The sequence below is a fragment of the Chiloscyllium plagiosum genome, unplaced genomic scaffold (assembly GCF_037043375.1).
Source record: "Chiloscyllium plagiosum isolate Xiang-an unplaced genomic scaffold, Cpla_swu_hap1 HiC_scaffold_8, whole genome shotgun sequence".
Lineage (NCBI taxonomy): Eukaryota > Metazoa > Chordata > Chondrichthyes > Orectolobiformes > Hemiscylliidae > Chiloscyllium > Chiloscyllium plagiosum.
The window spans coordinates 9,096,512-9,168,600 of record NW_028270146.1 but is presented as its reverse complement, the minus strand read 5'-3'; the positions used below and the strand labels follow the sequence as shown (position 1 = coordinate 9,168,600).

General features: G+C 42.0%; 1 protein-coding gene across 3 annotated transcripts; it reads left to right on the top strand.

Moving 5' to 3' along the window:
* Positions 1-12,867: 12,867 nt before the first annotated feature.
* On the top strand, positions 12,868-33,615 carry LOC148149336 (uncharacterized). 3 transcript variants are annotated; one of them, XR_015757821.1, is made up of 4 exons: positions 12,873-12,966; positions 15,246-16,751; positions 25,377-25,451; positions 31,872-33,615. XR_015757821.1 is itself a non-coding variant. In XM_087989578.1 (4 exons), the coding sequence occupies exons 2-4, from the start codon at positions 16,001-16,003 to the stop codon at positions 31,967-31,969; spliced, it is 303 nt and encodes a 100-aa protein (XP_087845704.1). In that variant the 5' UTR covers positions 12,873-12,966; positions 15,246-16,000; the 3' UTR covers positions 31,970-33,615. The 3 variants fall into 3 exon arrangements, 1 of the variants encoding a protein (XP_087845704.1); XM_087989578.1 differs by having other exon boundaries at positions 15,246-16,130; XR_015757822.1 differs by lacking the exon at positions 15,246-16,751 and having other exon boundaries at positions 12,868-12,966.
* Positions 33,616-72,089: the final 38,474 nt, after the last annotated feature.

Genomic DNA, 72,089 nt, shown 5'->3' with positions numbered 1-72,089 from the left:
CAGATCTTGGAAGCACTCTACATCATTGATCTGAAATATTGTCATTTAGTCCCTTTCTGCTTTAGCATACAGTCATCGTCATATAGCATGGAAACAGGCCCTTTGGCTCAACTCATACATGCTGACTAGGTTTCCTAAACAAAACTAGTGTTATTTTCCTGCATTTAGCCCATATCCCTCTAACCTTTCCTATGAATTTACCTAGCCAAACGCCTTTTAAATTATATAATTGTATCCGCCACTACCACTTCCTCTGGCAGCTCATTCCACATACGCACCACCCTCTGTGTGAAAACGTTGCCCCTTAGTCCCCTTTTAAATCTTTTTCCATCTCATCTTAAACCTATGCCCTCCAGTTTCTCAATCTCTCCTCAAAAATGGGTTAAGATGTTTATCATAGTCTTTGTTCTCATTTTTAAAACATTCATTCATTTGGGTATCACTGGCCAGCATTTGTTGCTCATCCCCAATTGCGAAAAGGGTCGTTAAGAGTCAGCCACATTGTTGTGGGTCTGCAGTGACATGTAGGTGAGGATGACAGTTTCCTTCCCTAAAGGGCACAGGTGAAAAGATGGTTGTTTTGTGACAATTAGCAATGTATTCACAGCCATCATTAAACTCTTAATACCATATTTTTATTAAATTCAATTTCAACTGAAATTCCCCACCATCTGCCATGGTGGGATTTGAACCCAGGTCCCCAGAACATTATCTTGGTGTCTGGATTAGCAGTCTATCAATAATATTACTAGGTCATCACCTTCCCTTACATCTACTGTCCATAACTCCATTTTATCTTCTCATCTACCGATTCAAATAATTCTTTGGCATCTTTTCTAGCAGTGTTCTTTACATACTACTGTAGCCCTTACTCCTCTGAACTTTCTCTTGATTTATGTGTTTTAAATATTACACACTGTCTGCTTGTGCTCCAAGCTAATTTTCACTGCACCATTTCCTATTTCTTTTTCTGGACCTCAGAACTATAAAATATCTTATTTCCCTCAGTATTCCTGTTGCAGTCTAGAGGTTTTCTAAACCTGAATTTGGAATCACTTTCACCTAACTCCAGTCTCTTGATTTATTTCATTACCTCATTCAATTTCAGTGTATCCTTCTAACCTAAGCTTTTCAGCTTACAGTCTCAGCGATTTTTTTTTAAATACACTGTTATAGCTTTCCTACTAATGGAGCTTTCAATTGATTGATCCTTATTTGATATGCTAACATCTAACATCCGCTAAAGGTAATGCAATCCCCAATTTCAAAAGTAAGAATTCATTTTAGTGACATCTCAAGTCTCTGCATTCCTCGTGCCTACTGTTTGTAGTTCATGAGAACCAGAAATAGAATACGAGTTAGACGGGTTGGGGGGGGGGGGGGGGGGGGGGAGGGAATACTCTAATGTGTGGTAGCCGCTGGCAGTAATTTTTGTCCTTGTTGGGACTTTGGGCACTGTCCCATTAATGTATCTATATCTGCATCCAACCCTGGTCACAAGACATACATCTTCACTTTAGAAACTCCTGAATGACCCTGGTGGGCTTCAGCCAGTATGTGGTGGCCGCCTTTGCTTAGGACAATCACTCCTGCTCCCCATAAAAATGTGCTAAACTCTACTGTGATCTGGTTTCTCTGGGTCCAAGAAGATAGCAATTCTGATTGTGACAGCCCTTTGGTTTCCCCCATCACCACCAGCTGCTTCAATTTTGCCAGGACTGGATCTCTCTGCGTCCAAAATCTGATATTGTCAGCTGTGACTTGAAGTGTTTCCAGAAAAGTTAAACAATTACAGATTCTTCTTGAGGCATCCTTGAGCAGGGGGTGGGGGGGCATGTTGTTCAATGCTTCCACATTCGCTACTTGGTCTCTTTGAGAGTGTTTCAATCTGCTATTTATATTAAAGCCCATCACTGAATTCAGCCTGAAACTATTGGCAGCACTGTCTTGTCCTCTTTAAGTAGGTCTAGCAGGGATTTGTGGTCTTTTTTCATTATAAATTTATGTCCAAAATGGTATTGGTGGAACTTCCGGATTCCAAATATGATCGCCAAACCTTCCTTCTCTATCTGAATGTATTTACACTCTGCATTACCCAAAGTTCTGGATGCATACGCTCTCGGGCATTCCTCTCCATTGGGTCACCTATGAACTAATATCACCCTGATGCAGTAGAGGGAGGCATCACATGTCAATACTAGATCTCATTTGGGATCACAATGTGCTAATTCCTTTGAGGATGACAGCTGTTTCTTCACTTCCCTGAAAGCTATGGCTTGACCATGCAACCACTTCCAAGGCTGACCCTTCTTTTAAGAGTTGATGCAAAGGTGCCAGGATGGAGGCCAGGTTATGTATGAACTTTCCGTAATAATTCATCAGCTCAACAGAAAACCTAAGATGTGGAAGCCACGGCACCTTTGACCTCCCTCACTTCATCTTCCAAGGATGTAACCTGCCATTGTTGACTCTGTAGCCCAATCATTGGTATCTGAACTAGGTGCTTCTCATAAGAGACCAGAACCAAAGTTGTACCATTGATTTGTAAAGGTTTCCCAGTATAGGTTCTCAGTCTAGCTGAGGTATTGTGCAAACCTAAGTTTTAGAGCCCAAAGCCATTTTGTAAAAGACTGTTCCTGCAATCACGGAAACTGCTACATGAATATGTACCACTATTAGAACTGGGCAACCATTTAACTAGATGTTTATTTTGGTTGGTTCTGATTTGGATGTTGATAAGCAATTTAACTGTTCTATACCAGACATAGGTGGGCTTCCCAGGGTGTGAAACCCTTCTGCATACCAACCGATAAGTTCCCATAACAATTTAGGTCTAGTGGGGTTCTTTTGCTGTCTCAAGATCACACACTGGCAGCAACCATATAATGGTTTCCCGGCCCAATCCTGAAAAGAATGTTAGCCATTTGGCATATGCTTGGCTTTGCTGTTTGGTTTTTCAGGATCATTCAGGATATGTCCTGAGTGAGGCTATGCAACTGCCTTCGCTCAAATGGTATTCCCCAAGCTCAGTCAGACTGGCAAGGGTGTAGACTTCCATTGGAATACCATGCAACTCCATTTACCACATTTTCCAGTGATAAAGCCAGTTGTAGTGCCTGTGAAGCCCAGTTAGGCTTCAACTATTTGGTGTTTTTGCATGGTTACATCATTAATCTCACATACCAAAAAATCTCTCAACATCTCTTTAAGGGTTAACCAAAGTCACATGCCTGTGTCAGTCTTCTTAATCTAATCAAAAATCCCAAAACTGATTCCCCTGTTCCTTGAATTGCTGAGTAAAACTGAGAGGATCTCAGAATTAGAGGAATCTTGAGGTTGTAATATTCCTTAAATAAATCCATTAGCTTTTGAAAGGCTTTAGTATTTGGGAAAGTTAGGCTCTTAATAACCAAAAAAGCTGCATGTCCACAGGCTGTCAGGAGAATTATTTGTTGCTTTTCACCCACTCCAATGTCATTTGCCCGAAGAAAATTGTGCATTCTTTCCACATACTGGTCCCAATCGACAGCAGGATTGAACAAGTCAAGCTTCCCAAAGAATGGCATGATGCCAGAAATGTTACCACAGCTCAAAGACAACTGTTGCAAGCAGGTTTATTCAGGAGCGTGCTTCACTTGTCCTGGGAATATTTGATGGGGACAGTGTAAAGAGAGCTTTACATTGTATCTAACCCCATGCTGTTCCTGTCCTGAAAATGTTTGATGGGGATAGTATAGATAGAGCTTCACTCTGGACCTAAACCAGTGCTGACCCTATCCTGGGAGTGTAGAGGGACATTTTCTCTGATCCTAATCCTGCTCTGTATCTTCTTGGGAGGGATTATCCTTCTCCACATAGACTGTATTAACTCAAGAAAGGGCTCACTACCACTTTCTGATGAGCAGCCAGCAAGAGGTAATAACTGCAAGTAGATTTTTTTTTAAGAAGCTAGGTAATCAGCACCAGGACTTTCAGATCAGTTGCATATGAAATAGCAGAAATTCAGTAGATATCCTTGTAAGTTGCATTAATGGAGTTTCTGCTAATCTTCTATGTTGAGTGATCAGGAGAACTCCTGAAATATTAGCTTGTGGATGATGTTATATAACATCTTGGCCAGCTGTCCCAGTGGACATGGATTTACCATAATCAACTTTATCCAATTTGTGGCAGCACAATGTCTCAGTGGTTAGCACTGCTGCCTCACAATACCAGGGACATAGGTTCAATTCCACCCTAGGGTGACTGTTTGTGTAGAGTTTGCATGTTCTTCTTGCATTGATGTGGTTTTGCTCCAGGTGCTCTGGTTTCCTCCCATAACCAAAGTTGTGCAGGTTCAATTACCCTGTAGTATCTAGCGACTTGGATTAGCCAGAGTAAATGTGGGGTTACAGGGATAGGGCAGGGAGATCTGGGTTGGATTCTCTTTGGAGGTTCAGTGCAGGCTTAATGGCCTCTTTCCATCTGTATTTCTATACAGGATTAGACCCCATTTATTAAAGCTCCACCTTTACAACTGATTTCATGTTCTTTTTTAAAATGTGTCAATTAACACAATAAAATGCTGTAGCTGAGTTTATTTCACATATTAAACAACTTGACTGCCAAGTTTCCCCTAGCTTACTCTTTAAAACTGCTAATTACCAACTAATTATACCAGTTAGACATACCCAGCAGCTGTTCAATAAATGTTACATTTTCTTCTTCATTCTCCAAGGTTCCCAGAGACTGAATGCCTCATGAACCAAAGAATATTGAAATGCTCCAATTTGATATCTTTTAACTCTATACTTGATATTTTATTGGTTTGTATCAAATGTACCTGACAAAATATCAAAGATACCACCGCCAGACTTGTCCTCCCCTCCACTCCACTCTCAGCATTCCACAGGGAAAATTTCCTTCAGGACATCCTAGCCAACTCGTCCATCACAGCTATCACTTGCTCACCTGCCCATGGCACCTTCCTCTGCAATTGCACAAGGTGTAACACCTATTCATTTATCTCCACTTTCTCTACTGTCCAAGGCCACAAGGATACCTTTCAGGTAAAGCAGCATTTAACTTGTACTTCTTCTAATCTACTTTATTGCATTCACTGCTTAAAAGCAGCCTGCTTTACATTGGTGAGTCCAAAAGCAGACCGAGTGACTGCTTTGCAGAAAACCTCTGCTTTGTCCATAGCAATGATCCAGTTGCATGCCATTTCAATTAGCCATTTTTCTCCCTTGTTAACTTTTCTGTCCTGGTCTTACTACAGTGTTCTCACCAATTGCAATGCAAGCTGGAGAAACAATACTTCATTTCTGGGATGGCATGGTGGCTCAGTGGTTAGCACTGCTGCCTCATAGCACCAGGGTCCCCGGTTCAATTCCAGCCCAGGGCGACTGTCTGTGTGGAGTTTGCACATTCACCCCATGTCTGCACGGGTGTGCTCAGGTTTCCTCCCATAGTCCAAAGATGTGAAGGTTAGATGATTTGGCCATGCTAAATTGCCCATAGGTTAGGTGTATTAGTCAGAGGGAAATGGATCAGAGTGGGTTACTCTTTGGAGGGTCAGTGTGGACTTATTGGGCCAAAGGGCCTGTTTCCACACTGTAGGTAATCTAATCTAATTTTCCACTTAGACTCAGTACTGAGTTCCACAATTTCAGAGGATCACCTCTGTCCTCCACTTTTCATAAAACTCCCAATGTCTGTATCTTGCCATGTTTGTTGGCTTTGCTCTCAGCAGAGTGAACCCATTTTTCACACTTCCATTTATACCTATTTTAGTTGATGGTTGTGAAGGAGACCTAGAAATCTAGAACTATGATTTGCTCTGGTGACCTTTACTATCTGTTCCATTTGTTGCTCCCCCACTCCTTGTCAACAGCATAAAAACCACCATTTTCCAGCTTTTACATTTCAAAGGAGAGTCATAATGGACTCAAAATGTTAAGTCTATTTCGCTTTCCACACGTGCTGCCAGACCTGAATTTTACTAATATTTTCTGGGGTTTTTTTCAGATTTAAGCGTTTGCAGTATTTTGCTTTTATTATGATAAGAACATTTACATGATTGATGCAATAAGTACTTCATTTATATCGTAACAGATTTAACATGTACATACCTGCCCTGAGAGTACTTGATAGGATTGTAATCAATGTCTTACCTGAGATGGTTCGGTGATCTAGTATAGAGGCAATTTTATCAATATTAAAACTGTTCAGTGTTGAGGAGAGCTTTAACTCCTTGCTACATGTTGAACTTGTTGTACTGTTGGTGGAAAGGTTAAGAGATAACTGTAAACAACTGTGAGAGTAACTTCTACAGGTGCTACATTCTCCCATAGTATACTATGAAGTCTACACAGTAACCATATAACTCTTCCCAGTAAATCCTCTTGCTCAATATGAGGAAATTTGCAGGAGATCATCTGGTATTATACAAAAAGATGTGTTTCAATTAGACAACCAGGTGCACTTTTCTATTAGGCCGTAGCATTGCGCTAAATGTTACATTTTTTTGGTAAAGCACCATTTCAGTCAAGGGTTTTTTTTGGAGGGTTTTCATTGCAAGGCCTATTGCATTTTCTGACTATATCTTAAAAAGTCTTCTTATTAACTACTTATGCCTCTTGTCTGATTCTAGCCCTACCTTATCACATACCTTAACCCTACATGCTCGCTGCACTACCTACTCACTTGTTTGGGACATACATCCAACTTTACCAAAAATACTAACTGTGCCACCACTTTCGCCTTCTTAATACTTGCCTCTCTCTCATCCACAATAGTGCAGAAAGAGTCAAATCAAATGGTGGCCTGACCAACATTTGGCTCCTTAAATGGAGAGTATCCTGATAACTCAGAGTGGCTAACTGACCGTGTACAAGCCCTGAACTGGTATGGGATGTCATCCTTGTCCTATTATGCTGCAACCCTCTGAGAGAAGGCTACCTACCTTGACTGAGGACAGCTTCCTGGCTCGGTGTCTGCACAAAACGGCATGGCAAACAGCTGTTTGCTGAGCCTGGTATCGCTGTTGAGGGTACAAAGTACAAACTGACAAGGCAAAGTGATGCAAGGCAGGGATGCTGTTAACATCTAGGTAGGCTCAGAGCAATTGAGCACCACACAGTGTGCCTTGAGATGTTGGGAACAAAAATCAGAAGTTGCTGGAAAAGTTCAGCAGGTCTGGCAGCATCTGTGAAGAGAAATTAGATTCAATGTTTTGGGGCTGGTGACCCTTCCTCAGAAGCCAGATCCACTGAGCTTTTACAGCAACTTCTGTTTTTGTTTCTGATTTATAGCATCTACAGTTCTTTTGGTTTTCCTGAGATGTTGGGGCCCAGTTTTCAACATGGAGATGCTTTGAAGCAAGCAGTAAGCTAAATAACAGGTACCTGCACTAACTTCCACGTTGAGACATTTAGCTTGTTCAGTCCATTTGGTAAGACAGGAAGCTGAATAATAATGACAAGAAATTTGGTGTTGATAAGGTGTTTAACAGGCTATAATCCCAATCAGTGGGCAATTTGCATCTGTCTAATGAAGAACACATGCTGCCATTTGACAAATGCATAACAGATTGCACTGTGCATCTAAATAGGCCCTTTGGGCTTGCACAATTCTGCCACAAATCTTAACATAGCCCATGTTGTTCAGGCCCCTGTATGATTCCACTCATTATCTGATCATCGTCACAATGATTTTTGAAGGACCTTGCTTTGTGCAAATTAGCTGCACAACAACTTCAAAAGTAATTTCTTGACTGTAAAACACATTGATATGTCCTGAAAGTCTTTCTTTCCAATCAGATTGATTTGTACTTTTCATGAAGTGGACACAGGGGGTTAAGTTGGATTATTTGTGATGGGTATATTATTCACAAATGTTTCCCCATGGGGCAATTCAGAATCATTATTCACAAGTGTTAATTGTGAATTATTATTCACAAGTTGTTTCCCTCTGGGGCAATTCAGAATGAGAGATTACAATTTTAGACTGAGGGCTGGCAGATTTAAAATGGGAACAAGGAAATACCCCTCTCAAAGGATTGTGAATCTGTGTCATTCACTGCCCTAGAGTGTGGTGGATGCTAGACCACTGGATAAATTTAAGATTGAGATAGACAGAATTTTACTTCACAAGTGAGTTAAAAGGTTAGGGGAAGCAGGTAGGAAAGTGAAATTGAGGCAGAGATGATGTCAGCCTCCATCATATTAAATGGTGGAGCAGATTTGAGGGGCTGAATTGCTTACTCCTGTTGCTAGTTCTTGCGTTTTGTGGAAACAGGAAGTATTCCTGCCTTCATGAGCGTCGCAGAACAGCTGGCTAAGGCTCAGAAATAGCTCTAAATAGGTCAAACATCACATGAAATGGGAACTGGAAGGGGCATGGGGTGGACCGAGAACCGGAAGGTGGGTAGGGGCGGGCTGCCTTAGAGTGGTCGGAAGGTGGGAGGGGCGGGGGCTTGCTGGGTCTGTATTGTCTGCACTTTTGTATGTAACAGTATTGTCTAATGTACAAATGTCATTGTCACTGTCTTGTCATATGTGGAACTGGGATTTGAGGTTTGTCCTCCTCTCCCTGTAAAATGGTTGAATGGTAGGGTTCGGGGCCTAGCTTTGCTGCTCCTCTCCCTTGTAAAACTGCTGTCTTTTGTGTACAGCTGTCAATGTTTTTTGTAAACTGTTTTGTAATTTGTTTAATAAAATAAAAAAAAATGAAATGGGGATATGCTCCATATCCCTACTACTGAACCCTTTATTAATCTGAAAGACTTCTACCTATATTTTCTATAGAGTCCTAATGCATTCTGATGAAAGGAAACTTTAACTCCTCTCTCCCCAGATGCTGCCATACATACTGAGTTTTTCCAACATTGTTTTTGTTTCAGATTTCTAGCATCTGCAGTTCTTTCTGTTCATGTAGGAGTCTAGTCTATTCAAACTTTCTTGACAGATATCAAATCTCCATCCTGGTTTTAGCTTTGTGAATCTTTATTTTCCACCTTCTCATCATGGAGAAATAAGATTGTGTACTGTTCCCTTCAAGTGTGCAATCTAAGAGCTTCAAAAATCTTTTAGAGATGAAATGTCACATTGTACAGCTTGTGAATCAAGTACTGAGTAGCTTTCTCCATCAGATAATGTTGAATTACTGCATTGCAAACAGCAGCAGTGAGAAGGGTGCCCTAGTTAGCAACATTGATTGCAGAAAGGGAAAGAAAGACTCAGAAGTGAAGGAAAGAAAACGAAATAAAAGAAAACAGAGAGAATTGCTGGTAAACTATTCCATTTGAGGGGATAAATAAAACATTTCCTTTTTCTGAATATTATGTTTATATTTGTATAAGAATACAATATTTGGTTAAAAAATTAGCCAGTAATAATTTCAGTTTGTTTGTCTACAATAATTAGTATCCTTCATAAACCAGCGAACACTCCCATCTACAGCACAGATACTGTCATTGCTTCAAGGAGAAAACTGCAAACTATGAACTGCTCAGTTACACCACCTTATCTCGCCAGAATACCAAGCAACAAGCTCACTTTCTACTATTTGCTCATATACCGTACTTCCATAACCTTCACTTTATGACTGAAGCTTATATTTTTAAAGCATCTTTAACATAATAAACAATTCCAACTTTCATCCACAAGTATTATCTCATTGAACAAGGAACGGAGATCAGTTGACCAAGTATTTGGTCAAGGAGGTAGGTTTTCAGCAGCACCATTGAGGAGAAAGAGGTGGAAAAGCTTAGGATAGGGTTTCCAGATTTTAGGGCCCAGGCAGCTGATGTCAGGGCCACAAAGTGATGATACAGAAGAGGCCAGAACTGAAAAACAGCAGGAGTCTTGGTAAGTTTGATAATCAGGAGGAGAAAGTGAAGATATGGGTTTGGAACTCATCTACCATTCTATATGTGATTCTAGACCCACAGCGATGTGCTTACTCTTAACTGCCATCTAAAATCTCCCAGAAACTCCACATATGATTAAGGTTCTTTTCTAAAAAAAAATTGGACTTGATATATAAGGATATAGCTATGGGTAATGTCAAGATTCAGTGAAGAGGGTTATATAAGATAGGTTTGTGAAAACAGAGCCTCTCCTTCCTGAAGTGTAGAAGCGTGAATGTGATCTCATTGACTACACAGTGCAAGAAAACTTCTTCCATGATTCTTTTGTCAATCATTCCCAATCATAACTTTTGCTTCTGGTCCATTTTTGTTATTGTTTTTAATCTGATCCTAATCTGAGTTCGAGTGATCCAGCTATGATGAGACACGAGACAAGTTGGGGTTGTTTTCCTCAGAGCAGAGAAGGGTGCGGATGGGGGTCTGATTGAGGCAAACAAAGCCCTGAGGGGCATGGATATTCATTGGAGTTTAGAAGGTTAAGGGGAGATCTAATATAAAATTACAAGATAATGCATGGCTTAGAAAAGATGGACACTGGGAAGTTGTTTCCATTAGACGGGGAGACTAGAACCCATGGGCACAGCCTTAAAATTAGAGGGGGTCAATTTAGAATGGAAATGAGGAGACATTTCAGCCAGAGAGTGGTGGGCCTGTGGAATTCATTGCCATGGAGTGCAGTGGAGGCCAGGCCATTAAATATCTTCAAAGCAGAGATTGATAAATTCTTGATCTCGCATGGAATTAAGGGCTACAAGGAGATTGTGGGTAAATGGAGTTGAAATGCTCATCAGCCACGATTAAATAGTGGAGTGAACTCGATGGGACAAATGGCCTTACTTCCACTCCTATGTCTCATGGTTTTATGATTATGGTAAATAGGGAGAAACCTCTTCTCCTTTGTATAGGATTAGTAACAAAGGGGCACACTTTTAAGGTAATGGGCAGGAGGTTTAGGCAAGTTTTAAGAATTTTTTTTGCGATTTTTAAGATTGGGAGCTCAGGTTGATGATATAGATGTAAGTTAGCTTACTGAGCTGGAAGGTTTGTTTTCCGACATTTCGTCACCATGACTAGGTAACATCATCAGTGAGAGTCTCTGGTGAAGTGCTGGTGGCATGTCCATCTCTCTATTTATTATCTTGGTTTCTTGAGGTAAGTGATGTCATTTTACGTAGGGAAGGTAGATGGAGTCTAATTCAATGCGTTTATTGATGGAGTTCCAGTTAGAATGCTCAGGCTCTAAGAATTCTCCTGCGTATCTTTGTTTTCTTGTCCTAGGATGTGTGTGTTGTCCCAGTCAAAGTGGTGTCCGTCTTTGTCTGGATGCGTGGAAATTAGTGATAGCGAATTATGTCTTTTGGTGACTAGTTGGTGTTCATGTATCCTGGTGGCAAGTTTCCTGCTTGTTTGTCTGTGTTGGCTATCTGGAAAGTACAGGTGAAAGGGAGGGTCTAAAAAACTGATAAGAGGCAGGAACCCTTAACACAATTTAAGAGGTATTTAGATTAACCATTAAAGCACCAGAGCCTCAATACTATGGGCCAATTGCTAGAAAATGGGATTAGAATTGGTAAATGTGGGTCGAAACTTGAAAGGATTCAGAAAAAAAGAAACTTGAAAGGGTTCAGAAAAGATTCACAAGGATGTTGCCAGGATTGGAGGATCTGAGCTACAGGGAGAGGCTGAACAGGCTGGGGCTGTTTTCCCTGGAGAGTCAGAGGATGAGGGGTGACTTTATAGAGGTTTACAAAATTGAGGGGCATGGATAGGATAAATAGACAAAGTCTTTTCCCTGGGGTCGGGGAGACCAGAACTAGAGGGCATAGGTTTAGGGTGAGAGGGGAAAGATATAAAAAGACCTAAGGGGCAACTTTTTCCACACAGAGGGTGGTACGGGTATGGAATGAGCTGCCAGAGGAAGTGGTGGAGGCTGGTACAATTACAACATTTAAGAGGCATTTGGATGGGTATATGAATAGGAAGAGTTTGGAGGGATATGGGCCACGTACTGGCAAATGGGATTAGATTAGGTTAGGGTATCTGGTCAGCATGGACGAGTTGGACCGAAGGGTCTGTTTCTGTGCTGTACAATCTATGACTCTATGACAGAGTGGTGCTGGAAAAGCACAGCTGGTCAGGCAACATCCAAGGAGCTGGAGAATCAACATTTCCAGCATAAGTACTTCATCAGGAATCATCAGCTCATTCCTGATGAAGGGCTTATGCTCGAAATGTTGATTCTCCTGCTCCTGGAATGATGTCTGGCCGGCTGTGATTTTCCAGCACCACACTCTCAACTCTAATCTGCAGCATTTATCCTATAATTCATGAAAGTTATATGACTCTATGACTGGTACCAATGCAATAGGTCAAAGGGCCTTTTCCTGTGCTGTAAAAAGACTCCACAAATACTCAACAAAAGCAGAAACTGCTGGGAAAAGCCAACAGGTCCTTTCTTCAGAACCCTTCTTTTGGCTCATTGGAGCTGAAACGTTTACTCTGCTTCCTCTCCACAGATGCTGCCAAACTTGCTATTTTTTTTCCAGAAATTTCAGTTTCTTATTTCTTAACCCCACAATTCTTTGGGGTTACTTTTCTTCCATAAATCCTTTACCTCCTGGAGACGATACAATGTTCAGGGGTGTGGTGGCGGTGAGGCATGTGAGTGGCACTCTTGTGATCCAATTACACGTTTCGGGCAGAAGTTGAGGCGATTCCAGCAACGATCCCCCCCCCCCCCGAGCGAAGGCACGAGCTGCGCCGGCGGATCCCGCCTAATTGTACTGCGCATGTGTGGACTGGGTGGGAAGAGGTGCGACGGTTGCACGCGAACAGATTCGCGCCTGCGTACTGGTGGCGGCGACGGCACCGCGCGTGCGCAGTAGCGGCTCTCCGCGCTGGCCGGCGTCCGCGCACGCGCACGCGGACTCTTAGCGGCTGCTGGCGATCATTCTGGAAGGCGCGCTCGAGCTGATCTGATCGTGATGGCGGCGGCTGGTAGCTGGACGGCTGTGCCCAGTAAAACGTTCCTTGGGGGGGGTTGGACAAGCGACGTGAGTTTGCAATGTTGGGGTCGTGGATGTGTCATGGTGATGGCGGGGTGTTTTGTTTTTTTATGTCGAGTGTATTTTCTCGGGTGGGGCGGTACGCCTCGTGGTTTTTCCAGGCGGGAGCATTAGTTCCTGGTCGCGGCCCCTTGCTGCTCATTGCAAAGAGTACGGCATGTGGGGTATGCGGTGAGCTTATCTGTCGGCCAGAATGCTCTCTCTTTCCCGTCTCCTGCAGTACTGTGCCCACCCCGCTGGTAGGAGCGAGCGAGGACATTCGGCCCATCGTGTCCACTCCAGCTCTCGTCTAGCTGAGGTGGTCTCGCTCCCAGTCTTTTTTTCCCGCCACATGGCTCTGCACATCGGCAGGTTATTTGGATTGACACTGCGAACAATTTAGCATGATGTGGGGGGTGTACAGGGGAGGTGAATTAGCCCATGGGGAATTGCAGGGTTATTTGAGGGGGGGGAAAGGAACAGGATGGGATGGGATGGTGTGAACCCGATGGGCCGAAAAGACTGCTTCCACACTGTGGGGAGTCTGTGACTTTTTTTCAAGCAATAATCAGCGATTGTACCTGACTCTTGTTCTGTCAGGGCTGACTATCCAATTCCTGATCTACAACTCCAACTGCCTATAGACTCATGGAGTCTATAATCATTGCAACTTGTCCATGTCCACCAGCTTTCCTAAATTAATCTAATCCCATTTGGCCCATATCCCTTTAAACCCTTCCTTTTAGCGTACACATTAGATGCCTTTTAAATGTTGTAATTGTACCAGCTTTTGCCATTTCCTTGGAGTCTCATTCCATACCTGCACCACCCTCTTGTAAAAAAAAAGTTGTCCCTGAGATCCCTTTTAAATCGTTCCCCTCTTGCCTTAAACCTATGCCCTCTAATTTTGGGCTCCCTTTCCCTGGGGAAAATACCGTGTCTATTTACCCTATCCATGTCCCCTCATGATTTTATAAATCTCTGCAGTCATCTGTTAGCCTCTGACACTTCAGGAAAACTAGCTCCAGCCTATTCAGCTTCTCCCTACAACTCAAACCCCCCAGTCCAGGCAACATCTTTGTAAATCTTTTCTGAACCCTCTCAAGTTTCACAACATCCTTCCTATAGCAGGGAGACCAGAATTGCACACAGTATATCAAAAGTGGTCTAACCAATGTCTTTACAGCTGCAAAATGGCTTTTCAATTCCTATACTCAATGCACTGACCAATAAAGACAAGCATACTAAATGCTGCCTTCACTACCTGCAACTCCACTTTCAAGGAACTAATGAAACTGTTCAGCAACACTGCCCCGGACCTTACTGTTAAGTGTACAAGTCATGCCCCGATTTGCCTTTCCAAAGTCAACACCTCACATTTATCTAAATTAAGTTCCATCTGCCATTAAGGTCCATTGGTCCATCTAATCAAGATCCTCTTATACTCTTAACTTCAGAGTACATCCTCTACAACTCCAATTTTGGTTTTATCTGCAAACATACTAACCATACCTTCTATGTTCACATCCAAAATCATTGATATAAATGACAAAGAGCAGTGGACCCAACACTGATCTTTATGTCACACTGCTGGTCACAGGCCTCCAGTCTGAAAAACGACCATCCCCTGTCTTTTTGGAGTTCAGAATTGGACACACCTTTATATTTGAGGCTGAACAAGTATGTTAGAGGTTTGTCATGCTGACCTTATTTTGTCATCCATTTCTTCATTCATAAAGCCTGTAATCCTTAATATCTTGACATATACTTTCTCAACTTGCCTGATCTGTGCAAATACGTACCCCCAGGTTTTTCTGCTCTTATAATCCTTTAGAATTATTTGCTTTACTTTATCCCTGATTTCTGACAGAGTTATCACTTTGTGTTAAAATTCATCTCCATTATTTATTAGATTACTTAGTGTGGAAACAGGCCCTTTGGCCCAACAAGTCCACACCGACCTGCCGAAGCACACCCACCCAGACCCCTGCACCTAACACTATGGGCAATTTAGCATGGTCAATTCACCTAACCACATTTTTTTGGACTGTGGGAGGAAACCGTAGCACCCGGAGGAAACCCACGCAGACACGGGGAGAATGTGCAAACTCCACACAGTCGCCTGAGGCGGGAATTGAACCCAGGTCTCTGGCGCTGTGAGGCAGCAGTGCTAACCACTGTGCCGCCCATTATCTGTACAACACTTGTACTTAGACATTACTTTTAAGTCCAAAGTCACTTCACAGTGGGTTTTTAAAATTAAGCTTTTTTTTCTTATTCACTTGTAGGAAGTGGATGTCACTAGCTGGCTAGCATATATTGCCCATCCTGAGATGCCCTTGAGAAGATAGTGGTGAACTGCCTTTTTGTTGCTGTTGGTTGACCCACAGTGCCCTAAGGGAGGGAATTCTAGGAATTGGCCAAGTGACAGTGAACAAATGGGAATATCATATATACTCCAGTAATAGTTGAATTTTTTTGACTACTACTTACGGTTAAATTTATGGGGTCAACTATTACATGGATACTACTTTTGAATGGCAAAATTTGATGTCCGTCAGAATTCATACCATCATTATCAGAAGCCCAGTTCATCTCTAAACGAATGAAGAAAAAAACACAATGAATTACAGGAATTTTGAAAACCTGGAACAAAGCACAACAGCTGGAAGACCCAGAACAGAGCAGGATGACCTGCAGATTAGAAACCTGGAGCGGAACGCAATGACTGGCACACTTACTCGTACATGTTGATCCGTTATTTGTGAAGAACTAGGGTCGACTTTTACATATAGCAAATTCCAGATTTTTTTGGCCAAAAATGGTGTGTCGACTTTTACGTGAGATCAAAGACTATTCGAGTATATACAGTATATTTCCAAGTCAAGATAGTGAGTAGCCTGCAGGTGGTATTATTACCATGTATCTGTTGCCCTTGTCCTCTTCAATGAAAGTAATGTGCTTGGAAGGTGTCTGAACATCTTTGCAAATTTCTTTCCATACATCTTGTACATGGTATACAGTGGTGCTGTGAAAAGAGTGGATGCTTGCGGATGCAGGCTGCTTTGTCCTGGATGATGTCAAACTTGTTGGAACTCCACCCATCCAGGCAAGTGAGGAATATTCCATCACATCCCTGACTTGTGTCTTGTTTGGTTTTGGGAAGTCAGAAGGTGAGTTGCTCACTGAAGTATTCCTACCCTTTGACCTGACCTTGCAGCTACTGCCTTTACTTGGTGAGTCCAGTTGAGCTTCTGGTCAGTGGAAACACCCAGGATGTTAGTGGAGGATTCAGTGATGGTAACACTGTTAAATGTCAAGAAGTGATGATTAGTTTGTATCTTATTGGAGATTAGAGTTAACTTTTTATTGTCACAAACTCGTGTGGGTACAGTGAAAAATCTACAAGCCACTACTTATGGTGCCATCTAAAGTACAAATGTACCTCCATACAGATTCTTAAGGACAAGTTCTTAAGAAAAAAATTAGAAAAATAAAGAAATAAAAAGTCCTGCATTACAGACCTTCACGCATCTTGAATACAAAAGCACCAAATCATAGAAATAGAAAAATAAAGAAATAAAATGTTCGGAATAACAGTCCTTCCAACTCAGTCCATATTGGCACCTAGCCACCACCCCGCGTTGGGCCTTGCCTTCAGTCTACACCAGCACTTGCATCCAGACGGCGCTGGGCTTCACCTTAATGGTCTCAAAGCTAGGCTAACACCACGAGTCTGCTCTGGATGTACTTCAAGGCCAGGAGTCTGTGATGACTTCACTCGAGGATGAGAGGTAAGAAGAAATAAGGACAAAGATAGGAAAAGAGAGACCAAGAAGAAAGGAAATGGATAGAGTGGATGAGCTCCAGTTGAGGAGTCCAACTCTGCTGTCATCTTAGAGGTACTGGGGTGGACAAAGTTAAAAATCACATTTATAATCCAACAGGTTTAATTGGAAGTACTTGCTTTTGGAGCGCTGCTCCTTCATCAGGTAGCTGTGGAGCAGGATTGTAAAACACAGAATTTATAGCAAAAGATCAGTGTCCTAGAGATGTACAGCACAGAAACAGACCCTTCAGTCTAGCTGTCCATGCAGACTAAATAGCCTAACCTAATCTAGTCCCATTTTCCAGCACTTGACCCAGATCCCTCTAAACCCTGCCTATTCATATACCCACCCAGATACCTTTCAAATGCTGTTCAGTGTCCTGCAGCTGAAACAATATATTGAACAAACCTTGATTGCTGTTAAGTCTTCCATCTTTTAGAATGGATTGCAGGTTTCTATTTATTAATATGTAAATCTCAGAATTTCTTTTAAGTCATATTCTCGAAATAACTTGAGGTTTTATGAAAAAAGTGACATCGCAGCTCAAACAGTGCATTAAAGGTATGACGTGTCTATATCCTAATCTTGAGTCAGAACGGTTCTATTTCAAAAGTAGGAATTTATAAAATGTGGCATGACTTGACTGCCTCCATTGATTGCTTGCTTTTTGAGCAAAATAGAATTTACCTGCAAATGCCAATTCACCCCATAGACTTGTGTATGTGCGGGATTTGGGGGGAGTGGGAGGTGGAAGAGAGACTGAATATGTATGCAAATGAGTGTGCGCGCGCGCACTTGGTCGAGTGTGAGTGTGATGCAGTAAAAGCCTGTCAGAGACGGTGTGCATGGGTGAGTGTGGGCGGTGTGTGTTGAGAGAGGGTATGTATGAGCGAGGGTCTGCATGAGTGTGAGTATATAAGAGTGTGAGACAGTGTATATTGTAGTGGGATCACCTGTAGTGTGACATGAACTCAAGGTCCTAGTTGAGGCCAACCTCATGGGTACCAAACTTGACTATCAACCTCTGCTTGGCCACCTTGCATTGTTGCATATCCCAAGGTCTGCCTTCAAGGGTGGTCACCAAAAGATCTGAGGCCAAATGTTCCTGATGACTGAAATGTTCCCCGACTGGGAGGGAACAACCTTGTCTGGCGATTGTTACATGGTGTCCATTCACCCGTTGTTGTGGTGTTTGTTTGGTCTCGCCAGTGTACCATGCCTCTGGCATACTTGCCAGCAGAGTATGACATGGATGTTGGTTGAGTCACATGAGGACCTGCCGTGTGCATGGTGGGTGGTATCTCCGCATGTAATGGTGGTATCTGTGTTGATACTGACATGTCTTGCAGTAATTGTCATGATAGGGTTGTATGGTGTTGTGGTCAATGTTGTCCTGAAGGCATGGCAGTTTGCTGCGAACAAGGGTCTGTTTAAGGTTTGGTGCTTGTTTAAAGGCGAGAAGTGGAGGTGGATGGAAGGTCTTGGTGAGGTGCTTATCCTCATCGATAATGTGTTGAAGGCTGTGAAGAACATGGTATAGTTTCTCCACTCTCAGGAAGTACTGGCCAACAAAAAGTACCGTATCGGTTACATCCCGTTTTTGTCTCCTAAGGAGGTCATTACAGTTTCTCACTGTGGCACATTAGAACTGGTGACTGATAAGTTAAGCATCGTACCCTATTCTTGAGGGTGTCCTTCAGAATTCTCAGGTGTCCGTTACGTTCTTCCTCATCTGAACAGATCCTGTGTATGCGTAGGGCTTTCACTTCACTTCTGGAATTCAGATCTTTTGTCCATGTTTAAACCAAGGCTGTAATGGGGTTAGGAGCTGAATGGCCCTTGTCTGTAGGGGGTTGCTGTTTTAATGTTTAGGATGGAAGCTAGAGAATTGCAGCATTGTGAGGTTATCAGTGGGTTTGCAGTAGGGTAACCTGGTGTTGTGATTTTTAATCTTGGAGATAGTCATTGTCTAGCATTTGTCTGGTGCAAATGCTAGTTGCCACTTGTTAGCCCAATCCTGGATATTGTCCAGATCTTGTATTTGAAAATGGACTGCTCAGTATTTAAGGAGTCAGGAATTGTGCTAAACATTGTGCAATCACTAGTGAACATCCCTACTTCTGACTATATGATGGAGGGAAGTTCACTGATGAAGTAGCTGAAGATGGTTCAACCTGAACACTACCCTGAGGAACTTTGGCAGAGATGTTCTGGAAGGTGAGATGACAGACCTCAAACAATCGTAACCATTTTCTATGTTTAAGGTATAACTCCAACCAGCAGAGAGTTTTCCCCCAATTCCCACTGATTCACTTTTTTTAAGGGTTCCTCTGGGCTGTCACTCGCCTCACTTCTGGAATCCAGATCTTTTGTCCATGTTTAAACCAAGGCTGTTAGGAGCTGAATGACCTTAGTGGAACCCAACAGAGCGTCACTGAAAAGGTTATTATGTAGACAGATGGGGAGGTAATTGGCTGGGTTGAATTTATTCTGCTTTTTGTGTACAGAACATAATATGACAATTTTCCATATTGTCGGGTTTAGTATTGGAATGAGGTTGACCAGGTAGCTCTCATTGGCCCAGGTTAACATCAAAGAACTCGTGCTTAATCAGAGTCCTGCCTGCCAAGATAGAAGGTGTCTCATGGATTCTCTTCACTCCCGGGACTGGCTCTGAGTTAGAGTCCATGTATTGCGTGTGTAAATAAAGGGAGAGTTGATGATGAGATACCAGCCTTCGTGGAATTATTTCAGCGCCAGTGAGTGTATCCTAACTAAATTACCAGAGTTTTTTCAGGAAGGTCTAGCAACTACCAAAGGAGCCAGTGTTATCTTGCATGTTGACCAGGAAGCAATTCAGCGATTTGCAAGGCCGACCCAGTGCCATTTGCCCAGTGGGCAAAAGTAGAGGCAGAAATCAGAAGGCTGGAAAGCGAAGGAATCATCAGTATTAGTTTGCAGAATGGGCAGCGCTGGTCATGCCAACTGTGAAGCTTGACGGTTCAGTTTGCCTTTGTGGGGTTTTAAGAAAACTAAGCTGCTTCTCTCATAGAGGATTTGGATGCAAAGCTGGAGGTTAGGGGCTGTCCTGCACGAACCTGGATATGAGCCATGCAAACCTGCAATTGCAACCAGATGAAGAGTCCCAGCATAAGCCACAGTTATTACATGCAAGGGTTTGTACCAATATGCAAGACTGCCATTTTGGGTATACTCAGCCTGTGCCCTTTTCCAGTAGATGACGGCAAATATTTTACAAGGTCTACCCCAGGCTGCCAGTTATCTGGATGATGTGCCAATAACTAGGAAGATCAATGAAGAGCCACTGTGAGCACTGTCTGAATTTTCTTCCAGGTAGATGTGTGCTTTAGAAGGGAGGAATGTGTGTTACGGGTACCCCAAATGATTTACTTGGGCTGAAGAGTAGACAAGATCAGGTTACATCCATTGGAAGATAATGTGAGGATGATCAAAGATGTCCTGGCACCCACTGGGGCTTAGGTCTTTCCTTGGCTTGGTTAATTATGAAATAGTCATACATGACGTGGCCTCCATCAGCCTTGGTCATGTAGCCAAGAAGCAGCCTTTAAGGAAGTGAAAAAACAGCTGTCATCAAAGGTTGGTCCTCTACTATCATCCCGTTTTTCCCCCCCTCAGTCAAAGCAAAATGCTCAGAGACACCATAGTTTTACCTTCCTTTATTCCAGGCGCATGTGCACAAGGACATGAATTCATGGTCTTCTCTCGAACAACAGCTTCTCAATGAATTATATATTCATTTTACAGGGAGGAGCATCTAGATAAGGCAACATACATATTGATTGGGTTACCATTGCAATCAACAAGTGTCAGTAGTAAAGATTAAGCCATCTGCTGTCACACAATGAATAACTGACTTCACATAATGAATACTTTTCACCTTGTTAACTGATTTTACATACTGAATGCTACCTCATCTTGTTAAATGGCTCTACATAATGAATGCTTTCCACCTTGTTAACTCTTGCCTCCAGTACCCCATTGTTAACTAAGTTCTTATGATCTGAGTCATGCTCAGCCGAGTGTCTTGTTTAACAAAACTCAGAACTTAACTCTTTCCCTGCCTGCTTATAGCCTATACACATTCTCACTATGATCCTAAATGACGTGCTGACAGGCAATGCCTCCCTTTTTGGTATCAGGGTAGTATTGGCTCACCAGTGGTTAAACAGAGTATGCTTCCTGGACTTGGGCTGATGCTGAACACAAATAGAGGAACATGGTTTGGTGGTCATCACTGGAGGGAAAGAAAGAATAGGCATGTCAGAAGTTCTCGCTGGGGAAAAAAAATAGCAGGAGCCTCCACCAACCTCCCCAACTCTATTTTGGTTTAATTCCTGTCCTCCTCCTTCACTGTTTGATCACACAGCATTGCCCTCAGAAGGGCACTGCTTGTCACTTGCCACTCAGGTATTTTCTATCTTCCTGGTGGTGGAATATAAATACATATTTACACACTTGTTTTTCACTGTGTGTGACACCTACAACACAAATAACATAAACAAGAGTGTTAGAGATTCTACTCACTCAGAGCTGCCTCTGAGAGAGCTGGATCAGTGAGTGAAAGACTTTCCACTTTTCTGTATCAAGAAAGAGAAGAGACTGACTGACCCCTGAACAGCCTGAAACCACCCAGTCAGTGTACCTTATTCACTGCTAAAGAAAAAGAAAATAAGCAGGAGCCTCACCCTTCCAACTTTATTTTAATTTAATCCCTGCCCTCTCCCTTCATTGATCACGCAGCATTACTCTCTGAGAAGGGCATTGCTTGTCACTGGTCACTCGAGTGCTTCCTCTCTTCCTGGTGGTGGAATATAAATAAAGATTAATGCACTTGTTTTTCCACTGTGTCTGACACCTGGCATACACATGACATTGGTGCTGGTGAAAGATAATTACTATCGCTGTCAGGTGGTATTGTGGGGAGCAATAAAAGAAAAAAACACAGGAATGTGAGAGGTTTTGTCCATTCTGAGAGCTGCCTATAGGGGAGCTGGATCAGTGTGTGAAGGACTCTCCATTTTGTGTTAAGGAGGGGGACTAACCTCTGAACTGCCTGGACCACAGTCTATGTGATTACTGCTGGTGGGTTTCCTGCTGAGGAGGAGAGATTTTTTTTTTGTCTCTCTCGCTTCTTTCAGGTAGACTTTCCATTTGGTTTTTGGTTTTCTTCAAGAAAAGAAAAAGAAGATAAGCAGGAGCCTCAGCAGTTCTTTTCACTATAGGGACTGGCTCTGAGCTAGCTGGTCAGGGTGCATGTACTTTGCATGTATAAATAAAGGGTGACGATCTCCGTGAAGTTACTACATCAGGTAATATCAGTGTTGTAGTTACTGAAACAGCTTGGCTAGGGGAGTAGCAAGTTCTTGAGGATAAATCTTCAGTACTATTACTAGAATGTTGTCAGGGCTGAATAGCTTTTATGGTATCCAGTGCCTCAAACTGGACCTTGATCTCACATCAAGTGAATCGAATTGGCTGAAGACTGGTATCTGATTCTGGGGACCTGGAGGGGATTGAGTTTGCAGCAAATACTTCTGCCTTATCTTTTGCACTGATCTGTTGGACACTCCATCATTGAGGACACCGATACTTGTGGAACCTGCTCTTTCAGTGAGTTGTTTAATTGTCCATCACCATTCACGACTGGATATGGCAGGACTGCAGAGCTTAGATCTTGCCTAAGAGTTGTGGGATCACTTAGCTCTGTCACTTGCTGCTTATATCTTTGGTAAAGTGCAGGTCAAGTATGTTTTTCTCTCTTTGGTCCCTTGCCAGCTGCTGCAGACCCAGTCCAACAGCTTTAGGACCCAACCAACTTGATCAGTAGTGCGATTGCAGAGCCACTTTTCATGGTGGACATTAAAATCCCTCATCCAAAATAGCTTTTGTGTCCTTACTAGCCTTAATGCTTTCTCCAAGTTTTCAGCATGGAGGAATACTGAGTCATCAGCTGAGGGATGTTAGTATTTGGTAATCTCCAGGAAGCTTTCTTGCCCATGTTTAATCTGAAGTCATGAGACTTGTTGGGGGTCAATGTTAAGGACTCCAGACTGTTTACCACTATGTCTCTACTTCTGCTGGGTCAGACCTGTTGTGGGACAGGCCATATTAAGAGATCTTGATGGTGGTGCTTGGGACATTACCTGTTAGGTATAGTTCCATGAGTATCAGTGTCAGGTTGTTACTTGACTAGTCTGTGAGAAAGCTCTCCCAGTTTTGACACTAGCCCCCTGATGTTGGTAAGGAGGACTTCGCAGGATTGACAGGACTATTTCGGGTGTCTGTTTTGGTGCCTGGTAGTCTCTCGGGTTTCATTTCTTTGAGACTCTAATGATTGATACAACTGAGTGGCTTGCTTGGTTATTTCTTGAATGAGAATTAGGAGCAGGAGTAGGTCATCTAGCTGGTTGAGCCTGCTCTGCCATTCAGTAAGCTCATGATCAGCTTCTTTTCTGATGGTGGGTGTGCGAACTGAACCCACTATGTGTACTCTCATTCTCAATCTCTCCTCTCGCTTGAGGCGAGGTGACCCTTAGGTTAAATCACCATCTGTTGTCTCTCTGTTAGTGAGAAAGCAGCCCTAAGATCTGGTTGGACTATGGTGACTTATTGTACACCATGGCCTGCACCAGTTCAAGAAGGCAGTTTACTATCTTAAGGGGTATTTGGAATTGGAAACAAATGCTGGCCTTGTCAGTGATGTCTGCGTTTTGTGAATGAATGTAACGTGAAGTCTCCGAGAACTCCCAAATTCCACAATTTAGAGAAAATAACATCAATTTATTTACGAACTCTAAATGTGGACATTAATCAAAACTATTCACAAATCTAAGTTCTGTTAACTGCTAACTATCTGCCTCCAACTCTATAACAATATGCCGTTCCAATAAGGCACTTATTAAAATTATGTCAACTTAGAGACTGTGTGGTTTTGAAATGTTCTATGTCTTCACTATTCCAGCTGCTGATCTCCCTGGGTTGTCTTTTCTCTTTTTACCGCGAGAATGCTTCACATGAAAAGATACCTTTTGATAGAGAGTGTTTTCCAATTTCTTTGAGAACAAGATGTTAGATGGGCAATTAGCTCTCCAGCAATTTCTCTCTATGGCAGTAGCTCTCACCAATTTTCAAAATGTTCACATTCTTATACACCCCCCCCCCCCCCGCCCCCAAAAAACATCAGACCACCTCACTGGTATCATCTCATTGGTTCGATGTTGGCAAAACAATAAATTCAAACTCAATTGGGTTGTAGTATCCTGGGGCATAATTTTAACTGATTGGTTAAATTCAAATTGTTGTCAAAACAGCAACCAAAACTCAGGTATCTATTTCACAGCCAAATGTTCCATATTCTCAATTTTCCAGTACATCCTGGGGCTGCCAAATAGACTCAGACTCATACACAGGGGCTTGTAAGCCCTCAGTTCAGAACAGCATTCTCTTTCTCTCTCAAAAGTAAAGTACATGCCTTCAACTTCATAACAGTAACAAAGTCCAGGTGCAATTTGTGGCATGCAGAGTTCAGCAGGGAGGGTTTATCTTTACTGTGTGCACAACAGTATAATCTGCATGATTTACCAAAGCCCTTTCTGCATCTGATACATTGGCCTGCAAATTTCACTTTATTATTTTGTTGCTGTCATCTGTGGTAGCGTTGAAGCTATTTATAAACAATCTGCTTCAAATATTCCATCATATTCAATACATGTCATTGTATTCTATGTTCAGCTCCCTTAGTAGCCAAAGTAATCAGATTTTCATTCACTTGAGTCAAAGAATATTAAATCACTGCCTAAAAATTGTTTCCGTCTGATTTGGTTTTCATCAAAATCAATGTTTTTTGCTTTTTTTATGAAATGTTTGACGGAAAAGGTAGTTTGCAGTTTTAACAATCAGTACCCTTAGTTTATGTTAATTTGTTCTGATTTTACTAGTGAGAATTTAAACTGTCAAGACTAATGTAAGTAAAATAGTGATGCCAGCAGCAAGGATTCAATTCCCACACTGGTTCAGGTCACAGTCAATGCTCTGACTTATCAACCTACCTTTTCCCTGACTCATGGTGACCTTCAGGTTAAACTCACCACCAGTTCTGTCTCTAATGAGAGCGCAGCCCTAAACTAAATTGGTCTTTTTGAATATTCATATCTGTATTTCCACATTTGAAACATAATGTCAATTTTATTTAATCATTTTAGTAAGTTTTCATATATCTGTTATTCCCCTTGCAGATGACCAAGTAATCACGATGTAATGATCCAGCATTTACAGGAGCAGAGAAAATCGAATGATAAATTTACGGAGGGAGAATTTTGTTTGTGTGCAGAGCTGGCTGGGAAATAGAGCTTATTGTTCATGTGTTCTAGTTCTTTGAGAATTGCTGGTTCACTTTCCTGGTCTGTTATAAATACCTACTTTGTAGGATTGAATGTCAATCCTTTCCTGCAAAATAGCACTTGTCATTAATTTAATTCCTTACCTTAACCAATGCTATTGTGATAAATATCTTTTATTTACTGATTAAAATAAATGTTGTTTTTCTAGGAGTATCATTCCACATGTCTGGAACTGAAGTCCTGTGTGAAACTTGCTACAATCAACTCGAGTACATCTTTTACTGTCAGTATTGGACTCTCCACTAGCTATGAATTCATTTACTAAATGAAGTATTAACTGAAACTATTTCTAGATAATAAGTTGAAAAGACATTTTATGTTTTAAAATGAAACAAGATAATATTCCAAAAGTAAAGAACCTGACATTGATTGTTGTAAGTACTGATTATGTGCTTCTGAATAGAACTGACTTCCATGGCAGTAGTTAGGTCAACTTCTGGGTAATGCTCATTTATTTATTTGTGTGCTCTGCAAGAAGGCAGATTCTTGACTCATTACATGCTAATGCTTCATCTTGAGCTGATTTCTAGACAGCTCTTGATTTGCAATTTTGTGATGTGTTGAAAGCCACAGCAGTGATGACTGGAAAGCATTGTATTTTTTAAAAGAATTAATCACAGTTTGGAGGAAGCATGAACATGTGATACAGGCAATAATTTCCACTAAGCTAAGTATAGAAACCTTATAAAACTGACAGCACAGAAAGACTACTCAACCCATCACTGGTTGAATAAACTAGCCATTTATTCAAAGCCAACTTTCCAGCACCTATTCCATAGCCTTGCTGGCTGCTTCACTAGATGTAGAACCAGGTTCCTTTTAAATAAGCTTATGTTTTCCACCTACCGAACTGAGCAGCAAATACCAGATACTCACCGCCATCTGGACAAAAACAAAATCCTGTAACCCAGTTTTGTCGACTCTAATCAAAACGGGTCACTTGGAACACGTTTTTCCCTACTAAGGCGTGCACCTGCCTGGAAAATATGTTTAAGTTCTGCAAGTGCTCTTTATTAGTCTTCCTTGTTAATAGTACATCCAGGTAAATAGCAACCCGGGGTAGCCCTTGAAGAATGTTTTCCATCATCCGCTGGAAAAGGGTGCAAGCTGATGATATTCCAGATGGCAGTCTTGTATATTGATATTAGACACTTAGGGTTATTAATTGTACTGTACTTCTGGGATTCCTCATCCAGTCACAATTGCTGGTAGGCATGGCTTATGTCCAGCTTTGACGGATTGCACCAACTCCTCATAGGAGACTTAATCTCCAATGGTTCCCCAGTATATATTCTTAGTCTGGCTGAGGCCTTGTGCAAACTTAAGGGTTGGAGTCCCAAACTTGTTAAAGATAGCTTCTGCAACACAGGTATAGCTGTGCTGATTTCAACCTCCATGGGAAATGGGTGACCACTTAACCAAACCTTAATTGGTTCTGATTTGGATGTCACTAAGCAATTTAATTGTTCCAACCCTCAGGGGGACTTCCCAGGGCGTGGATTCTCCTGGGTACCAGCCTCTGAGTTTTCTTACTCAAATCAGGCCTTGTAAGACTCCTTTGCTTTTTTGAGTCCGCATACCAGCGACTACAATGGTTTGCCTGCCTAGATTCTGAAGAACTTTCTAGTCACTTGGCCGAGGCCCTGTTTTGTTGTGGGGTTTTGCTGTGGGCCAGCGGGCTTTGCGTCCCTCAGCTCAGGGTATGGCTTGTGTGAGGCTCTGTGATGACCTACACTCAAGTGGTGTTCCCCAAGCTTCTGCAGAGAGGTGGGGGAGTCCACTTCCATTAGGATGCCCTGTCGCTCCCATGCTCCACTTGCTGCATTTTCTAATGACCGTGCCACTTGTAGTGCTTGTTTGAAGTCCAGTTGGGCTTCAGCTAGTAGGTGCTTCTTCACGGTTATGTCATTAATCCTATATGTTAAACAGTCTGTGAGCATCTCATTCAGATGTTAGCAAAAAAAATCATATGCCTCTGCCAGTCAAAAATCCAGATATGGATTCCCCTGCTTCTCTAACAGCTGAATAAAATCGATAGTCTCAGAATTGGAGGAGGTTTGAGGTCATAGTATTCCTTAACTAATTCCATCAACTCTTGAAAGGTTTTAGTGTCTGGTGTCTCTGGAAAGGTTAAGTCTCTTATAACTGAGAATGCTGCGGGTCCACAAGCAGTCAGAAGGATTACTTGTTACTTTTTGTCTACCCTAACATTATTTACCCAGAAAACATATTGCATTCTTTCCACATACTGGGCTAAGATATCGGAGGGATCAATGAATCAAGCTTCCCAAATAAAATAATGTTGCCAAAAGTTCTCCAACTCCAAGATGACTGTTGCAAGCAAATATTCTTCAGGCATGTCCTTTTTTTTTCTCCTGTTGTCACTAAAATAACTTTACAGAGGTCAGTATCCCATCAGCAAGTCCCTCTTTATTTATTTGTGCACAGAACACTGACTGTGGCCAGCCAGCTCGGAGTCAGTCTCCTGAACTGAGAAGATTCTCATCTCCTGGTTATTTATTTTTTCTTTTCTATTGCCAAACATTGGTACTGCTTATTTTTCCCCACATCCATGACGTGTGTGTGTGCTGGTATAATTTCCTGGTTATGTTGTCAGTCAGGGCTTTCCTGATCGATTTGGGTTGTTAACCTGGACCAATGATCTCATTGTCCATGAGGTCAGCCTGGTTCCAATCACTATAAAGGTTTTGGGCTGAGACAGTAATTTGTAAAAAATATAATGAATATGCACAGAAATATGTGAAAAATAAACCAAGTGCAACTGTCCTTGTTGAATAGGAGCTGTAATTTGGAAATAGGAATGGTTCTTTACTGAGGTTTGAATGTATGGAAACTTATTGGTGAGGTAAAAGAAGTAATACAAAGAACAGTACCGCACAGGAACAGACCTTTTGGCCCACCAAGACTCTGCTGACACATGATACTTTCTAAACTAAATAAGCTTTTGCCACTACTCTAGCAATATCCCTCTATTCCCTGCCTATTCATATATCTGTCAAGATGCCTCTTAAATGTTGCTATTGTATCCACCTTCACCACCAACTCTGGCAGTGCATTCCAGGCATTTACCATCCTCTGTTAAAAGAAACACCCCTTGCGTCTCCTTTGAATTTACCCTCTTTTACCTTAAACCTGTGTTCCCTAATAATTGATATTTCTACCCTACAAAAAAGACTGAGTATCCATTCTATCCTTCCCTGTCTTAATTTTGTAAACTTCTGTCAGGTCGGCCGTCATCTTTGGCATTCAAATCAGAACCTTCAATAGTCCATTTATGTTGCCACTTTAAGGACTGTATCTATCTGTGTTGATGCTCCTAATGGTTCTGCCTTTGCATTAGATCTTGCAAAATGCATCTCTATTAAACTTCATATGCCATTTTTCTCTTAAATCCACTAGCCTGTCTTTGACAGATTACATTCCTATAGTGTGGAAACTTGGCCCAACAAGTCCATACCGATCCTCCAAAGAGTAACCCACCCAGACCCATTTCTCTCTGACTAATGCACCTAACACTACAGGCAATTTAAAATGGCCAATTCACCTGACCTGCACATGTTTGGACTGTGGGAGTAAACCCATACAGACACAGGGAGAATGTAGAAATTCCACGCACAGTGGCCCAAAGCTGGAATCAAACCTGGGTTCCTGGCACTGAGGCGGCAGTACTAACCACTGTGCCATCCCTATGAGCCACTGTAGTCCTGCTCTGTCCTTTCATAACAGTTATGTCATTTTCCATAACTAACTTGAAACTGACAGAATTGTGGTCACTGTTCCCAAAATGCTACTCACTGAAACTTCAGTCACCTGGATGGGCTTATTCCCCAATACCAGGTCTGTAGTTGGGCTATTGTGTATAGTTTCAAAAACCACCTCGGACATACCTAACAAATTCGTCCCCATTGAAGCACTAAGTGAGTTTCAGTCAAAATAGGGAAGATTAAAATCACCCATGAAAACAAACTTGTTATTTTCACATTTTTCCATAATCTGTTCACATATCTTTTCCCCTATCACTTGTTGGCAGGCTGTGGTACAATTTTCGTCAAAGTGATTGTAACCTTCTTATTCCTATACTGTACCCACACGGACTCCCTGGATGAGCCCGCCAGCATGTCCTTCCTCAGTACAGCCATGAAATTCTCCTTTGTCAGTCACGCAACTCTCCCACCTATTACATTAGTTTTATTGATAGCAACGGGTGAGGTGCTGGAAGTCTGGAGATTGACTATTGTGGTGCCATTATTTAAGAAAGGTGGTTAGGAACAGCTTGGGAAGTACAGACCAATTAGTCTGATATCGGTGGTGGGCAAGTTGTTGCAGGGGATTCTTAGGGACAGGGACATGTATTTGGAAAAAGGAGTGATTGGGGATAGTCAACACGGCTTTGTGTGTAGGAAGCCATGTCTTACTAATTCAATTTGAGTTTTTTGAAGAAGCGATGAAGAGAATTGATAAAGCCAGAGAGGTGGGTGTTGTCTATGTGGACTTCAGTAAGACGTTTAACAAGGTTCAGCATGGTAGCCTGGTTAACACAGTTAGATCAAATGGTATACTGGGAGAATTAGCTATTTAGATACAAAGGTAAGAGACAGAGTGGTAGTGGAGGGTTACCTTTTGGATCGGAGGCCTGTGACCAGCAGTATGCTACATGTAAACTTTGTTTTGTCACTTTTATGAAATGATTTGGATGTGAATATGGGAGATATGGTTAGTGTGCAGATGCCAACAAAATTGGTGGTGCAGTGGACAACGAAGCAATTCACTTCAGCGTGCAATGATCCAGTGGTCTGAGGAGTGGCAGGTGGAGTTTAATCTAGATAAATGTGAGGTGGTAGGGCAGGGCTTACACATTTAATGGAAAGGTCCTGAAAAGTATTGCAGAACGAAGAGATCTTTGATTGTAGATTTATAATTCCTTGAAGATGGAGTAGCAGATAGACAGGGTAGTGGTATGCTTGCTTTTATTGGTCAGAGCATTGAGTATAGGAGCTGGGAGGTTTATGTTGCGGTTGTACAGGACATTGATTAGGCCACTTTTGGGATACAGGTAGACAATCCTTTATCCAAAATCTTAAAAAGTACGAAATCCGAAGGTTTTCTCCTCCGGTTTTTTCCTTTGTAACAAGGTTGTTTGGCGTGCACACAGTTAACCCAACTCCACACCCACTCAGACGTGCCGTGGCAGCGTGGCCCAGCACTGGCAAGCGTCAATTCTGTCTTCAGTACTTATAGTAATCACAGGTGGCTCTGCTGTTCGGTAATTCTTTTTTTACTATGAAAATGTCATTTAATTCTTTAGCTGAAAAATTCCAAAATCCAAAAGACAGCTGGTCACGGATGAAAGATTGTCTACCTCTACTGTGTGCAATTCTGATCTCCATGATATAGGAAAGATGTTGTTAAACTTGAGAGGGTTCAGAAAGGACTTAGAAGGATGTTGCCAGGGTTGGAAAGTTTGAACTATAGGGAGAGGCCAAATAGGCTGGGGCTATTTTCCCTGAGTGTTAGAGGCTGTGGAAGGTGACTATCGAGGTTTTATAAAATCATGAGGGGCATAGATAGGGTGAATAGTTAAGATCTTTTCCCTAGTGTAGGGGAGTCTAAGTCTAGAGGGTATAGATTTAAGGTGAGAGAAAAGAGTTAAAAGGAACTAAGAGGGTGGTGCGCCTCTGCAATGAACTGCCATAGCAAGAGTTGGAGGCTGGTACAATTACAACACTTAAAATGCATCTGAATGGATTTATGAATAGGAAGGGTTTAGAGGGATATCGGCCAAATGCTGGCATCTGGTTAGATTCCCGACAGTGTGGAAACAGGTCCTTTGGCCCAACCAGTCCACACCGACCCTCCAAAGAGTAACCCACCCAGACCCATTTCCCTCTGACTAATGAACCTAACACTATGCACAATTTGACATGGCCAATTCACCTGACCTGCACATCTTTGGACTGTGGGAGGAAACTGCTGCACCTGGAGGAAACCCACGCAGACAGGGAGAATGTGCAAACTCATCACAGTCGCCCAAGGCTGGAATTGAACCTGGGTCCCTGGTGCTATGAGGCAGCAGTGCTAATCACTGAGCCACCATCCAGTTCTAGATTAATTTAGGATATCTGGTCAGCATGGACGAATTGGACCGAATAGGCAGTTTCCGTGCTGTACATCTTTCTGACTCTGACATTCCTCTCTCTTGCCTGTGACACCTAAGTCCAGGAATATTAAGCTGCCAATCTGTTCCTCTTGCAGTAAAGTCTCTGTAATAGTTATAACATAATTATATGTAATAAATTTATTTCAGATATGTTCTATATTTTGTAACATAGTTTATATTTTTCATTTCTAGAATAAACTTTAATCTTCTCTTGTTAAAGATATATATAGAAGTTCTGTAATTAATCTTCATAAAAATGCCTATTACTTATGGCCATTCAAGCTTCCTGTCACTTGGGGAACTGACTCATCCAGTGTTACAGTTGGCTGGGGCATGTTCAGGCTGGTAGTTGGTCTGTATTTCATATATGAAGATGCACACAGGCAAAATGTTGTTCCATTTGTTAGAAAGTGTCATTTGTTGGAATTGGATTGTTGTTGATTCTGTTGTGCATTCCCTCTCCAGGTTTTGGCAAAGAACTGGCAACAGGTATTCCTGAAGAAGCAAAATTGAGCATTTTATTGTACACAGAATCATTTCACCTGCAGAAGATATCACACTGATTCATCTGCATCAATATGATGAATAAACATTTTATTTGCAGGAAATTGTCAAATTGCTCCTGTAAATTGGCAGCAAGCTTTCACTGCCAAATGTCTTTGTACAAAAAAAAATGCAACCAGCATTTGAAGATCTTGAACTCTTACCAAGACAGAAAGTGAGTGAAGTCTAAACATTTGGTCTTTAATCCATTAGATTCTCTCATTAGTGTTTTTTTTATATGTATCTATTGTTTGTCTTTGATGGGATAACACTATACTTATCCTTAAATATGCTACAGTGAGTTTTGATAAATTAACATAAAATAAGAAAGTAACTTTAATTACAAGTTGTAAAATGCTTCACTGAAACTTGCATGTATTCTGTGTTTAGTCTTATGAGGGTCATGGTTCGAATTTAGATTTCATTTAACCTTCCTGATGGATATTCGGTGTTTTGAGTGTTCCTCTTCATTCTTGAAGATGTTTGATTTTCAGGGTAATGATGCAAAGAAATTTTTGTTTAACGTTTGGAGCAAAATTTGCTGCTAAGTTAGCAAATTTAGTCTTTTCTGAACAGTTAGCAAATTGAACTCAATTAGTCATAACAAATTTCCTGCCAATAATCAGTCATAATGCAAGCATTAACATGGGACATTATCTGTTTAATTGTTTGACAACTTGTGTAAACCTTGCTTTTGTGTATGTCTGATTTACTTACTGATAATGCGATGTAGTCTACCATGAGACATAGTTTATTATTGTTGAAACATGATATATACGTGAGATTTTATGAAATCTGTAATTCCCTTTATTTTCTGAGTAACCTTACAGTTCTTAATTTGCTACGTTTTCTCTTCTGGTTTAAAATTTGCTTTGGAAACACAAGATGGTATATTAACCCAGTTAAAGTTTGCTGAGCTGAGGTTGAGCTTGTTCTCACTCCCAAGGTTCCTGCTGCTTATGCTATGCTCCCTGTGGAGTGTGAATCGAGTTGCCCTTTTAAATACAACTCTGCGATTTATCCCCAAGTACATTCGTTTACCTCCGTTTACGACTTCAGCATGGTAACTGACAATTGTCAATTGTAGTTACAGCTGTTTGATACTGCATTGTAATGAACATAATTTAATTACTTGATGTGAGTTAGTTTCTGTCCCAGGAAATGATGTTACAAAAGGCAGTTTTGGATATTGTAATTTTCATATTGATTGAACCAATCCTAGGAGCAAGGCTCAGTCAAAAACAGTTCTACCAAAACTCTAATCTGTTGTACCATCTAAAACCTTGCAGCATTGTCTCCTCAATACCCATTCATTATAGTCAGTCAAAGTAAATAACTTGCATATCTGCCTGACCTGCTCCAATTTGACAGTGAATTCTGCAAGTTTCTTGGTTTACTATCTGTATTCCCTTCCCAGCAAGCTGTTCAGTTGGCCAGTTTTGCTTTGTGTCCTAACAGAGCTGTTGTTTATTTAAAAGGGACATTCTTAATACCTATAGTTGCAACTGTGCAGGCATGTGGCTATTTACTGGTCTAAGAATGTTTCTGAGTTTTATTTGTCTCATCAAATGTCATTTTTTTCTGCCTGTTGAAACAAATATTTTGTTAGGTCATGCTATTTGATATTTCTTGGATGAAGTAATTTTCAACATACACTCAAAATGGATGAGAGGTTGACGTGTCTACTATATATACTGTCTAGATTCCAGCACTATCTAGATTCTAGCACTGTCTAGCAACTTTAGTTTGATGCTTTATTGGAATGAAATCATGGGGTTCTTATGTTTGAGTTATGGATGTAACTCACCGAATGGGAGTTCATAAATTTAGTGGCTTTGAGTAACTAAAGTGTGAAAAGGAGGAACACCCAGGGGATATGTTAGGTTTGGGTAACCTAGCAGCGATTGAAATCAACATTTTGTTCAGTGACTCAAGGGATATGGACATCGCTGGAGAAGTTTCTGTCTATTTCAGGCAGGAATTTGCTTGCTTCTGAATTAAATGGGCAATGATGAGTTAATGTCAGGTGTCAGGGCTCAGGTGTAACATAGAAGTGGTCACGTCATCTGACCAAAATTAAAGATGTTAGAATATAATTTGAAAGACTAAGTCGTTACCTAAATCAGTAGTCTTCTCTTAATTGACCATTCAAAAAACAGAATTTTATAGTATTGAAGTCCATGCAACCCATGTCACTTTTTTCCCCCGTGATTCCATGCCTTTTCCTTTCCCCACAAAACTTGAAGTTAATTTTCTTTTCAAATATTTATCCACCTTTAAAAAGAAACTGCAGTGCACCTGCAATTGCTTCTTATTGGGTATTCTTTAACAACACTCTGCCCAAACCTAATTCTCCAACCTTACATTTACCGTGTATTTAGAGTAATAATCTTGTCTCAGTCCCCCAATGTTTTGATCTAAAATCTTTCATTATTCATATAAATTATGCTAGTTTGGAAGCAGGGTTGGTAATAACAGGCTTTTCTTTGAAAATTGCTCATTAAATGTCAGAAATACCAATAAATAGCCCACATCAGCTGTTCACTGCTGAATTCAGAACTATGGCCAGCAATCAGTGTCACACCTTTTGAAAGTTTTGCTCAAGTAAAATTGGCCACTACTATATGCTTAAAAGTTTGGGCTCTCAACTCTAATTTTACACAAAATAACAAAATAATTTCCATTAAGGTCTTGTATCAGAACTAACAAAAGGTTTTTATATGAAATGTTATTTTACTTATTTAGGAATCAGTATTCTCAATACAGTCTTAATAAATGACTTTTACAGTTAGTATCTTCAAACCAGCAATCTCAGGATTGATTTTCTGATCTTGCAAGTTTTCCAAAAAATGATTGAACCTTGTTTCAATGAATTAGGCGCACGTGAAGTCAAAGGAGTATGTTCCTTTTAGAATATGTAATAGTGCAGGCCATTTGAAAACCAAAGCTAAGTAATAAGGTAAGACTGAATTGCAGGCTATTCTGCATTTGAGGTGTGAAAATTGTAGTTAAAAAACTGTGCTAGCACTTCAGCACAATCAATATTGCATATGGTAAGAAAACTATATAAGGATGGTGCGTTTTCTATTTTTTGATTATTCGGGCTGAAAGTTGATCTTACTCTTGAGCTTGAGGAATGGAACTTAGCTGAGATTTCTAATGATGGATCACCAATAGGGATTTCAAGCTTGGAAATTGCACTTGAAGATGAAGGCATGTCACTAACCCTCACTGGATGCCGAGTTAAGTAAACTAGCTAGTTTCATTTGTTTCATGAGCTTAGTTTTTGATTACTTTTTTCTTAAAATCTAAACCTGCATTATCTCTGGTTCAATTATCATCTTCATTACTTACATTTTTGTACTATTTTATACATCTTTCTATGAGCAATTTCCTTACTTGGTCACCAATGTGAGATCATCAAAATACATTTCCACAATTTCACCAGATGTAGGTTTGTGAACAATGAGTTCATCATTATCTACATTCATAATGTTTTCAATATCTTCCACATCTAATTATTGCACCACCTGAGTGAGCCAGTCTTTTGCTTAGTCTAACTATTCCAAACTCTTTATCTGCTCCAAATAATGCTAAATTGTTCAAGATTAACATCAACGTCTTCATCAGCAAACATAGTTGCTAGCCATAGGTTGGACCAAGTGTTAGTCATGCTGTCTTATCTTTACTTGGTTCCACACACTCTGCAATCAGTTGGTGTCTCACTGAAAATGCTGCCTGGAATCCTACTGTCCTGAACTGTTGGTTCACAGCGCTGAGAATGCTCATAAATTCATCCTTATAGTTAGATTGCTTGGATCTTTTAAAATTCCTTGTTTTGTTGGCTATATCAATGATGTTATGGTCAGAGGTAAAACACATTGCTTTTCACAGTATGTTCATTTTCAGGATATGCTGAGCAATCATCAAGCAACAGCTTTACTTGGCATACTTTATCAAGTTCAACTAACCCACAATGAACCTAAGTCCTACTCCACCTTTATTTCTGTATTACACAAGGATTTGACTTAAGGTTCCATTTCAGGGATTGACCACAAAAACTGAGTCCAGCATTGAGAGTACTGCATCATTGGAGGTGTTAACTTTTGGATAAAACATTAAACCGAAGCTCAGTTGGCTTATCCGGGTGGATGTAAACAATTTTATGACACCAATTAGAATAGAATAGCCTTTATTGTCACATATACTCAATGAATATGGTGAAAAGTTTGTGCGTCTCAAATTAGTGCTGACTTATTAGATACAAAAGTACCCAGGCATAGCTTTGTTAGTTATAAGATTTTAAACAATACTGAAATGAACTGTTTAGCATTACATGATAGAAGTTAAATACAACAGACCATGCTGGTTTCTAGCTTCCAGTCCACACTGGGCCCTGGTTCCACAATGCACTGGTGACATGCCACAGAGAGAGACCGCTGCAGGAGTCTGGAAAGTTGCCAAACTGAGAGGCTGCTGTGCCTGTTTGGGAGGTTGCCACACTGGGAGGCCTCTAGGGTAGGAGGCCAGGAGTTACCCACACCACACTGTGAGGCCTTTATGGGAGGAGGCTGCTGTGCCAGGCCAGAAGGTCAATGCAGTGCTGGGCGGCCAGTTTCAGGTTGCCACATCACGCTGGGAGATTCTCATACCAACGCCTAGAGGCTACTGCACCTAGAGTCTGGGAATCATTGCTTGCCAAAGGCTGGGAATCATTGTTCACTGGAGGCCAGGAATTGTCACATGCCAGAGACCAGGAATCATTGCCAGCAGCCGGGAATGGAAGGGAAGTAAAGATGATGAGAAAAAACACTAGGAGGAAGGAAAGAACAATGAGTAGAGGGATAAGCTCGGGCTGAAGTGTCCTATTCTGCTGCCATCTTGCAACCAGAAAGAGTTCATTTAAGGAACAGGTGAGTTTTCCCCAGTGGTCCTGATTAATATTGTAGGAAACAGATTATCTGGTCATTATCACATTGCTGTTTGTGAGATTTTGCTGAGTGCATGTCAGTTGCATTTCCTATGTTGCCATGCTGAAATCTCTTGTTAAACTACTTTATTGGCAGTAGTTTGGTGGTTGTGAAAAGTATTGTTTCAGTTTAGTCTTTTTTTTCTGTTCTTAGGCTGTGCCATAACATAACCAAGCTATTAACTGACCATCATAGACTGCATTGTTGGTGGATTCTACATTTTTTTGTATTCATTCATAGAATATTGACAATGGCTAGGCCAGTATATCTTTCCTAATCTTACTTGTGCGGGGGAACCTCATTACTGTAGCTCTGGAGTTGCACATAAGCCAGACCAAATAAAGATCAGAATTAAGTTTAATTAGAATTAGGTTTTATTGTCACATGTACTCAAGTACAGAAGTGCAGTGAAAACTGTATAAAGTTAGCATTCACCAGCATTATCTTGGTTAGAAAAAACGGAATTAAAACTAAAAGCATTTTAGACAAAACAGCCATCTAAAGTACAAAAAACAGAATAAAAATAAAGCAGAAGTGAAAGGAATGATTAAGAAGAAAGGGGGGAGCATCCAGACATACTTTATTATCTCTGTGAGGTAACCTTACCTCTCCAAAACTTCAACGCCATGACAGGCCCTTGGAAGTTACTTCTGCTGCCTCCGCAGGCTCTCTGAACTAGCTCCCGCTGCTGCAGCAAGCCCTCTGAACCTGCTGCCTCTGCAGACCCTCAGAATACACCCTCACTGCTGCTGCAGGCACTTCAAAGTTGCTTCTCGAATCTGCTGCTGCCACTGCTGAATCCTGCAACATGCCACCCTGACTCCTTGCTGTTGTTGAAGCCCCACAGAAGATGCAGCAGAATGAAAAAGAAAAGAGTGAAATAAAAGGGGAAAAAGAAGGAAAGTAAACAAGCAGACGGGCCCTGTGTTAAGCAGGCCGAACATTGCACTGCTGCTTCGTGACCAACTTGGCACATTTTGTTCCTTAAAAGACTAGTGAATAAGATGGGTTTTTACTGCAATCGGCACTGATTACATGGTTGCGATTAAGCTAGCTTTTCATTCTAGATTTTCATTAAATTCAAACTGAATCACTAACCATAGTGAGATTCAAATCCAAAACCTGTATCTGGGATTCTGGATTATCAGTCCGGTAACATTGCCTCTATGTAGCCACACCCCTCCCCATTCTTGGTGATAGAAGCTCTCCGAGAGATATCAATGAAGTAACCTTAGTAAGCAGTTATAGCGCAGTCACTTATATGTATTGCAGTGGAGCCGGAATACATGCTGACCTAGCAATGTTATGATCTCAGCTGATGTTAATACTGGACAAGTCCGATCCCAGCGTGAAACCTGGCTGGTTAGATCCTATTTTTATTTTTATTTTGTTTTATTAACCATGGAGGCTAGTTACAGAACACATTCATAAGAGGCTGTCAGTGTACTTTTATTAACACAAGTAACATTATTAGCATATAAATATTTACTAAACAAGGAAGTAAAAATTATGAATTGTATAAAACCTATTATTACAGTAGAGAAAAAGAATAGAGATTTATTTCCAGACAGCAGAAAGGTTAGTGGCCTGTGGTTAATCAGTAGTCTGGCATTAAGGAAATGGGTGTTTTTTTAATTGCTGAAAACTATGCCCAATCCTTTTTTTGACTTGCATAAAGTTCTCCTTCAACTTTGTTAGTAACCTTGCTGCGATAGCAATAGGCAAGGCATTACTCAAGAACTGAAATGGTAACTTGGATCAAAATGAATGAACACTTCTGACCATTTTAAAGCTTTACCTCTCGGTGAGCCTCTTCCCAGGGTCCATTTCCATGGCTTTTTCTAGCAACCAATGCATTGATTTTTGCATGGAGTCCCTAAAAGTACCTGACAGTTCTCCCTTTCTTTAGGTTTATTCTACACTTCTTAAATGCTTATCTTCGGAGGAGCCAGTGACCAAAATTTTATCCAACTAACACTGGTCTCGTGGTAGTCCATGGTCCTCGGAATAGAGCCAGCGCTGACGTAATGTCAAAAAAAAAGTTTCTTGTTACACAGAATCCCCTGTATGTCACTGTCATCAGCAGTGGCTGAGACTGTTTCCTGACCCCAATCTGTAAGTAGACCTGCGACAGATTCAATTTTGAGCATTTATTTCCCCTTTCCAGTTGACTGAACAGGTGTTCTGAGTGGAGGTAGGTATTGATCTGCACTCAGGGCAAAGTTGTCTGTGACCTTATACTCACCACAGAATCTCATCGTGCCATCTGCTTTTAAGACTGGAACAATTGGAGTGGCCCATTCACTGGTGGTTACTGGTTCCAACACTCCCAGATTCACTGGCTGTTACAGTTCCACTTTAGACTGAATGGCATACAGTTCTGGAGTGCCTTCGGACTCCTCGGAAGAGCCTTCAGCTTCAGCTCATAGAATCATCGAGAGGTACAGAATGGAAACAGACCATCGGTCCAACCCGTCCATGCCGACCAGATAGCCCAACTCAATCTAATCCCACCTGCCAGCACCTGACTCATATTTGTACACCCATCCAAATGCCTCTTAAATGTTGCAATTGTACCAGCCTCCACCACATCCTCTGGCAGCTCATTTCATACACATACAACTCTGCGTGAAAAAGTTGCCCCTTAGGTCTCTTTTATATCTTTCTCCTCTCACCCTAAACCTATGCCCTCTAGTTCTGGACTCCCTGACCCCAGGGAAAAGACATTGTCTATTTATCCTATCCATGCCCCTCATAATTTTGTAAACCACCATAAGGTCACCCCTCAGCCTCTGATGCTCCAGGGAAAACAGGCCCAGCATGTTCAGCCTCTCCCTGTAGCTCAGATCCTCCAACCCTGGCAACATCCTTGTAAATCTTTTCTGAACCCTTTCAAGTTGCACAACATCTTTCCGATAGGAAGATCAGAATTGCACGCAATATTCCAACAGTATCCTGTACAGCCGCAACATGGCCTCCCAACTCCTGTACTCAATACTCTGACCAATGAAGGAAAGCATACCAAACGCCTTCTTCACTATCCTATTTACCTGCGACTCTACTTTCAAGGAACTATGAACCTGCACTCCAAGGTCTCTTTGTTTAGCAACACTCCTTAGGACCTTACCATTAAGTGTATAAGTCCTGCTAAGATTTGCTTTCCCAAAATGCAGCACCTCTCATTCATCTGAATTAAGCTCCATCTGCCACTTCTCAGCCCACTGGCCCATCTGGTCCAGATCCTGTTGTAATCTGAGGTAACCCTCTTCGCTGTTCAGTACACCTCCAATTTTGGTGTCATCTGCAAACTTACTAACTGTACCTCTTTTATGTTCGCATCCAAATCATTTATGTAAATGACAAAAAGTAGAGGGCCCAGCACCAATCCTTTTGGCACTCCACTTGTCAGCTGTATTTTAATTTTAATTTCCCCCAGGGTTCCCTTGAAGACATTTTTTTACGTGTCCAGGATCTCTTGCAAACTCATCTTTGAGTCCATCAGTGTATTAACCACGCCTTAATTCAACTTCCATTTTTATAACCAGGAGCATCTGAATAATGCAGGGTAATTGGCTTTTACTGTGCATAGTGGAAATTCTGCACACTGGTTCCTTAACTGTACTTTCATCAGTATATAATCCTTCAGTGGCACTACATCGGTGTGTGGCTGTAGTGCAATCTTGGCACACCCCAGCAGCAATGTCCTCAACCTCACCCCATAGACTGATTTGGAAATCAGAGACACTGCTGTGTCCATATGCATTTCCATCTTTATTGTCTTCCCCCTCTGATTTGGGAAGAACCCAGATCAGCTTCACCCTGTACCGGCAGAAGTATTAACTCAAACTCTGCTGACTCTGCTCCTTTTGCCAACCCAGCAGACTTCCTGTTTACTCCGTGACGATAACTTATGCTTCAACCGCAGGATTATTTGATTTCCCTTCTCTTGTTTGGGCAATGTGGCCCACTCATTTACATTCTCTACACTGGGCTTCTTGATTCCAATGTACTGACTCCTTGTGACTAATTTTGGCACATTGGCAGCATTCCACGGTTGGTACCACACTCAGCTGAGCTTCTGTTTGATGTATCCAGGTACCAACTTTCAACTGTGTTGCTTCAATGGCTGTCAGCTTCATTGAGGTTTCGAAAGCTGCCATGAAGTCCCGATCTCTTTGTTAGCAGCTTCTGTTGATTGTCTTCATGTTGGAGGACACAAACCAACTCGTCCCGCACGACATCCTGGACGAATCTTCTGAATTCACAATTTTCTGCTCACTTCTTTAGTGGCCACAAGTTTGGCGATGGAGTTTCCTTCGCGTCGTACGCATTTGTAAAAACTGAAGAATTCTTCGATCACCAGTGGCTTTGGAGCAAAACGACTTTCCAACACTTCACATAGTTCTTTATGCGTATTTTTTCACTGGTTTCTGTGGTCGCACCAGACTCAATAGAATTGTGAAGGTCTTGCTATCAATGGCATTCAAAAAACCTGGTACCATTAAGCCTTCAGCTACTTTCTTTGCCTTCAAGCCTGAATTAAAACATTCGGCATGCAGAATCCATTTTTGAGAATTCATTAAAAAGTCCCATTGCTCCAAATTGGTGTGCCAATAATCGTCTTACCGCCACTTGAGTCTTAAGTAACTGGTAACTGCCCGTCACCTGAGGCACCTCTGTGAACACTCTCTCAATAATTACAAAAGCTCCCGGGTGAGTTCTACCGTCTTCAGCCATTGGCTGCAACCTGAGTCCACTCTCAACCGCTGCTCTTGGCTTGCTCCCACGTTGGTATTCTGTCCTGGCATTGACTGCAACCTGAGTCCCCTCGTGACTGCTTCCCTCAATGTTTTGGTCTATCTCCCAGCAAGTCTACTACACCACCCTCTCAACCATGTGTCTTTTTTGAAGTCCCAGCAACATCCATCTCCTCCCTTCCAAAATAAACAGCCTCATTCCCAATTATGGTATTTGGGTTTAATTATACGTTATAAAATTACTGTGAGGGCCCGTGAGGCCTTGTTTCCAGGGAGTGGAGTCTGCAGCAAGTGTTAGCTGCTGGAGGAACTTTGGCTCAGATTGATGAGCTGGAGTTCGAGCTTCGGACACTGTGACATATCCAGGAGTAGGAGAGTTATCTGGACACTTTGTTTCACAAGTTGGTCACACCTGGTAGATTAAGTACCTCAGTTTTGGTCAGTGGTCAGGGTCAGCAGGGTGTGACTTCAAGTGAGGCAGGTAGAGGGAGGAACAGAGGAGCCTCCGCTCTTGACCTCGTCCAACAGTAGGAGGTACTTGCTCCCTATATGGATGAGGAACAAAGCTGTAGGAAGGATGAGAAGCTGAGCACAGCACTGGGGATATAGGAGGCCATTCAAGAGGGAAGAGCAAAAAGACAAGTTTAGTTGTAGGGGATTCTATAATTAGGGGAATGGATAGCATCCTTGATAAGCAGGGTCGAAAGTTCCCCCGTGGTATGTTGCCTGCCCGGTGCCAGGGTGAGGGACATCTCAGACCAGCTTGAAAGGATATTATGATTTTACAACTTGCTTCATCTGACTACTCTTAAATCACGAATCCATAAGGACAGCATGCATCACACTTTCTCTCTTAACCCACTTAGCAGTTCGTTACTTTTGCCATGGGCAAACACTCTTACCTTCTGCTTATGGCCTGGTGGAGGCTTGCAGGGACCTATTGTCCTTTGAAGCCATCATCTATTCTCTCTCTCTTAGGCCTGGATCCCTTTTCCACAATCTATGGAAAGACAAATATAGTTATTGGGTACATGTGCATGAAAGAAAGTAGAAAATAAGAGTGGGAGTAGGCCCTTCAGTCCAGTCCACTGAGACTGCCGTCATGGCTCATCCTCGCTCAATGCCATACTTCTCTCCCCATTCCGTTGACACCTCTAGTCTCTAGAATTCTATTTCATTCTTAAACATATTCAGAGACTTGACTTCTGCGTCTCCTGTGGTAAAGGATTCCACAGATTTCTTCATTTCAACTCAAAGCCTACCCCTATATAGAAACAATGATCCCTTGTTCAGGACTCAGCAGCTAGGAGAAATGATATTTTTACAGTCTATCCATCTTGTCAGAAGTTTATACATTCATTGAAATCCTATCTCCATTCTTCTAAATTCCGGTGGGTGTAGAGTTAGTCAACCAAATCTTTCCTCATACGAAGAAAAAGGAACAAAAATAGATGTCCAGCCTTTTAGACCTGCTTCGCCATTCAAAAAGATCATGGCTGTTCTGTGTTTGTGATTTGACTGTCCTCTTATTACCCCTGCCTAACAAGAATCTACCCACCCGTGTCTTAAAAATGTTCAGTGATCATGACTTCATTTTTGAACTACCTCCTCACCTTTCCTGACAGTCACCTGTATATCAGCTGATCCTGCTGTGTAACAGTACCTCACTCAGTACTTCAGATATGCACTTAATAACATTAAGCATAAAAACAAACTTTCAGTAATACCTCATATATAAAATAAACTACCTTTTTATTACCTACAGAAAATGTTTATATGGATAAAATTAAAAGTATATATATATCTCAAACATATAAATCTTAAATAAAAGCAACCACTTACCTAATTAACTGAATAAAAAACAACTCCTCTTCAACAAATTCCTCAGAGGAAAAAATTTTTTTTCCAGAGCTGACCAAGAAACAAAGACACAGCCCTTTTATTTCAAATAAATGATTTGGCTTTTCAAAAAAACTTTTGCAATGTAAAACAAAATCACTTTAAAATGTATATAGTAAACTTAGAATGTATAAACAACTCAGCTGTTCAATGAAGACCTCAGAAAAGCTCATTTTAAAAAAAAGTCCAAATTGGAAAAAAGATCACTGTTAGAACATGGGGTAAACCCTCCTCCAGCTAATTTAAACCAGCAGCACAGAAAAGATTTACCCCGTGCTGTCATCTGTGAAAATTCGAGAGGCAAAGAACTATTCCAAAAGGAAGTATTTTTAAAGTAAAAATCAACAACTTAGTTAATATTCTTAGATTTAAAAACTAACAATTATGTACAACTCATTTATCTAAACCTATCTTTTACCTTCCTCCTCCATAGAACAGAGAAGAATACAGTGCAGTACAGGCCCTTTGGCCCTTGATGTTGCGCCGATCCAAGCCCACCTAACCTACGCTAGCCCACTATCCTCCATATGCCTATCCAATGCCCGCTTAAATGCCCATAAAGAGGGAGAGTCCACCACTGCTACTGGCAGGGCATTCCATGAACTCACGACTCGCTGAGTAAAGAACCTACCCCTAACATCTGTCCTATACCTACCACCCCTTAATTTAAAGCTATGCCCCCTCATAATAGCTGACTCCATACGTGGAAAAAGGTTCTCACGGTCAACCCTATCTAAACCCCTAATCATCTTGTACACCTCTATCAAGTCACCCCGAAACCTTTTTTTCTCCAATGGAAACAACCCCAAGTGCCTCAGCCTTTCCTCATACGATCTTCCTACCATACCAGGCAACATCCTGGTAAACCTCCTCTGCACCCGTTCCAGTGCCTCCACATCCTTCCTATAGTATGGCGACCAAAACTGCACACAATATTCCAGATGCGGCCGCACAAGAGTCTTCTACAACTGCAACATGACCTCAGGACTCCGGAACTCAATTCCTCTACCAATAAAAGCCAGTACGCCATATGCCGCCTTCACCGCACTATTTACCTGGGTGGCAACTTTCAAAGATCTGTGTACATGGACACCAAGATCCCTCTGCTCATCCACACTACCAAGTATCCGACCATTAGCCCAGTACCCCATCTTTTTGTTACTCTTACCAAAGTGAATCACCTCACACTTAGCTACATTGAACTCCATTTGCCACCTTTCTGCCCAGTTCTGCAGCTTATCTATATCCCGCTGTAACCTGCCACATCCTTCCTCACTGTCAACAACTCCTCCGACTTTCGTATCATCCGCAAACTTGCTCACCCAACCTTCTAACCCCTCCTCCAGGTCATTTATAAAAATGACAAACCGCAATGGTCCCAAAACAGATCCTTGCGGAACACCGCTAGTGACGGCACTCCAAGATGAACCTTTGCCATCAACTACTACCCTCTGTCTTCTTCCAGCCAGCCAATTCTTAATCCAAACCTCCAACTCGCCCTCAATGCCATATCTCCGTATTTTTTGAAGTAGCCTACCATGGGGAACCTTATCAAACTGGGAACAGGCCGCCTACTTGCGGAGCGATTCAGAGAGCACCTCTGGGCCACCCGGACGAACCAACCCAACCAACCTGTGGCACAGCATTTCAACTACCCCTCCCACTCCACCGAGGATATGCAGGTCATTGGACTCATCCACCGCCAAACCACAACAACCCGACGGTCGGAGGAGGAGCGTCTTATCTTCCAACTGGGAACCCTCCAACCACAGGGGATGAACTTGGACTTCACCAGTTTCTTCATCCCCTCTCCTCCCACCTTGTCTCAGCCGGACCCTTCCAGCCCGGCACCGCCTTCCTAACCTGCAGTCTTCTTCTTGACCTCTCCGCCTCCACCCTACTCCGACCTATCACCCTCACCTTGACCTCTTTCCACCTATCACATTTCCAACTCCCCCCCCCCCCCCCCCCCCCCCTCCAAGTCCCTCCTCCCTACCTTTTATCTTCTCCTGCTGAACACTCTCTGCTCATTCCTGAAGAAGGGCCTGTGCCCGAAACGTCGAATCTCCTGTTCCCTGGATGTTGCCTGACCTGCTGTGCTGTTCCAGCAATAAAGTTTCAACCTTATCAAACGCCTTACTAAAATCCATATACACCACATCTACCGCTTTCCCCTCGTCCACCTCCTTAGTCACCTTCTCAAAGAATTCACTAAGGTTTGTGAGGCACGACCTGCCCTTCACAAAACCATGCTGACTATCCTTGATCACATTATTCCTATCCAGATGTTCATAAATCCTATCCCTTACAATTCTCTCTAAGACTTTGTCCACAACAGAAGTGAGACTCACCGGCCTATAGTTACTAGGGTTATCCCTACTCCCCTTCTTGAACAAGGGAACCATATTTGCTAGCCTCCAGTCTTCTGGCACTACTCCTGTAGACATCGAGGACATAAAAATCAAGGCCAATGGCTTTGCAATCTCCTCCCTTGCTTCCCAGAGAATCCTAGGATAAATGCCATCAGGCCTAGGGTACTTATCTATTTTCAACCTTTCCAGAATTTCCTACACCTCTTCCCTACATACCTCAAAGCCATTCATTCTACTTAATTGTGACTCAGTATTCACATCGGCAACAATGTCCTGTTCCTGAGTGAATACTGACGAAAAGTATTCATTCAGTGTCTCCCCAATCTCTTCAGCCTCCACACGCAACTTCCCACTACTATCCTTGACTGGATCTATTCCTACCCTAGTCATTCTGACATACCTGTAGAAAGCCTTAGGGTTTTCCCGAATCCTTTCATGTCCCCTCCTTGCTGCTCTTAGCTCTCTCTTCAGGTCCTTCCTGGCTACCTTATAACTCTCAATCGCCCCAATTGAACCTTCACGCCTCATCTTTACATCGGCCGCCCTCTTCCATTTAACAAGGGATTCCAATTCCTTATTAAACCACGGCTCCCTCACACGACCCTTTCCTCCCTGCCTGACAGGTACATACTTTTCAAGGACACTCAATAGTTGCTCCTTGAACAAGCTCCACATATCAATTACGCCCTTGCCTTGAAGCCTACTTTTCCAAGCCACCCATCCTAAGTCATGCCTCACCGCATCATAATTTCCCTGCCCCCAACTATAACTCTTGCCCTGCAGTGCACACTTATCCCTCTCCATCACTAGAGTAAAAGTCACCGAATTGTGGTCACTTTTCCCAAAGTGCTCACCTACTTCCAATTCTAACACCTGGCCTGGTTCGTTACCCAGAACCAAATCCAGTATGGCCTCACCTCTTGTTGGCGTATCTACATATTGTGTCAGGAAACCCTCCTGCACACATTGGACAAACACTAACCCATCTAACGAACTTGAGCTATAGCTTTCCCAATCAATAGCTGGAAAGTTAAAGTCCCCCATAACAACCACCCTATTACTTTCACTCTTCTCCTGAATCATCCTCGCAATCCTTTCTTCTACGTTTCTAGGACTATTAGGAGGCCTGTAAAAAAAACTCCTAACGGGGTTTCCTCACCTTTCCTGTTCCTAACCTCAGCCCAAACTACCTCAGATGGCGAGTCTTCTTCCATCGCCCTTTCCACCGCTGCAATACGATCTTTGACAAGCAATGCCACACCTCCCCCTCTTTTACCCCCACCTCTGACCAACTAAAACACTTAAACCCTGGAATCTGCAACAGCCAATCCTGTCCCTGTTCTACCCATGTCTCTGTAATAGCCACAACATTGAAGTCCCAGATACCAACCCACGCTGCAAGTTCACCTACCTTATTTCGTATACTTCTTGCATTGAAGTATACACACTTCAAGCCACTTTCCTGTTTGCAGGCACCCTCAATTGAGATTGATGCCATGTTCCTAACCTCCCTACTCTCCAGGTCCTGCACCCTAAAGCTACAGTCTAGGTTCCCATGCCCCTGCAGAGTTAGTTTAAACCCCCCCCCCCCCCCCCCCCCCCCAGAGCACTAGCAAACCTCCCGCCAAGGATACTGGTGCCCCTCAGGTTCAGGTGCAGACAATCCTGTTTATAGAGGTCCCACCTTCCCCAGAAAGAACCCCAGTTATCCAAATACTGGAATCCCTCCCTCCTGCACCATCCCTGTAGCCACGCATTTAACTGTTCTCTCTCCCTATTCCTTGACTCTCTATCACGCGGCATGGATAACAAACCAGAGACGACCACTCTGTTGGTTCTAACTCTGAGCTTCCAACCTAGCTCCCTGAAAGCCTGCCTAATATCCTCAGTCCTCTCCTCCTACCTATGTCGTTGGTGCCAATGTTGACCACTACTTTGGGCTGCTCCCCCTCCCCCTTAATGACCCGGAAAACACAATCAGAGACATCATGTACCGTTGCACCTGCGAGGCAACATACCAAACGTGAGTCTCTCTCGCCCCCACAGAACCGCGTATCTGTGCTCCGAACTATCGAGTCCCCAGTTACTATTGCTCTGCTCTTCTCCACCCTTCCCTTCTGAGCAACGGGGACAGGCCCCATGCCAGAGGCCTGAGCCCCATTACTTACCCCTGGTAAGTCTCTCCCCCCCCCCACACATATCCAAAACGGTATACTTGTTCTTGAGGGGAACGGCGGCAGGGGGTCCCTGCACTGGCTGCTTCCTCCCAGTCCCCCTCACTGTCACCCATCTGTCTGCAATCTTAGGAGTTACTACTTCCCTAAAGCTCTGATCTATGACCCCCTCTGCCTCCCGAATGATCCTAAGTTCATCCAACTCCAGCTCCAGTTCCCTAACACGGTCTTGGAGGAGCTGGAGATGGGTGCGCTTCCTGCAAGTGTAATCAGCAGGGACGTCCATGGCATCCCTCACCTCAAACATGTTGCAAGAGGAACATTGCACTGCCTTCACTGCCATCCCTCTAAAAGTAAACTTTTTTTAAAAAAAAACTGGGTCTAAAGAATAGAACAAGCAAAATGCAGCACTTACCTACTTACCACAACAGGTCTTATTATTAGGTTAGAGGAGGAGGGAGGGTGGGAGGCACTACCTTTGTAGTGTCTCGGGTTCTTCTCCGCGCTTTTATAGCGAAAAATCCTACCCGGCTGCCCCTCTGGTCTTCGTCACTTGCCCCTGCTGCTTCCGCTCTTTCTGTGAAGAGAAAAAAAACCCACCGCTGCCCGCTACAGGTAAGTAATTTTAAAACAAACTGTCTCACCTTAGCTGTAGCCTTCCGGGTTCCTTTACACTCTGCTGCTGCTCGCACTCAAAAAGACTGTTGGCGTCGAAGGGTGAGTATTTATATTCACTGCTTTCCTTCCCGGCTGCCCCTCTGGTCTTCGTCACTTCCCCCTGCTGCTCCTGCTCTTTCTGGCCTGATAAAAACCCGATTGGGATTTACTGAAAAATTGAAATTTCAAAACTAGCCAGCTGTTGAATCTTCTCTTTGTATCCTCCTCTGGATTTGCATTCCAAGTCGGTGTCAATGTTTTTTTTCTGTGCAAGCTCCTCCTCCAGACAGGCATTGCTCAGAGAGTTCTTACTAGCATCCTACATATGTTGGTCTTTTGGCAGTTCTGTTTGCCACTCTGACAACTGTTTAAACTGTCTGATAATTATCCCCCAAAACATTAGGTTGTTTCATTGGTTTTAATATTGTCAAAATACCAAATTCAAACTTGTTTGGAGTTTGGTATCTTGGGGCATAATTCAAACTGGCCAAATTTGAATTTGTTTTTGTCTAATAGCAACCCTGCCAGCGCTAGTTGTTCTGACCAAGCTCTGCATTGTTAATTTGTTCCAGACTCTCTCTGCCTCTCTAAATCCTTGCAAGCTTTCAACTCTCTTAAAGGTATAGTACCTCTTGCACCTTCAAAACACCTGTCCCTTAAGAAAAAATGAACCATCATAATGACTTCATTTTTTTCTATTCTTTAAGCACATTACCATAATATACAGATAACTTTTATATAAGTTCACCTTTTGGATAAATACAAATCTCATCTAAACTTTGTCAGTTAAATCCGCGATAATACATCTGCAATTACATTCTTAAAACCCGCAACATGTACGATATTTAAATTAAAAGTTTATAACGTGAGACTCCCAATGAAATAGTCTAGTTCTTGTCTTTAAAGTGTTCTAAAAATGTAAGAGGATTGTGATCTGTGTACATAATCGTCTCCAACACATTGTTCGTGACATATATGTTAAAATGTTGTATGGCCGGTACCAACCTCAATAGTTCTTTTTTGATCGTGGAGTATTCCCTCTGGTGAATGTTGAGTTGCTTCAAAAAGTATCCAAGTGGCAGTTCAATCTTGTTCTCATCTTCCTGAAGCAATACAACTCCAACTCGTATGTCACTATCATCGATAGCAACTTTAAAAGGTTTTGAAAAGTTTGGTGTAAGTAAAACTGGTTTGTTAGTTAATATTGCTTTAAAATCGTCGAATGGCATTGTTCTGGCCACTGAGACTTTATGTTCTTCAGCAAATCAGTTATCAGTGCCACTACACTGCTGAAGTTTGGAACAAGGTTGCAATAAAATCTGCTGAGTCCAAAGGATCGAAGCACATCTTACTTTGAGGTTGGTCATGGAAATTCCTCGATTGCCTTCATCTTTGCGTTCCGTGGGGTCAACCTTCCATGACCTATGTTATGTCCCAAGAACATCTGCTTTCAAGAAATCAGTTTTATTTAAGTTTATTATAGTTTTGCTTCTCGTTGTCATTCAAAGCGCTCTGCCAACTGTACCATTTAATCTCTCCAGGACTTAGTAAAGATCACGACATTGTCCAAATACACCGCACAGTTTCTTAACCCAGCCACAACTCTGTTCATGAGTCTTTGGAATGTGGCAGGTGTGTTCTTCATTCCAAATGGCATCACTTTAAATTGATATAGCCCATTTGGGGTTACAAACAGAAATTTCTTTCGCCGTCTCTGATAAAGGTACCTGCCAGTAACCAAGCGGTAAGTCCAACTTGGTGATATAACTGACTTGTCCGACTTCCTCGATACAGTCCTCCAAGTCCTCAGAATTGGATATTGTTGGACTCTAGCTCAATCTACCAGCTTACTTTCCCTTATGTGTGAGCCGAGTCCTGTGTGTTCTTTTAATGAAGCAATAGGAGAAGATATTCGGTCTCAAATTCTTTCTTTATTTTAGCAGTGAGTGGATAAAGTATACAGAGCTCTGGGTCTAGGTATTCCCGTCCCTGACAAACAGCAGTGTGTCAGTTCATGAAGTCAGACCTATTCCTGTCCCTGACCCAGTCTTTTATATAGTATAGAACGTCATGTAATCACTGAGGTGGGATTGTCTTCTGATTGGCTGTTGATCTGACTCCATTCTCCGCCTTCTCACGTTCTCTGATGTCTGACCCCATGTGACCTGCCCGCGAAACAGTCTCCACGTGATCTCCTCTTGCAACCACAGAGCATCACACATCCCGTATCTATACGCACAGGGCGGTAACATCCTTGCTGTTTATCTCGTTCCCCTGACCGCAACTGTGGCCGCTCTTATTAAGCCGTTAGTATATGAGGTTCTTTTACCAGATATGGGAATCAGTCTCGCACATTCTGATCTATGTTAACGTTTTTTTTCTATCGTGTGGTCACATCAGCACATCTTTACAAGTCAGATGTACTCAGTACTTTTCCACTGTTTGTTCGTACATACAAGGGTTACACTACACACTGGGCTAGTTAATGGTTAAGTATAGCATTGTATTATAAGTAACTGAAACAAATATATCATTAAAGGCTTCTGAATGCCTCGAACTAAACCATATATTTACAATGAGTCCGATTTTGTAATGGCATTGACCTTCCAGTAGTCCACGCAAAATCATTGAGACCCATCTGGTTTGGGAAGAAAGATGATCGGCAAACTCCACTCTGCCTTGGTTAGATGATGTCTTCGTTGAGCATTGCCTCTACCTCCATCTGGACCTGTCTGGCTTTGAAAGGACTAAGCCAATAAGGGGTGTAGTTTTATTAGAGCAGTATTCACAATGTCTGCTTTGTGTACAATAGCGTTAGTCCTCCTTATCTGATTCTTATATATGTCCTTATATTGCAGTTGCAAACCTTTAAACTGCGTTCTGTGCACTTGAGACAGATAGTTTACTAACCTTTCCTACTCCTCAAGGACTTCATCATTTTTTAGTCTATTTTGAGGCACATCAAAATCTACATCATCTGGATTTGATTCCTCACTCTGCCAGGCAGTAACTAACACCTGTTTCTCCAGTTCTTTCTCTGTAGTATAATACAGATTCAACATCTTTACATGACATGCCCGATACTTTTTTCTATCTGGCATCTTTACTAGATCATTCATCTGACTGAAGTTTTTCTCAATTTGATTGGGACCTCTAAACCTGGCTTTGAAGGGATCTCCTATCACTGATAACAGTACTAACACGTCTAACACGTCACCCCCTTGGGAAAACGTTCGAGTCTCAGAGCGCTTATCTGCCACATTCTTCATTCTACACTGTTCCCCCTTTAGGTGCTGTTTAGCTAACTCACCTACTCTATTTAATGTCTCCCTCATCTTGGATCCATAATCTAAATGTGAGATCTCTGATTTTGGTCCTGATAATTTTTCTTTAATTAATTTCAAAGGGCCTCTCACTTCGTGCCCGAATATTAACTCAAAGGTAGTGAACTGAGTAGATTCATTTGGGGCATCTCTAATGGCAAACCATACGAATAGGATACCTTTATCCCAATCATTCGGGTAATCCTGATAGTATGCTCTCAATATGGTCTTCAAGGTTTGATGCCACCTTTCTTAAGCTCCCTGGGGTTCAAGATGGTATGCTCTGGATTTAAAGTGCTGTATATCTAAGCTATCCAAAACCACCTCAAATATCGTGGCAGTAAAATTTGACCCTCGGTAGGACTGAATCTCTCTGGGTAGCCCAGACTGTGTGAAGAAAGCTACTAAGTCTTTTACCACCCTTTTTGACCTGATACTCCGTTATGGTCATTTGGAGGATGCTTCCATTATGGTTAACAAGTACAGGTTCCCACTTTTAGTTCTCGGGAGGAGACCTACACAATCAATTATAACCCGCGTGAAAGGTTCTTCAGATGGAGGAATTGGCAACAAAGGGGCTGGTCTTATTACCGCCTGTGGTTTACCTACCATTTGACATGTATGACACGCACGGCAAAAGTTAACCAAATCCTTCTGCATTCCAGGCCAATAAAAATGTTTTTGTACCTTAGCCTGAGCCTTTCGTACCCCGAGGTGACCTCCTACAGGTAGTTCATGTGCTGCCTGCAACACATCCTGTCTGTATGCTACCAGCAACACAATCTGGTGAATTTCGGCCCATTTCTTCTCTGCACTAACCTGCTGTGGTCTGTACCTCTGTCTTAGGATCCTATCTTTCAGATAATAACCTCCTGGAATATTCCCTGCCTCCTTTTCAGAGTACGCATCCACATGTATATCTTTTATCATTTTGTCTTGCTGTTGCAAGTCCTTTCCGTCTGAGAGTTTGGTCTGACCCTCTGCCCGTTCAGGTTTTTCCTGCACCATAATGTGAAACAGAATGTCTGCTAATTGAACCTCAACTCCTTCATCTTTCTCTTCAGTTTTTGCGTTGTGTTGTCACTTACGATAGTGAGATCTGATTACTCCACAGTCTGTGAAAATACCAGGATATTTCTGTTTTAAGTCCTCAGTTTCTTGGGCTTCTCCACAACAAGGGGTGTCACTCCTACCTTGGATTCTGCCAAATCATTCCAAAGAACAAACTGAATTCCTAGGACTGACATTCTGTCAATCATTCCCACTGTAACTTTCCTAGTGTTGAATTGGCACTCCAACCTGATCTTACATTGGGGAACATGAAATTTCTGTCCTATATCCCATAAATTACACATTCTCAGGTAACAGATCAAAAGGAGTGCATTTTCACTCCTCTCTCACAGTGACTGGTTAGATCCTGTGTCTCTCAAAATGATAACTTACGTCCTTCTCCCCCTGTTCTTTCTGAGTAAGCTTTACCCAGAGTCAAATTCTTTGTAAAGATTAGGTACTAACTCCATACCCAGCTCCTGCTAGGCTGTACATTGTCCTACAGCTCCTTAGCTCTTCTAGGGGTTTCCTTTACTACCTTCACTAATGCCATTGGCTTAGCTTCTTATACCATATCTTTTCCCACAGTGCCTTTCTTTACAACCAGCACTGACTATACATGTCCAACTTTATCACAGTGGAAATATCCGAGGCCTTTCACCTCCTTTCCACACTCTTGGGCTTTTTTAACCTGTGGTAAATTTTAACCAGTGTTCTTTCTTTTGTAGTGTAGGATCTCCCCTTCGACAAACTTCTATCCCTCACAGGACGAAATTCTGGCCAGAAGCTTGTGTTATGCACCAACATTTATTCATCTGCTAGTTCTACTGCCCTTCTCACTTCCTGAACTTTTTTATTCTTCCATGTGAATTCTTAGCATCTCTGGAGGTCAGGTTTTAAACTCCTCCAGCAGCATAATCTCTGTTAGAGCCTCAAAGGTCCTATCTATTTTTAAAGCACACATCCGTCTATCAACGTGACTCTGTTGAATTCTTTTGAATTATACTTAATTCTGACCTGGTTCCTTCTTTGTTTCTGAACTGCTTTCTATATGCTTCTGGCACCAATTCATAAGCACTTAAAATAGATTGTTTAACCTCTTCATAATCTCTTGACCCCTCATCAGACAGCATGGCAAATACCTCTCTAGGTCTGCCTACCAGTTTAGTCTAAACTAGCATTACCCATAAATTCTCGGACCACTCCATCTGCCTAGCCAATTTTTCAAATGAAATAAAGGCTTCAACATCTTTCTCATCAAAATGTAGCAGAGTTTTGACATATTTGTATATATCACTACATTCTCTTTGAATCTCCATCCTGTTAACTTGACTTTTCTGACTAAGTCGCATCTTCTCAAGTTCAAATTGTCTCTCTCTCTCTCCCCCCCCTTCCTCTTTCTTTGCTCAGCAGAGACTGTGTGTGTGCCGCTCTCTCTCGCTCTCTCTCTACTTTCTCTCGCTCTCTCTCTTTGTTTAACTTCTAACTCGATCTTACTCAATTGTAATTTAAGTTTTTCTATGTTCACTGCACTTGTCTGTTTCTCTAACCCACCCAAGTGTTTGAGTAACTCCCTTACAATTCAGCTTTACTTTTGTCCTTGGTTAAACCCAAATCCAACTTTTTTGCTAATTCTAAAAGTATGTCATTTTACCTTCCTTCTAAACTTTCTTAGCAAATTTGAGTATCATCTTCAAATCCCTGAACCTCTAGCAATTTTAAGAACCATTTCTTTCACTTGTAATTTAATCAACCACAAATCACTGAAATTAAACAATTTGTCTCACCTACCTTTTATTTAAATATCTAGGACACCTACCTGCAAGTGTTTAAATCTGTTGGGCTATTTTGTACCCCAAATCTATTCAAATCTGTCTAAACCTGTTAAATCTCAGATGAAAGTCCCCAAACTGTTACAACACAAGGTAAACCCACCCCCATCCACGAAATTAAGCCAGCAACACAGAAAAGATTTACCCTGTGCTGTAATCTGTGAACATTTGAGAGGCAAAAAACTATTCCAAAAGGCACTATTTAAAGTAAAAATTGACCACTTTTTCTAAAGCCTAACAGAATATTAGCTGACAATTACCTGCAATCCATTTATCTAAATCTATCTTTTACCTTCCCCTCTACAATACTGGGCCCATTATACCCCCGATTACGATTTGCTGAAAAATTCAAATTTCAAAGCTGTCAAATATTCTCTTTGTATCTTTCTCTGTGGATTTGCTCTCCAGGTCGGTGTCGATGTTTTTTTCTGTGCAAACTCCTCCTCCAGGCAGGCATCTCTCAGAGAGTTCTTACTAGCAGCCTACATATGTTGGTCTTTTGGCAGTTCTGTTTGCCATTCTGACAACTGTTCAAACTGTCTGATAATTATCCCCCAAAACATTAGGTTGTTTCATTGGTTTTAATATTGTCAAAATACCAAATTCAAACCTGTTTGGAGTTTGGTATCTTGGGGCATAATTCAAACTGGTCAAATCTGAATTTGTTTTTGTTTCATAGCAACCCAGCCAGTGCTAGCTGTTCTGACCAAGCGTTACATTGTTAGCTTATTCCAGACTCTTTCTGCCTCTCTAAGTCATTGCTAGCTTTCAACTCTCTGAAAGATACAGTACCCCTTACACCTTCGTAACAATGACTATCAACTCCAGCAATGTTGGGTGGAAATCTGTTTTACGCATATAGTTTTTTCAAGTTTCTAAATTTAGAATTTAAAAAAATTTGCCATGCACTATAGTTTCTTAAAAGGTCTTATTTTTAAAAAAAAGTCCATTTGAAAACAAATCATGACTTTTTTTTGTTTTGTTTTAATGTTAATGAAACAAAAAGAATACAAATCTTCTATTAATGTATTAACTTAATGGCTGTAATAAAACTATAATAAATCTCAGAAACAGCTGCAACATCCATGCTGCTTCACTCAGGATCCTGTACCTAATAGCGAGATGGGAACGATACAAAATGAATATTTCACATTAGATTTACTGTGGAGAGAGAAGTGGAGTCTAGAGAATGCGCAAAAATAAATTTTGATGTTTTAGAAACAATTAATATTACAGAAGAGGAAATTCGGGGACTGTCTTAGAGAATATAAATGTGGATAAATTTCCAGGATTTGATCCAATATATCCTAAAACGTGTGGGAAGTAAGGGAGGAAATTGCGGAACCCCTTGCAGAAATATTTGCATCATCCATAACTACGGGTGAGGTGCCTGATGACTGGAGGATTATTAAGAAACATTTGTTTAAGAGAGTGTAAGGAGAAACTGGGGAACTGTAGACCTGTAAGTCTGGCATCGGTTGTGGGTAAATTGTTGGAGGTTTTTATAAAAGATAGGATTCATGGACATTTAGAGAGGCAAAATGTGACCGGGTAGTCAGCATAGTTTTGTGCAAGGAAAATCGTGTTTCAAAAACTTGATTGAGTTTTTGTGAGGGAGTTAACAAAAAGGTTGAGGGCAGAGCAGTAGATATTGTTTACTTGGACTTTACTAAAGCCTTTGATAAGGTTTTGTATGGTAGACTAATTAGTAAAGTTAGGTTACATGGGATTCAGGGTGAGCTTGCCAATTGGCTTAATGGCAGGAGGCAAAGAGTGGTAACGGAGAGTTGCTTTTCAGGCTGGAGACTTGTGACCAGTGGTGTTCCACAGGGATCAGTCTGGATTCTCTTTTGTTTGTTGTTTATATAAATGATTTGGATGAGAATATAGGAGGCATGGTTAGTAAGTTTATGGACAACAGCAAAATTGGTGGCGTAATGGTCAGTGAAGGTTTTCTAATATTACAAAAGGATCTTGATCAAATGGGTCAGTGGGCTAAAAAATGACAGATGGAGTTCAATCTGGATAAATGCGAGGTATTACATTTTGGTAGAGCAAACAAAGGCAGGGCTTACACAATTAATGGTAGATCCTTGAGTAGTATTGTAGAACAGAGGGTCCTAGGGGTGCAGGTACATAATTCTTTGAGGTTGCATCACATATAGACAGGCTGGTTATAAAGGCGTTTGGCATGCTTGCCTTCATTGCTCAGACGTCTGAGTATATAAGTTGGGAAGTCATGTTGAGGCTGTACAAGACATTGGTGAAGCCTCCTCTAGAATACTGTGTCTAGTTCTGGTCGCCCAGTTATAGGAAGGATAGTATTAAGTTGGACAGGTTTCAGAAGAGATTTACCAGGAAGTTGCCAGGTATGGAAGTTCTGTGTTATAAATAAAGGTTGGGTAGGCCAGGATGTTTTTCACTGGAGCATAGAAAATTGAGGGGTGACCTTACAGAAGTTTAAAATAAGAGGGGTATAGTTAGAGTTAATGATAGTTGTCTTTTCCCCCGAATGGGGGATTTCAAGACTAGGGGGCAGTTTTTAAGGTGAGTGGAGAAAGATTTAAAATGAGGCATGAGGGCAGATATTTTACACAGAGGTTGGTTTGCGTGTGGAATGAACTTACAGAGGAAGTGGTGGATGTGGGTACAATTACAATGTTTAAAAGACATTTTAATAGGTACATGAATAAGAAAGGTTTAGAGGGATATGGAGGAGAAAGTGAGGTCTGCAGATGCTGGAGATCAAAGTTGAAACTTTATTGCTGGAACAGCACAGCAGGTCAGGCAGCATCCAGGGAACAGGAGATTCGACGTTTCGGGCACAGGCCCTTCTTCAGGAATGAGCAGAGAGTGTTCAGCAGGAGAAGATAAAAGGTAGGGAGGAGGGACTTGGAGGAGGGGAGTTGGAAATGTGATAGGTGGAAAGAGGTCAAGGTGAGGGTGATAGGTCGGAGTAGGATGGAGGCGGAGAGGTCAAGAAGGAGACTGCAGGTCAGGAAGGCGGTGCCGGGCTGGAGGGATCCGGCTGAGACAAGGTGGGGGGTGGGGGGATGAAGAAACTGGTGAAGTCCAAGTTCATCCCCTGTGGTTGGAGGGTTCCCAGTCGGAAGATAAGACGCTCCTCCTCCGACCGTCGGGTTGTTGTGGTTTGGCGGTGGATGAGTCCAATGACCTGCATATCCTCGGTGGAGTGGGAGGGGGAGTTGAAATGCTGTGCCACAGGTTGGTTGGGTTGGTTCGTCCGGGTGGCCCAGAGGTGCTCTCTGAATCGCTCCGCAAGTAGGCGGCCTGTCTCCCCAATATAGAGGAGGCCACACCAGCTGCAGCGGATGCAGTAGATGATGTGGGTGGAGGTGCAGGTGAATCTGTGGCGGATATGGAAGTTTCCCTTGGGGCCTTGGAGAGAAGTGAGGGGGGAGGTGTGGGCGCAAGTGTTGCACCTCCTGCGGTTGCAAGGGAAGGTGCCGGGAGTGGTGGTTGGGTCGGTGGGGGGTGTGGATCTGACAAGGGAGTCGCGGAGGGAGTGGTCTCTACGGAAAGCTGATAGGGGAGGGGAGGGAAATATATCCTTGGTGCTGGGGTCTGTTTGGAGGTGGCGGAAGTGACGGCGGATGATGCGCTGTACATGGAGATTGGTGGGGTGGTAGGTGAGGACCAGTGGGGTTCTGTCCTGGTGGCGGTTGGAGGGGTGGGGCTCAAGGGCGGAGGAGCGGGAAGTGGAGGAGATGCGGTGGAGGGCACCGTCGACCACGTCGGGGGGGAAATTGCGGTCCTTGAAGAAGGAGGCCATCTGTGTTGTACGTATTGTGAACTGGTCCTCCTGGGAGCAGATGCGGCGGAGACGAAGGAATTGGGAGAATGGGATGGCGTTTTTACAGGGGGCAGGATGGGAGGAGGTGTAGTCCAGGTAGCTGTGGGAGTCGGTAGGTTTGTAGTAGATGTCCGTGTTGATTCGGTCGCCTGAGATAGAAACAGAAAGGTCTAGGAAGGGGAGGGAGGAGTCCGAGACTGTCCAGGTGAATTTGAGGTCGGGGTGGAAGGTGTTAGTGTAGTGGATGAACTGTTCAACCTCCTCGTGGGAGCACGAGGTAGCGCCGATACAGTCATCAATGTAGCGAAGAAAAAGATGGGGGGTGGGGCCAGTGTAGTTGCGGAAGATGGATTGTTCCACATACCCTACGAAGAGGCAGGCATAGCTGGGGCCCATGCGGGTGCCCATGGCTACTCCTTTTGTTTGGAGAAAGTGGGAGGATTGGAAAGAAAAGTTGTTCAGGGTGAGGACCAGTTCGGTCAGTCGAAGGAGGGTGTTGGTGGAAGGGTACTGGGTGGTACGGCGGGAAAGGAAGAAGCGGAGTGCTTTGAGTCCTTCGTGATGGGGAATGGAGGTGTACAGGGACTGGATGTCCATGGTGAAGATGAGGCGTTGGGGACCGGGGAAGCGGAAATCCTGGAGGAGGTGGAGGGCGTGGGTGGTGTCACGAACGTAGGTGGGGAGTTCTTGGACTAATGGGGACAGGACCGTGTCGAGGTATGCCGAGATGAGTTCGGTTGGGCAGGAGCAGGCTGAGACGATGGGTCGTCCGAGGCAGTCAGGTTTGTGGATTTTGGGCAGGGATATGGACCAAGAGCAGGCAAAGTGGGACTAGTTAGTTTGGGATTATGGTTGGCGTGGATTGGTTGGACCGAAGGGTCCGCTTCTGTGCTGTATGAGATTATGACTCCATAACAGGTGGTCGATGTTGACAATTTCCTCAGCTGTAGAAGTGTCTGTAACAGGGGTTGCAAAAGTTCCAGTTACAATCTTACATCATGAAAACAGGCCTTTGGTCCAACCAGTCCATGCCGACCATAATCCTAAACTAAATTGTTCCCACTTTCCGGTGGTTGGCCTATATCCCTCCAAAAAATGCCTATTGATGTACTTACCCAAGCATCTTTTAAAAGTTCTAACTGTACCCAGGTCCATCATATTTTCGGGAAGTTCATTTCACACACTAACCATGCTCTGTGCTTTTTAAAAAAAAAAGTTGTCCCTTTTTATTTAGTATCTTAATCTTCTCACCTCAAAGATATATTCCGTAGTCTTGAAATCCCTGGGGCCTTACCTAAATCCTTGATGATTTTATAAAACTCTTGAAGGTCACCCCACAACCTCATATGCTCCAGTGAAAAAAGTCCCAGCCTCTCCTTATAACGCAAATCCTCCATTCCCAGCAGCATCCTGGTAAATCTCTTCTGAACCCTCCCCAGTTTAACAACAGGGCAAATAGAACTGGACATTGTACAGGTAGACCACCCTTTATCCGAAATCCAAAAAGCTCCAAAATCTGAAGGTTTTTTGTGAAGTTTTTATCTCATTAACAAGGTTGTTTGGTGTGCAAACAGTTAACCCAACTCCACACCCACTCGATGCGTGTCACTCAGATGCGACGTGAGGGACATGGCCCAGCACTGACAGGCCTCAAATCTGTCTCAGGGCCTGTAGTACTCACTGTGAGTGTGCTGGATGGTAAGATTTTTTAAAATTTCACCGTTGAACTGTCATTTATTCCAAAATTCGAAGAATTCCGAAAATCAGCTGGTTCCGAGCATTTCGGATAAATGATTGTGTACCTGTACTCCAGAAGAGGCATCACCAATGTCCGGTACAACCTTACCATAACTCCCAACTCCTACACTCAAAAGGTCTGAGCAATGAAGGCGAGTGGCGAAATGCCTTCTCAGCCACCCTGTCTACATGTGATGTACCCTCCAAAGAATTCTTTATCTGAAGCCCTAGGTCCCTCTGTTCTACAGCATTATCCAATACCTGTCTTGTAATTTTGTAAGTCTTGCCTTTTGTTTGTTGTACCAAAGTTCAATTCCTCATATTTATCCAATTAAACCCCATCTGTTGCTACTCAACCCATTGACCCAATTGATCAAGATCTCTTTGTAAACTTAAATAATCTTATTTGCTGTCTACTATGCCGCCAGTTTTGGTGTCATCTGCAAACTTACTAACTATGCCTTCTTTAATCTCCTGGAAATCATTTGTATAATTGACAAACAGAAATTGACCCAGCAACAATCCCTGTGTAACGCTGCTGGTAAGAAGCCTCCAGTCTGAAAAACAACCTTCCATCACTACAGTCTCTTGCTATTAAGCCAAATTTGTATCCAGATGTCAAGCTCACCCTGAATCCCATGTGATCTAATTTTACTAATTAATTTACCCTGTCGAATTTTGTCAAAGGCTTTAGTAAAGTCCAAGTGAACAACGTCTCTGCCTCTGGCTTCATCAATCATCTTTCTTGCATCCTCAAAAAATCTCAAATCAGGTTTGTGAGACATGATTTTCCTCGCACAAACCATGCTGACTGTCCCTAAACATTCCTTGCCTCTCCAAATGCATATAATCCTATCTATCAGAATCACCTCCAACAACCTACCTATCACTAAAATCAGCCTCACAGGTCTAGAGGTCCCAGATTTCTCCTTTTATAGCCCTCCTTAACAAAGGCATAGCATTAGCCACTCTCCAATCATCTGGTACCTTACCCACAGTTATGATACAAATATTTCTGCAAGGAGCCCCACAATTTCCTCCCTAACTTCACACAATGGTATACACTAACTCATGTCCTGGAGATTTACCCACCTTTATATTTTCTAAGACTTCAAGCACTTCCTCTCCTGTAATGTGACTTGTTTTCAAAATACAGAAATAGATTTTTGAGTTCTCTGGCCTACATTTCTTCCTCCACAGTAAAAACTGACACGGAGTATTTATTTTATATCTCTCCCCATCTGATGAGGTTTAACACATAGACGACTCTTTGATCTTTAAGAAGCCTTACTCTGTTTAGTTGCCCTCTTACACTTAACGTACTTGTAGAATCTCTTTGGATTATCCTTAACCTTATCTGCCAAGGCTATCTCAAATTCCCTCTTTGACTTGCTGATTTCCTGCTGAAGAATGACCCTACTCTCTTTATACTGTTCAAGAGATTCACTTGAAGCCCGTTGTCTATATCTGATTTTTTTTCGTCTTGACTAGGACCTCAGTATCTTTCTTCACCTGTAGTTTGCTAATCTTACCAGCTTTATCTTTCACTCTAATAGAAAGACAATGAAGCCTGGCACTCCAACCGGAACTCACTCAATAAACATACTGAAATGGACCACATATACAAACCACTCAAATACAGATCCAGAAGTACCAGGAAGCAGAGACACATGAATACCAGACATAACAGACCACCACTGCTTCACCGGAGGTGCACTGACAGTGACACTTAGTGAAGTGAAGAAACGTCTACAGAAAAACAGCAGTTTGGTGAATAAACCTTACCTACAACCTGAGCTAAAAATATTTTTCAAAACACTAGAAACATAATTATTTTGAACCCTTGTTTATCACACTTTTGAAAGCATCACACTTATCAGACATCCCATTACCTGTGAACTGTCTACTCCAATCAACTTCTGAAAATTCTGTCATGCCATTAAAATTTTCCATATTCCAATTAAAAACTTTAATTCTTATGGAAGGCTTATCCTTTTCCATAATTATTTTAAAACTTATAGAATTATGATCTCTAAACCCAAAATGTTCTCCAATATCACTTCAAGAGAAGATCAAGTTTTGCTCCTTCTGTAGGAGGAACATGTACATATTGATGAAGCAAATATTTTTGAATACATTCAACAAATTCAGTCCAAGCCTTTAACATCATGGTAGCCCTACTGACTGTTTAGAAAATGATAATCATCTGCCAATACAACCTTGTTATACTTCAATATATCTGAGATCTTGCTATATATTGTTCCTCCATGCTTCCCCCTCCCTCGACTGTTGGGGGACCCATAGTACAATTCCACGAGGGTGATCATTCCGTTCTTATTTCTAATTTCAAACCAAATATTTTTATTGGATGATTTTTCAGAAATATCCTCTCTTGTTACAGCAGTAACATTTCCCTTAATAAAAGGGAATTTAATTTAAGGGCGGCACGGTGGCACAGTGGTTAGCACTGCTGCCTCACAGCACCAGAGATCTGGGTTTAATATCTGCCTCGGGCAACTGTCTGTGTGGAATTTGCAAATTCTCCCCGTGTCTGCGTGGGTTTCCTCCCACAGTCCAAAAATGTGCAGGTTAGGTGAATTGAATATGCTAAATTGCCCATAGTGTGAGGTGAAGGGGTAAATGTAGGGGAATGGGTCTGGGTGGGTGGCGCGTTGGTGTGGACTTGTTGGGGCGAAGGGCCTGTTTCCACACTGTAAGTAATCTAATCTAAAAAATGCCACTTCCCCTCCTCTTTGGCCTCCTTTTATGCTTCTATCGCATCTGAAAACCTGAAGTATTGAGCTGTCAATCCTGTGCATTCCTCAGCCAAGTTTCTTTGATAGCTGTGATGTCCCAATCCCATGTTCCCAAACATGCCCTGAGTTCATCAGCCTTAGCTGAAAGACCCCTTGGATTGAAATAAATGCCGTTTAATTATTCAGAATTATTTGGTTCTCTGACTTGCTCTAGTCTGTCTTTTTGAATTAACTTGTTATTTTCAGATTCAGAACCATCCTCATCTATATTTCTATTTACTCTGCTGCTTAGGATCCTCCCCCCCCCCCCTCCCCAACTCTAATAGTTTATAGTCTCCCTTATTAGAACAAGCAAATCTCCTGCTAGGATATTGGTCCCTATCCCATTCAGGTGAAACCCATCATTTTTGAACAGGTTTTTTTCTGCCTAAGAGATCCCAATCATGCAAGAACCTGAATCCCACCACCTCTTCAGCCATTGATTTATCTCCTTCCCTCATTCGAGTTTATTTGGAGGAAGCCAGAGATTTCTACTTTTGAGGTTCTGTTTTTTTAATCTGCTACCTAACTTCTTGTAGACATTCTGTAAAGTCTTTAAATTTACTCTGTCATTATTGTACACAACTCCTGGCTTCTCACGCTCCCCTTCAAACAATTTGCATCAAACATTTTGAGATCTTGTTCACACTCACTGCTGCAGAATCTCCCCGGCAGGACAGTCCCCTTTAATAATTCTTTTAAATTTTGTCAAACCCCTCCTAACATAAGGTTAATCCTTAGTGCTCAAGATCTGATTTTGCCTCTGAGAGACTAACACTTTGAAAAAAAATTCATATCTGTTTGAGAGAGGAATAACCACAGGAGATATCTGAATATCATCTTAGCTGACATTCACTCATCTATGACAGATCCTGCTGCATGATCACTTCTTTCAAACTACTAGCCATCTAATTCTGTGTCTTACATGCCCTCAATGACATTAATATCTTTATTTTTAGAAGAGGTTTTTTTTCTAAAAAGAAAGCAGCTTTCAATAGCACCTTATATAAAAAATAAAATACATTTCATTTATCTAAAGAATTAACATTAAGCTTGTGAAAAATTAAGCAAGCCTCATCATCCTCAGTGAAAGTATCTTGCAGGCACTTCACTGTCAAGCCCTTTTCGTATTCCAGTGGCATGTTGCCATCTCAGTTCTCTTCGCTGAATGCATGTACATCCAGCTCTGCAATGTCCTTGTTAATGAGCAGCTTGAAATGGGATTCTAGTAACTGAGACAGCATCCTCTCTGACCTGCTGATCCTGTTTCACCATCTCATTGTAAATGGCAGTGGTTCAAAGCCAGTGAAGTTGCTTACTGTCTACAGGAATGACTTGTTCCACCTGGTTGTGCAATGAACTGAGATTTCATTCTCTCCAGAACCAAAGATGTTAACAGCATCCATGATTTTAAATTTTTTCCAGAACTATTGAACAGATGGTTCCCCCTCCACAATTTGTTTTCTTGGTTAAGAGTCCAGAAAATCCAATGGAGATAATAGACTTTGATACCGTGGTCTATCGGCTGTGCAATGGATGTCATTCGTGGAGGTAGGAGCACAACTTTGACATTTGAACAAAGAGTTTCACAGTCCAAGTCATGAGTGTAGGTGTTGTCCAAAATGAGAAGAATTTTAAGTTTTGAATTTTTACTTGACACAATGCTTCTTTATCTCGGGCACAAAATGGTCCGTGAACCAGTGACGGAAAATCTGCCTAGTTATCCAACAGAATGAGGTGATGTTTCAAAATTATCAAGCCAGGAGCACGTTTTGAGTAACTGCGGGACATATCATTTCTGACCTGCTTTCCAATGCAGACCTGTCTTAGCTGCATTGAAAATTTGGTGAGGATGGAAACTGCTATTCTCTATGATGCACCACGTCTCCAGGGACATAGCAGCATCGCTGTTGGCTCTTGCAGCTTCCCACTGCAGGTATACATTCTTAAAGCTGTATGTGCAAGGAAACAATGAAACCAGCCATGACTTGCACTAAAGGTTTCTTGTTTCTCACTTGGGCCTTTAATATAGCTCCCTCCCTTGACTTTTTGACAGTCTCATATAACTAATAGACTTATGCTGGATAATGGCAAGGCTGATCAGCTTTTTTTCAAGAAGATCTTCAAGTCACATTGCATGCCTATGTTCTGTTATGTCCATTGCTGCACTGTTATCTTTGCATTGAATAGTTTTCTTGCTTTTCTGGTCACTCTTAAAGGGTGGAACAAATGATCAGGGATCATCCAAGATAGTGGATGATATCGACAGCATGTTTCTCACTTTCACTTTGCTTAATTATCCCTAATTTTACATGGAATCATACTTTTATGTTATTGTTAACATTGAAAAGTTTCAAAAATTGCACTAGCAATGCATTTTCTGCTCAAGGTTGCATGGTTACTTGGATTCAACACTAAAAATTAAGGGCAATTTCATGACACATTTTCATTATGAGATCTACAAACACTGGTGAGGGGAATGCTGTGCTGGGCAGGAGCTGCTGTGATGTGACATCAACATGCAAGAGGTGCTGGGAATAGTTGGCAACATTGCAAAAATGAAATTATTAAACGTATACTGGAAATTATTCTCTATTGAAATAGGGAAATGTATGTGAAACAACAAATATTGGGGCAATAAATTGCTCAGAGTCTCTGTACAACAGAAGCATAACATTTGTTCTTTGTTTATTTCTCTCAGTAAAGGATGGATCCTATTCACCTTGATTATGTGCTGTATCTACATAAGGTTGTCTGAACTCCGATGTCGTTAGACTTCACATTACACAATACCAAATCTAATATACCTTGCTACCCGATCAGTTGTAAGTTTATTTCAGGGTAGCCCAACAAAGCTACCGTATTCCAAAAATAGTTCTTATAGGGGGAAAGAATTTAAATTGTGAAATCACCATACCCAATCCATAGCAAAATTCACTTTGATTCTGATGCCTGCTGCCTGATGTACTCAAGAATGTCGCTGTGGCTGACAGCTGATTCTTTCACTCAGACTCAGTGAGCAGTGAAGACACTATCATCCTGGCAGTGCATAATTACTGAATCCTATTGCTGTTAGTTATTCAAGCAGTTTTTGAGCCAGAACATCAGTAGTGGTAGTCCATTTGCAACCCAGTCACTCATCATCAACATGAATAAGATGTGAGTTACATTCTTAACAATATCTTAGACCAGTGATTGTGTGTCAAAGATCCTGCTGCCTTAGCTACTGTGGAACAGACCCACAGCATTTGGGCCCTGATTTCTCTTGGAGTCTCAACAAACTGGAAAAGCACAAACCACAGCCCCCACCATGATGGATCTGGCAATAACATAGAATGGGAAGGAGAAAGATGGCATTCATACATATCAACTAGGAGTAGGCTATTTGGCCCCTTAAGCTTTTTTAAAAATTCACTTATAGGATGTGGATATCACTGGTTGCGCCATTATTTATTGCCTATCTGAAGTTGCCCTACAGAAGGTGATGATGAGCTGCATTCTTTAGAACTGCTTAGGTAGACCCATTATGCTGTTAGGGATTTTGACCCTACACCTATTCTACAATTTAATAAGATCATAGATGATATAATTGTAAGCTTAGCTCCCCATTCAGATCTGCCCCCAGTAACCAAGAATCTATCCATTGCTGTCTTAAAAATACACTGCTTTCTCAAGAAGAGTTCCAAGGATTTATGATCCTCCAAGTGAACAAATTTTGCCACCTCTGTCTGAAATAGATGACCCCTTATTTTTAAGCAGTGACTATTGTATTTTCCACTAGAGGAAACATTCCATCCACATCCATCCTGTCAGTCTCCTTCAGGATCTCACATGCTCAAACCAAACTAGCTCTTGTTCTAGACTAGAAACATTAAGCTCAGCCTATCGAACCTTTCCTTGCCCATTTCAGATATTGCTCTCTCATATAATTAGTAATAGGAGAAAGTAATGTGTTTGTGCCAGACCATGAAAAATTTAGATTGTCAGATGTTACTTCAAAGTGAAATCAACCACTAACCTGGATTTGATGTGTTTTTTAAATATTCTATTACTTCTAGTAATCAAATACTTAATGATCTTAGTACACTCCTTGATATGACCTACAGATGATAGTTTTTCCAGTAGTAGACTATCAAGGCATGTTTCATTTGCGTCTTTTGAATTGAAGATTTACTCCGCAGCATGGGTACCTTATTGGATACTACATTAGTGCTATAAAATGGTTATCTCTGGTTGTTTCACATGATGTTATCATGCACGTTACCTAAGATATTGTCATTATCAAACCTAAAGCAAATAATACCTCTGTATTCCTTAACCTTGAATTGATTATCATTTTTATAAGGAAATATTTAACTAAAGCCTGTTCAGAAAAGGAAACAAAAAACACACACAGAAGTTATATTTTGTAATTGTGTAACTCCGTGTTGAGTCTGGAAGACTGTAAAATTCCTAGTCAAAGGATGAGATCCTGTTCCTTGAGCTTTTGTTAAGCTTCACTTGAACAGTATGATGAGGACAAAGTAGGAAACAAAAATGCCTAAGTTCTACCAAAGCTCAAAGTCACACTTCCAGACTGAATATAGCTATTGCACAAAGCACTTACCCAACATGCAGTTCAACTTGCCTAAGTTGGGGAAGGGCAGCAGACTTCCGGTGAGAACTACTTAAACATGGAGATTTTGGTCATGCCAGTGTTGGCAAATTTTTCTTTTTTTTTGTAAAGTGATGCATACAAGGTGTCAGAGATCAAACCAGTCTCATCCAGAATATTTTATTATGATAGTCTAGACCTAACGTTTATTTTAAATGCATGTGTGAGGTTGTGTTCCAGATATGATTTGATTGGTCTACCTCTAAACCTTAAATCAAAACACTGCAGTATTGCAGTGCAATTAAAATACAACAAAATGAAGAATTGGTATAACTTAATTGACGTCTGTAACAAGCCAATGTATTATTTGACCACTAATCATCAATTGTTCTTATATAGGCAGCATTGCATAAACACACCCTTTGGCAAAATGTAATGCAGCAAACCGGTTAGTATTCTCATGTGCTGTCTCTCTCCAGTTGAAAGAAACAGTGAAGAAAAGAATGCACTCGTTATTTCTAATGGGAAAACTCTCTCCTGCTAGATTGAAGACTTATGAGAGAACTCTAGCTGTCCACTCCAGCAGCTAAATAACAAAAAAGACAACTAAATGCTGAACCAAAATCCTCTGGGTCTGTGTGAGCCTGATGCTACCTACTCATGATTCTTTCATCTTACTCTCAAAAAGAACACCCAGGGAGAAACCCAAAGCTACTTACAAACTGCCTGCCGGAGGAGACACTCAGCACATCTGTGTCAAAATCCCTCTGCAAGAGATATAGGACAGAACACATTTCTTAAGGCACAGTACCTTCCCACAAGGCTACAGGCCAAGTGCTGGAAAATGCAACTAGCTTAAATAGGTGGTTGGTGACCAGTGCAGACACAATGAGTAGAAGGGTCTCTTTCCATACTGTAAAATTCTATGACTACATGACCATATAAATTCATTGTCACAACGTATTCAATCCAGTATTCTCTAAAGTTAGCTTCTTTAATTTCTGTACAATTCATGTACAGCTTGTTGCTGCAGAAAATTCTGTACAGTTCCTGAGCAGCTCAAAATATCTTTACATTAAATTCACATTCGCAATCACAATGGTCACAACCTGTGGATCATGATGCACCCTTGAATTGGTAAAATGGTGCCAGGTTTCTTTTGGGGTTAAAACAATAAATTAGAATTAGGTTTTATTGTCATGTGTACTCAAGTAGACGAGTGCAATGAAAAATTCACCGTTATACTTATAAAGTAGAAAAATGAAGAATACAATTAATTGTTCAACATTGCAGTCCCTCTTTTAGCCATGGGCCTGCAATTGCTCCATGCTGGGCTTTCCACACGAGGGTACACTCTTCCCCCTTCTGGGTTGAGTTGCTCACTTCTGGCTGGCATCTGGGCTCATCAGCTGCTCTGTCAGCAAAGGCCACCCAGGCTCACCAACTGCCTTGCTATTCAGTGTCAATGTCTACTTTGTCCCAGCTACTGCTACTCTGAAGACTCTAATGCTGTCACCACAGCAGTCTTCATGACTGAGCTCTCTCCAGAAGGTAACATGAAAACAAATATTAAAAAGATGAGCTGATAGAGTGGACAGACACCGGGTTCAGGCACATTAAGTTAATAGTTAAATAGAATTTTTTTTTAATATAAGAGAATGCATAATAAAAAGTGTACAGTATCTATACAGTCAGTAGCCTAAGTGACGGATAAAATGGAACAGAGTCTACCCGAGTATCCCAGCCGGTGACTGCCTTTTTCTGTCGAGATGGCCTCATCGGTTAGTACTGTTTTCTTTCTTGAATGCTTTTTCACTACTACACACGTTTTCTTTTCCTATAGTTCGTCATCACCTATCATACCAACACTTGACCATAAGAACACAACCATTTCCTTTGCCAATAACTTTTAAATTTTGTCACCTTTTATATCAATACTATTTTCTTAAACAATAAAACATCTGAAATAAAAGTTACTATTAATAAAATGAAATGTTAAAAACATTGTAATATATTCTAACTAAGCAATGAAAGAGCGAAATTCTATGGATCAAGAGCAGGTGATGTTAGGGGAGGTTATGGATGGTTATTATGATGTAGACATGCCTCTCTCCAGCCACTCTCACCTGATGATTCATTGTCCTCCTCTGCCTCCAGTTGGCAGATGTCCTCAAGGCTTTTCTTGACCTGTTCATCCTCCTGAGCACCTGTATCCTTGCTCATGGAGGGTTGATGGGATGAGCCCTGTTCTGAAACATGTCATAGGAATTGTGTCAGTGTTGTTTGTAGTCCCTGTCACTAGATATCCTTGAGCTCGAAGTATGGGAGACTTCTGATCTCAAGTGCCCTGTTGAACTTGAGGCTCTGTTCAAGTATGGGATCAGATTCTTGCAGCTCCCTGCACATGGTATTAAGTGTAAAAACATAGAAAATAGGTGCAGGAGTCGGCCATTCAGCCAATCAAACTTACACCACCATTCAATATCATAGCTGATCATGTGTTTTCAATATCAGTCTCCTGCTTTTTCTCCGTACCCTTCGATCCTTTTTGTTGCATGGGCCATGTCCAGCTCTCCCTTGAATATATCTGAGGAACTGGCCCCATCAGCTTTCTGTGGTAGAGAATTCCACAGGTTCACAACTCTGAAGAAATTCTTCCTCGTCTCAGTCCTGAATGGCTTACCCCCTATTCTCAGACTGTGACCCCCTAGTTCTGGACTTCCTCTATACTGCGAACATTCTTCCTGCAACCAGTCTGTCCAGTCCCAGCTGGGATGATACGTTCACTGAAGTAAGAGGCTTGACCTTGGGAAGACCTTCAATGTCATTGTCACCATTATTGAACCACCCGTTAGCTATCTTGTCTATCTCATTTGTTGCTTCTTTGGGCGTTTGGGTCAGCATGTCCTCAATTTCATTCTTATTAATGTCATCAAAGTCTTTCCCTCTGATCTTCTTGGCCAAACATAGGATATTCTTGACGCCACAGTTAATGCTGTGAAAGCTTTCAAAGTTAATCACATGTTTAGGCCAGATCTTCCAGCAGTTGTCAATGGTAGATTATGTGGCCTCTCAAGAGACATCACAAAGTTGATAATGTGACAGATGTTGAGTTGCTTCATCATCGTCAGTTTTTTGTCTGTAGACGGCTTGGCAAGCAATCTGGTGCAGGTTCTATGTGTAGTTGTCAAGATCATTTGGACGATAGTATGCTGTACAATGCTTTCTTTGTTACCTGCATGCAAGGAGAGTCGACCAGTGGGTCGTAGAAAACCCAGCGTGGCGGGTCTCGCAACAGGTGGTTGCAATCACACTTATGCACTAATTAGCATCCCCTTTATTGACTAATTACATTTTGATCTCATGCCTTAGCAACACAACAGACCAGTCATATTCTGATTTAGCAACATGACATTTCATCAGTAGATCATCTGCCTTAAGCTTTTGCAGCATCACTTGGGCGTGGTTTAGAACTTGCTGCACTTAACTGGAACCATGTGCAGTTAATGCTAGCTTGTGAACAAGCTTAGCTGTCCTACTTTCTCGCTTAGCTGGAACCAGGTGTGGTTAGTGTTAGCTTGTGAGCATGTTCAGCTGTCTTGCTTTCCTGTCCCCATTTTGATTCCTTCCACACCCCCTCATTCAGGACAAAACCTTAGGGCTCAATCTGGCCCAGCCTCTGGAATTCTATCTTCATCCTTATCTTTGGATACTATCAGCTGTTAAACCGTGGCACTGGCTGTAGTTTGTTTTTCACAACTAGTGCAAAGGGTCCTGCTGCACCCTATCAGAACCAAGATTGACAATCTGGAGCAGTACCCTACCACACAATTGAGCCACACCGATACCCCGGGGTGGCTTTAAGCCAGCCTACTGGGCCTTTGAAGCCAGGGTGTTTGCTGAAGTTTGTTCATTTCCTTATGGATATGGTCATCCAGGTTGGTGATTTTCAGAGTTTTTAGGGATGTAGGTGCAACATTTCTGACCTATAAGGGCACAGGTATCATCTTTTCTGGCTATGATCCAGTTCAGAGTTATGCAATTCTGCATCGAGGTGGCTCGTAGAGCAATCATTTCAGCAGTAATCTTATCAAGGGCCTGAGAGGTGTAATTGGCTATCTGTTCTCGGATAGATGCCACATTGATAGATTCACTGGCCAACTCGG

What these genes read in the sequence shown, in the direction of transcription:
- LOC148149336 (XM_087989578.1), top strand. Translation starts at nt 16,001, where the DNA reads ATGCTTGCGGATGCAGGCTGCTTTGTCCTGGATGATGTCAAACTTGTT. An exon ending in TGGTTTTGGGAAGTCAGAAG is followed by an intron (nt 16,131 to 25,376) that starts GTGAGTTGCTCA and finishes TTGTTTTTCTAG; the next exon opens with GAGTATCATTCCACATGTCT. An exon ending in ACTCGAGTACATCTTTTACT is followed by an intron (nt 25,452 to 31,871) that starts GTCAGTATTGGA and finishes TTCCCTCTCCAG; the next exon opens with GTTTTGGCAAAGAACTGGCA.